Source organism: Papaver somniferum, chromosome 11, assembly GCF_003573695.1.
Source record: "Papaver somniferum cultivar HN1 chromosome 11, ASM357369v1, whole genome shotgun sequence".
NCBI lineage: Eukaryota > Viridiplantae > Streptophyta > Magnoliopsida > Ranunculales > Papaveraceae > Papaver > Papaver somniferum.
The window spans coordinates 79,034,836-79,092,393 of record NC_039368.1 but is presented as its reverse complement, the minus strand read 5'-3'; the positions used below and the strand labels follow the sequence as shown (position 1 = coordinate 79,092,393).

Below are 57,558 nucleotides of genomic sequence, written 5' to 3'. Positions count from 1 at the left end.
CAAATAATAAGTTTTGGGGTATTTGATAGACACAATTTTGTGTCTAAGTTGTCCTCAATTTTATATATAGTTAACGCTCATTTTTGTACTTAATATGGTGTTTTATGTGTGTGTAAGTATTTTTGGCCAATAAACATTTTTGGAAAAATCGGCTCGAAAAGTTGATAAAGGCACCCAGAGGATACCTGTTATTCGGACTTCACTTTGGATACCCAAATTACTAAGGGGAACCCAAATCACTATCGGCACCCCAACAATAGGATAAAGGGCACCTTCTTCCCAAATTCAATTTTCAAAATTTGATGGAAAATAGTGCAGACACATGCAGAATTGGTGTTGGAGTTTCGATCGTGTTTTAGGGAGATTCAAGGGCTTAAACTCATTGGGTTTGTTTATTTTGACTCAATAGAGCTAGTAATAGTCGTCGTTTACACCAGAATTGTCTAGAATGGTGGATTTAAGGATTGAAAAGATTCCCGGGTTTTCTTCCTACGAAAACTTTGTTAAGATTTTTGTCAAGTTGGAGCGAGACTCGAGCACTGTATATGGTTTCTTTGGGCCTGTTTGGACCAAGCATGGATGGTATGTCGATGGTTTTGGGTTAGAATTGGCTGAATCGTCGGGATGAAGAAAACAAAGGTGTGAGATTTCATGGGATCGTTTTACTCCTTCTTGTGTTTCTCTGTGGTTGGCGTGTGATGAGAGAAGAATTGACTCAATCTGTGTTTGGAGTGAGTAAACATGAATTGACAAGATGAAGACGCGTGTAGGAGAATAAAAAGAAAACAAAATATTTCCAAGGCTGGCAGAGTTAAGGAGAATAATTCCGGAGTTATTGCAGAGATTTTGAGTCTCTGTCGAGTATATAAAAAGTGGTCGGAGGTCATAGAATGAACACAGAGAGATTGGGACAGAAACAGAGTTGCAGAGAATTACCATTGTTGTTGCTAAAGAAGAGAAAAAAAACATAAGACCCTAGGAGATAGTCGCAGAACCACAGTGATGACGACACAGCCTAGGACAGTCGTACTGAACAGTGGCAGTGGCACTTGATTTTTTTATCCTTCTCTATAAAAATTACGGTTGTAACAAATATAAATGTTACAGTCCCGATTTTATCATTTTTTTTCTCCCATTTCATTATTTGTAAACACCTTTTGAGAAATGAAATTAACATTTGAGCATGTTTCCAACATGATGAGGGGCCAAGTACCCGGTGACTGAGAGAATGGGGGAAACTATTTAATCATGCTTGATTGGTAATTTCTTTTTACATTATTTATTTAATTATTTATTTTATTTAATTCACATGGATCAACATAAAGATAAAAATGGTTTTCTTAATTAGTTGTGAATCAATTTGATGTATTATGCTTAAAATTAATTTTTTGACAATTCATGCTTAGGGATTACAATTCAATATTTGGATACCTTATAGATTGATAAGTGAATTAATGAGAAAAGCTAAATAATTTTTTTTGAAATATTATTGTAAACCAATCAACTTGAAGTAATAGTGGAATTCGGAACCTTAGTCTATTTTTAAATCTTGAAATCAATTTTCACTAAGTAGTTTCTTTCTTTTTTTATAAAAATTAGGTCTAAAGTCTTCTTTCACAAGTCTTGAACGAATCATCTTACTAAAAAAACTTTGAAATCACATCAGTTCCCGGACTTCCATAGTTGTAACAATATGCGAACATATACGTATATTTAGTTTCCGGACCTGAATCTTATCATACATTTTGTACATTAAGTACGCATATTGTGATGTTTTCAAGGGTTTTTCATAGTAAACTCGTATTTCAATCCTTGAACATTCTCAGAAGACGACAATGACTGTCTCACACAAACCATTAGCTAATAAGCAATTCCCAAGTGATCGAATGATTAATACGAAACTTTCCAAGTCAACATCAAATTATTGTCTCAACAAATCATGTAAGATGTTTCAAGGAAATTTTCACATGATCATCTTTTGACATAAAGTCAAGAAGGATGATGAATGTAGCTAAGACAGAAAGTTACCAACACATATTTCGAGAAATAAATAAGCGAGTTATACTCAGATCAAAATATCAAATGTGTATGATATGAAAACTATATCATATACAATTTGTCTCAATAGGAGATATGTAAGAATATAATAGACTTCTGAGTGATATAAGAGTTTTAGTCTCCACATACATTTTGTTGATGAAGTTCCTCCGAGTTCTTCAGTAGATCTTCTTTCTCCAGTTGTAAGCACCGTGAAGTTTAAAGCTCAACTACATTATTTATCCTAGTCTGAAACACCTATTGGTAGACTAGCAATCAAGATTATAGTTTTGATCAACTAAACTTGACACAACGCTTGCGAGTTCGACCGAGCAATGCTCTAACGTTAACATTGAGATAGTCAATCGATTTTGTACTGTAACTATTGTCAAGTGAATATCTTGAAGTTGTATTGTCTCGATTTTTTCCATATACGATCATTCAAGGTATCAGATTTATTACTTACAGGGTGAAACGAAGAGATTGTGGTGTACTTAGGCATCCTCATCATTTCATACTGACACGAAGAAGAGTAGTTTTTCACAGCATAACACCGATGTTCCAGAAGATGAACAAGACATAAGTCCAAATGACACGATATTTACGTTTGCTTTGGCGTGGAAATACGTTGTTTATCAGGATATCTCAAAGTGGACATATGTTTTATTGTGTTTCCCTTTCTTACATCAAAAACTTTAACTATTATTCTAGCTTTCTGTGTTTTGTTATAAACGTGTGATTATGTTAAAAGTATATAAGATATAAATCTCGTTTATTATCGGGATGTCTTCGCGTCCAACCATATAAATAGAGGCTTTGGTATTTTCAATTACATACATATGAATGAATTCTCTTTTTTCTTCTCCCTGCTTTTTAGTCTTCTTCAATTTTAAAACACGTCATCAGCACACAGTTCAATACACCAAGTTGTAGATAATAGTAAATATTTTCTCCCTTATGAATTGATTTTTCTTGTATTTGTGATATTTTAATTAAAACTCTGAAACAAAAAAAAGGGTTTATATTTTATATGTTAGTTTTACATGAGATCATACAGTAACATATACTTATGTAAATTATTAATTTGATTTGACTCATCAGCTAGCAATTTTCATCACGAAAGCACAACAATTCGATATCAAGAAATTCACCCATTTCGAATTTGGGAAATTTCAGACTCAAAGATTACAAGCTAGGTACCGAGCCATCACGTTATACTCTTATTTCTCCTTAAGGTTTTGTCCCAATAAGTTTTCGTTGTCAAGTTTTAATGAGGAAACATATGCATGTCCATCTCTAGTAGGAAACCATAGTAAATGGTATGTGTTTTTATAACACATTCAATGGCCATCAAGGAAAATGTTATACATACTAAATGTAGGTTAAATCTCATTTATCATCGGGATGCCCTTATATGTGGCCCTAAAAGTAAAGGATTTAATATTTGTCAATAACAAATATATGAATGGGATTTTTTCTTCTCTTTCGCTATACTTTTTATCTTCTTCTATTTCACAACATGTTTCACTTTTGTTTATTTCTTGAGACCGCGCTTGAGACGAAACCACTTAGGTTGTCTAGCCAACGGATTTCAGAAGTTCTAGAATTTTTAAGAAATTAGATTAATAAAAACAAACCAGGAAGTAGAAATGAAGCATAACAACAGTTTTCATTTTGAGTAGATAACCCAATGAACTCGACATAAGGAAAGGAGATGGGCCAAGTCCTAAGAAAAACATCCCATGTAAGGACAACCTGAAGCAATCAAACAAACTTCATGGATCAAGTTTTAGAAACTTATTCTCTATATAAAAACAAAATTTTATTCGAGCGCTCTCATTAACCGGAGCTTCTAGTTGATTCTGGCCCCACCATATATCTTTTTTTTTTGTAGTTTTATAAAATTTTGGAAAAAAAATCCAAGAAAATATATTTTACCCCACAATATATTTTCTACACAATCGTATGTAAGAAAAAATATTTTCTAAAATAACTAAATCTTATAATTTACACAATAAATTAAAATAAAAGTCGTTTAGAACTCATTATAAAATCCTAACTTTAAAACATACGTATAACTAATTAAAATAAAATCAAGTTTTATAATTCAACGCGATTAAATCTATCATAAAATGAAATGTCCAACATCCGATTACACTTCTCAAGATTAAAGTAATCCTAATTACAAACCAAGTTGCTAAAGATTAAAATTCTAATTACAATTGAGACAAAAATAAAAGTTTAAGATCAAATTAAAAACACATTGATGATCAAATTGTACTTCTTCCTCTCCAGAAAAATTGAAAAATCCTGTCAAATAATTAGAATACAAAATTACTAAAGAAATAATAATACGAAACACTTTAAACATGCTATAAAAAAATAAAAAATATTAAAAAAAAATTTGAATTGAGGAAAAATAAAGAAAGACGAAAAAAATAAAAAAATCATGGAGGAAATAACAAAATGAGCTTCAACATTTTTTTTTTAATCTTATTCATTCCAAAAGAAATTTGCTTAATATCATTCATTGCAAATAAAAAAACGAACGAAAATTATTACTATTCCTAAAAGTCCAAGATTATGCTCTTTTTTTGTTTTTGTAATTTTTTTTGTTTTGTTTTTGTATTTTGATGATAATATACTAAGTAACTAACCAAAAATCTAAAATTTTATACAATAGGTATTTTTCGTTATTTTATCCCATGTTCATATTGTAGCAAGTTTCCAAATATAAAAACTTTTGATATTTTTAAACATGGATTAATATTATTCCAAAACAAAATCCTTATTTTATGGTTCAAATGATTGTTTTGTCTTATCGACACCCTGATTGTTTTCTTATCGAACACCATGATTATTTTGTTTCTTGCAGGTCTTATTACTGCATCGAATGAGTTGTGCAACTTTTATTATTGTTTATTGTTACTTCACCTGCTAAATCAGGAAATAAAGGTTTTTTCAGTTTCATTACATTGTGTTCGTATCTATGATTATTTCTCTTTTTATGTTTTTTTATTGTTGGTCTATTAAAATCAAGGTTGCAAAAGAAATATTTGTCCAGGGTGTTTTTTCACATGGTGCATCAAAAACAAGGTAACAAAAGAAATCTTTAGCCTTGATGTTTCTTTACACGATGGACAAACTTGATGAGGAAGACGATTAATGCATTTTTTTTAAGTCTACATATTTGTATATGTTGAGTTGGTGGTGTAATTTCTTAGCTGGAACTGGGTTGAACAAGATCATTGTTGAAAAATCGGATCTTGAGTTGACAATATCTGTGTTTTGCTTCTATCGGTAAAGGTATCTAGAGATGCATTTTTGGTTTTGACCTGTGGTATTTTTATTGGAAACTTTTTAGGGTTAAAAAATTTAGTTGAGTTTCGGCTACTGCTGCTAACCCTATTCTCCAGTCCTTCTTCAATATCGGAGTCGACAAATGTTTCTATGGGTATAGTGTAGTAGCAATTGCTGGTATTTAGGTTTTTCTAAACTATGAATTTGTGGTCCAGTTCAATCAAATAAACCTCCTTATTTAATAATTTTGTAGGATCCTTATATTCTTCTTTCTAATGTTTTCTTATGTCATTACACTAGATAGATACAATCTATGAAATATAATGCATATCTAATGCAATGAAATGCCAATATAATCATTACGGAAGCATACATCACTGTATATTTTGAAACCAATACATGCTTTGTACAAAGTAAGTCAAATTAGATGCTTTTATATAACTTCGTATGGTAAGTTAAATTAAACTTAAATGTAAATGAAATGTTTCAAATACCTGACTAGATAGAAGATAGAAGACTTGTTTCGTAGAGAGTAAAATGAACGCCTTAACATGTGAAGTATTATATGGTACATATTATAAGCATTTCATGGTAGTCTTTATATTTCTATCATTAATAGCGTCGAGTTGATAACAAGGAGTTATTTGATACGATAAGGCTAAAAGCAAAAGATAAAGTTGATTTTGGTAAAACACAAAGTAAAATTGGAAATAGCTTGGATGATGATGGGTTTCCAGATACTAGTGCAAACTTGACAAATGGATATATTATTCTTCACAGTCCCAGTTTATAGCTTCTCCAATAGAGTATATGTGAAGGAAAATGTCTAAATCCATGTAGGATATACATTCATATTTTCTAAAAACCTTCTCCAGCCCTAATTTCTTAAACTAATCTGTAGATGAGGTGGCCTAGTTTTGGGGAGAGAATGTCAAAGCCAATGTCTAAAAATAGACAGTCACTTAGACAATGTCTTCCTATCCGAAAAGTTTCTTGTCTGATGAAAATCCTTTTGAATAATTTTATTTGCTAATGATTAAGATACCTAATAAATAAATATATAAATAATCTTAATCAATTATTAAATGGCATATATGTAATGAAGAAGATTTATAATTTTGGGTTTTGAATTGTTTGATTTGATGTTGAATTCTATAATCTAAGTTTTTTAGTAAGTTTATAGCTTGTTTAGAGAAGATGCGTTCTTAGGATTGTGAAATTTTGTTTTTCTTTCCATTTTTTTGGTAGCTTCGTAGTACAACAACGCAACTAAAAACCTATTACAAATTCAAGCCGTCTATGGCTTGGGGAGAAACGGTCGACCGCCCTAGGCCTAATAATCTGAGGTCCCCAAAAAAAAATATTATGCAACATACATATCTTCCTTAGATTTCTTTCCAAAACGTGCCAAGTGGCCGTGAAAAGTAAAGAGGAAAAAAAACTCAGCATGAAGATTTCGTGAATACCTTCGTTAGGGAACAAAACTGACTCTTCATTATTGAGGTTTCAGATATGTTTCTTTAAATTTTATATTTATCTAATTAATTGAATAGTTTATGTTGTTTTTTACTTTAAATTTTGACTTAGTTGTAATATTTCTCAATCAATTAAGTTTGGGGTAGGGTGGTTATAAGAAATTGGACATGATCATATGTTTTTGATAAATCTTAAACTTAAAACATGGTCATACCTTGTTAGATGTAACTTTATTTTTAAAGTTTTTTTTGCAGTTGTGGGTTGTCTATTAAATCACTAATTGCAAGTTTGTGTTATTTAAACTGTGTGCAGGTGAAGAAGTTTTTCAAAATGTTTCCCAAGGGTAAGTCAGGTATTCATAAAATGAATGAGAGAAAGAGAAAAAAAATACTTGTTGACTCTTTAAGTGGAGGTCTTGATAAGTTTATTGTTAAGAGACCACGTGGTTTAGCCGAAAATTTAGATGGAAATGAAATTGATAATGTTATTGTTGAAAGAAGTGAAGAACATGGAACTGAAACTGAAATTGAAGGGTTTCCTGTTGAAGGTAACATTTTTCACTGAATTTTCTATGATTATGTTTTTTGACATCTCTTTCAAAAGTTTTTGTGTTATGCAAATATTATAGAATGGGAACAAAAATTGCAGCCAATTCCTTTCTCAGATATATTATTACGTCATCTTAATTTGTTGTAGTTTTTATCTACATTGACAGCAACTATGTTTCTAGATAATTTTCTTGTGATTGTATTTATTAGGTAATGAAAAAGAGCAACCAGATACTAATGTTACTAAATTAGGTAACAAACAAGAAAAAAATATGGCAGGAAATTTGAACAATCCGGCGGCTTGGGATAATCTCGATACAAGGTCAAGAGAAATTTCAATAGAAAATGGTCCGATATGAGATCCTATGCTGAAAAATGGTCCCAAGAACAGGTTTGGTAGACATTTTTCTTCGACATACTATATAATACATCTACCTAACGGTGAGAAAGAATTTGTGCAGTGGTTAGCTTATTCAAAGGAGTTGGACATGGTATTTTTCTTTTGCTGTAAGTGGTTTAAAAAACGGCAAATGAGCGATAAGTTGGTAAATGAAGGTATTACAGAATATATACTAAGGGTGGGATTCGGGTTGGGTTAACCCACCCAACCCATGCCCAACCTGAACATTGGGCGGACATGGGCAACGAATTCCAAATTTTTGGGCAAGCTTGGGCATAAATTTTATAAAGCCGAGTTAAATTTGGGCAAGCATGCGCACAAATATTCCTAATCCGAGTAACTCGCCCAACCCGAAGAACTATAATATAGGTATTATTGATATTATTATCCATTTAAAGTAATTTTAGATATTATCTTCAAATCTAATGATGAAATTATAAATAATTTTTATCTCATTAACCATTCAATATGAAAAAATTTATATTATTGTAAATAATCTTCAATTATTTGAAAATTTAATATAAATAGAGCAATTAATTAGAACTAAAATTTGTTATTACCTTGTTAACAATTTAGTATGTCTAGCGAAACTTGGGACAACCCGAGGAACCCGGGGAACCCGTGAAACATAACTTTGGCGGGCTTGGAAAGTACCTCCATGAGTTCCACGATCTCGATGGGCAATCTGGGCAAAGGAATCCTAGCTTGGGTATGCCTCGGCCAAGCCTTGTAACCCGCCCAACCAACCCAAATCCCACCCCTAATGTAGACATACGGGTGAAAAACTTTGTAAACATGAAATACAAAAAGCATACATTCTTCACATGTTATATTGGGGTGAAATACACATAAGAATGGAAAAGAACGAACAATTGATAAGAATGCTCAAGATCGAATTAATAGTGAAAAATAACACGAGAAAGAAGTGTTACAAAGAATGATTTCCGTCGTGAAGTATCTTGCTAAACATACTCTATCATTTCATGGAAAGAATGCAAAAATATATCAAGGTAATAATTGTAATTTCTTAGGGATGTTTGAAATGATTGCGGAGTGGGACAAAGTTATGAAAGAACATCTTCGACGTATCGAGAATAATGAATTTCAGAATTATAATTTTGGTCATAATATTCAAAATGAATTGATAATTTTATTGTCTTCAGAAGTTAAGATCAAGATCATTTCAAAAGTGAAAGCAGCAAAATGCTTTTCAGTACTGCTCGATTTTACACTTGATACAAGTCACCAACCTTGATCTTACGAATTTTGGGTGTTTTCGTTAACAAGGAAAAAATAAAAGAGTATTCTATAGAATTTTTGCAAGTGACAACAATTGGACTAGGGCTTTTTGAAGAGTTGCAAAAAGTCTTGAAAGGATTGGATCCTGATATCAATGATATGTGAGGTCAGGGATATGATAATGGGATAATATGAAAGGATTTCATCAAGGTGTAAAAAAAAGATTGCTAGACATACATCCAAGGGTTTTTTACACTCGTTGTGTCTTCCATAGTCTTAATTTGGCTCTTTCTTGTACGATCAAATGTTGTACTAAGGCGAAAGCCTTTTTCATTATGCTAAATAACATATAAAAAATTGTTTTTAGGTTCAGATTTCAAATTGCTAAAATAAGAAAGGCACTATTCAAATTATCTGACAATTCCTACAAAGGTTTGGAAAAGAAATTTACTATAGGCAAGATTGATGGAATTTCAAGTATATAATTTATATTAAGCTTGGTTATTTGGTATGATATTTTAAATGTTGTTAAGACATGCTTATTGACATTGTTATGGATCAAATTTAAGGGCTTGTTGAATATTTTGAAGATTATAGAAACACTGGGTTTGTATAGTGCAATGATCAAAGTTAAATAAATTGCAACCAAAATGGGAGTAGACCATGAATTTTATGTACCAAGAAAGATTATTAAAAAGAGGTTTTTTTTTTGATGAAAGTAGAGATGAAGAGGAGACAACACAGTCTCCCAGTCTCCTGAAGAATCATTTAGAGTTAGTTATTTTTTATTTATTGTCGATCAAGTTATTGTTTCATTAAAGACATGGTTTGAGCATTATAAACCTGGCAAAATTGGAGCCTATGTCACTTAATTGGGGCATGTGGATTTTTTTCATCCACCCCATAAAGAATGATAAGGGGTGTCTAAGTTTGATGAAACTACCATTTTACTCTCTATCAAATATTAATACTACTAATTTGTCCCTATCAAATCCTAATCATAAAATTAAAAACTAAAACTAAAATCATAAAATTTAAAACTAAAATCAAAATCAAAATCATAAAACTAAAATCAAAATCAAATTCATTTCCATCTCCACTTCAACTGATTCTTCTTCTTTTCTTCTCAACCCAATCCTATAAACTAGGTTTTAGTAACATAAAATTGCTCAAAAATTGAAAATTTTGAAATCAAATTTTTCCTGGTTTATCAGAATCGGTTAACGTTAATGTATATGTGATCCGATTGCAAATAGAAACGGTTTATGTTCATGCCCACAAAGACCGGTTGTCCTTGATATGTTTTCTGGTTCGAGAAATTTGAACCAAAATCAGATTACATTAATACTTATAAAAACCGATTGTTGATGTATAATGGTAGAATCGGATTTTATATGCATGTCGAGTAAACCGATTGTTGTTCTCAATTTTTCTGTATCTTTTTTTTTGTTAGAATCAGATTACATGAGCATTCTTATAAACCGATTCCTGTTGTGCAATGTCAGGAATCGGTTTTTACATATGTATCGTGTAAACCGATTCTGGTTAACCCATTTTTTCCAGTTAATACTCGATCATAAAATGAGTATGAAATCATACTCGATTTCATTTCATTAACTCGGGTATAGAATGAATTTTAGTTTTATTTGATGTTTAACAACACATATTTCACAGATAAAAAAGAGAAAATTCAACCACAATCGGTTCATGTTCATGCCAATATAAAACGATTATGGATAATCGGTTGATTTTCATGTCCATATAAACCGATTTTGATAAGAAGCTAGTTTCAAAAAATCTCTGTATGTTTTTGAGGCTACAATCGGTATATACCGATTCTGAGTTCTTCAAAAAAATTCAAATTTTTCAAATTTTTTCTTGTTCAGATGATTAATTAACACAAGTTAATTTCACATCTAACACTATACTTTACCACTAATCACCCGAATTAACACTAATTAATCAGGGATAAATTAGCCATTAAGAAAATAGTTGGTTAAGGGGTTTCTATGAATTACTTCTTAATAATCCTATTTTGTCATGTATTTATAGGCCCCAATTAAATGGCATAGGCCCCAATTTAACCAGGATTACAAAGCATATGAGGATATTTTTGGTTTCTTGTGTGGTTCAAGGAATTTAATTTCATTAGATGATGCTCGTTTGACATCGTGTTACGATCGTCTTGAAACTGCATTGAAACATGGATCATCTTCTGATGTAGATGCAAATGATTTATATTGTGAACTCCAAGTCATTCGAATGATTTTGCCTGCTGAACACAAGATGGCTATTAAAACCTTACGGTTTCTAAAGATACGAGAGTGATTGTGACTTAGTCCGTACTTAAATTTAGGGAGTAGTGGTTGTGACTTAGTGCGTACTTAAATTTGTCATCATAGGAGGATAAAACGCTCATTAAAATTCGCATGAATCAAAAATTTAGAATGAGATGGGAGGTAGATTTTTGTCTCTCCCGTTATTTTCTTGATATATTTGTATTTGCTCCGTCCTTATACAAAAGAAGAATTTTTCAAGTCTTTTAGAGTTAAAAAAAATTGTATTTCATAAATATCCATCATTTTTCATGTTTTCGCTTTATCTCATACCCAAAAAAATAAACATCAACCTATTTACATAATATCAATGCATAATAAAAGAGTGTATATTAAAAAGTCATCTTGAAATTAGAGTCACGCCCGTAATAGGTCAATCAAAGTCCAAAATTCCGCTTAGGAGGGAGTATTGAGTGAAGAGAAAGCCATTACAATAATAACTTATGTAAAAATGATACGGAGTTTAGATATACGATAAGTAATTAACTAGGAAAAGAAGAGGCACATATTGTTTAGGCTAAGAAAGTTGTACTAATATGCAATTCCGTGACCAAAGAGTTATGTGAACTTATGATATTTATATATCTTATTAGATAGGGATGACACAGATATTATTTAAAAATGATATCATTACCTTGGCTCAAATAGAAATCATTATTGCAGTACAGAAGCTCAAATTAATAAAGTGTCCTGCTTCAAACCATATAATTAATAAACCGGCCAAGCTTTTAAATTCTTTTAGAAACTGGCCTTTCTGTTAGAGTTGACACCTGGGCCCACCAGATCGGTCAGCTGCGTTGAATAAGTCAAACTCGGTAGGAGAATTTACGACTGTGCCCTTGTCCATTTAAAGACCCGTGTGGTGTAATCTCTCACCACACTTTCTCTTTCTCCCTCGTTCTCTTTCTCCCTCGTTCTCTTCTCCCTCGTTCTCTTCTCCCTCGTTCTGAAACTAGGGTCAGGTATTGAAGCTGTTTGAAAAGAAAAAGAAAACTGATGTTATTGAAGTTGTTTTTGCTGAAGACATAGATGTTAGCAGAAAGACCAGAGTGTATTTGGAAGAAAAGTTCTACATATTTAGGGATTCAGAGATAGTGGTGATACAGTGAAGATGAGGTACAAACCGGGATTGAAACAGTCTGAATCAAGGTAAGATTAACGAAACCCGTGACTTAATATATGATGAAAATCATTGTATTGATAGTTAATTAATTTAATTGATCGATTGATTTTTAGGGTTTCTGTTTTTTTTCCTTTGTAATTAGGGTTTATTTGAAACCAAATTTTTATTGTTTAATTGGGGTTTAATTTTCGTGATTGGGTGTTTGATTTTAAGTAATATTGCTTAATTAGGTTTTCATTGGGTTTTCATAGGTTTATATCTGATTTTGTTTCATTTGTGTTGCAGTCAGTTCAAATTTAGGAATATCAGTGTATATGCGGAGCCAAAGAATGAGACTTTGGTATTTCCTGATTGCCATAGAGATGAAACAGACTTGATGACACTTAAGTATATGGTGTATAAGGTTTTGTCTATGGATGTTAAAGAGAAGTTTAATTTATATTGGTTTAAGGAAGAATGTCTGCCACTGCCATTGTTAAACAATGATGATTTTGATAATTTTTGGGAGGATTCTTTTGTAAATGAGGATGGATGTATATGTTTTTGGATGGGGATGAAAGACACAGTGTTTGGGACTCCAAAGACTACACCAAAGAAGAAGACAGTTAGTAAGGGAACCACCCCTAGAAGATCCCCAAGGCTAAATAGTGTGGATAAATCAGTTGAAGGTGCATCAAGAAAGCTGAGTTTCATGGATGTGCCCATGTCCAAACATTCTCAGGCTAGTAGCAGTGGTTGCAGTCAGTCAAAAGCTACAAATGAAGTTAAGTTTGTTGAAGATGTGGACAATATTCAGCTGGAAAACACCAAAGAAGATGAATGTCACCCAATTGAGAATCCAGAAGCTCCTCCAGTATATGACAGTGATGAAGACATTGAGTATGGGTCAGATGAAGAAGAACAAGAAGAGAAAGAAGAAGAAGAAGAAGAAGAAGAAGAAGAAGGAGAAAAAGAAGGCAAAGAAAAAGGTATATTTCATTTATTATAATTTGTAACTTATTATATGGTACTGATGTTGATCTTGAATGTGAAGGTAAGGATGTGGATGAAAGACCTGCTTACATGGATGACTTTGATGATGATTTTGGTCAGTACATGAAGGGTGAGCATGATGTAGATCTTTTCCCTGAAGAAGAAGTTTTTACTCCAGTAGATCCTAGCAAAATGGAGGTAAAAACTAGATTTGCAAATAAGGAAGCATTTAAGAAACATCTCAGGGGTTATTGTGTTCTTAATAAGTGTCAATATATTTTGGATAGAAGTGCTCCCTCTAGAATTAAGGCTGAGTGTAGGTTTAAAACAGAACATGATTGTCCTTGGTTTGTGTATGCTAGCAAGAAAGAGGGTGAGAAGACTTTTGTTCTTAGGAAAGTGAATTTGGAACATAAGTGTGAAGGGGATCCCCAAAATAGGAATAGATCTGCTGATCCTCATTTTGTAAAGGATTTTGTTCTTGATCAGATGAAGAATAAGCCTAAAAAAGTTGTTCCAGACCCTTATAAAATCAAGGAAGACTTCTTAGCTGAAAAGAGAGTAAATATACCATATCAGTGTGCATGGAAGGCTAGGAATCTAGTTTTAGAGTCATTATATGGGAACTATAAAGAAAGTTACAATGAAGTACCAGCATTCTGCAAGATGTTTACAAAATGCAATGATGGGTCTGTTGCTAAGTTCACTTTTGACACAGTGAATAACACCTTTGAAAGCATGACACTCTCATTTGAACCTGCAATGAGGGGTTGGCGAAAAGCATGCAGGGGAGTTATAGGGCTTGATGCCTGCCATCTAACAGGGGAATATGGGGGAGTATTGATGGCTGCAACTGCACTTGATGGACAGAATGGGTTAGTAATGTTAGGAATTATGGTATGCAGAGCTGAAACAAAGGAAAATTGGATCATTTTTTTGAAGCATTTGAAGGATGCAATATTAGCACATCCAGTGAAAGTGGCTTTCATTTCAGATAGGCAAAAAGGTTTATTGGAAGCTGTTGGTATAGTGTTCCCTGGCCATCACCACAGATACTGTTGGAGGTAACTTTCTTGTCTAACTTTGTTTCTTGTTTCTTTTGTTTGTCAGATCAGATAAAGTCCTTATGTTAATTGCAATGTGTTAAAATGCAGACATTTATACAAAAATTTCAAGAAGGATTACAAGGGTCTTGAATTATACAGTTCTTTATGGAATGCAGCAAAAGCATACAAAGAAAAGCATTTTCAGGTTTGACAGTTCACAACAGTTCTTTGTTATTGGTTTTATGCACTATTTGACAGTCAAGTTAGCTAGTTTTTGATTGGCTGTGCAGGAACATTTTGACAATATTGTGAAACAGAGTGCTGCAGCTGGTGCTTATCTCAGTAGAGAAGATCCTGCTACATGGTCCAGGGCCTTTTTTAACCCTATTCACTGTTGTGAACATATGAACAACAATTTTTCAGAGTCTTTTAACAATATGATCAACAAGATGAGAAATAAACCAATTATAATGATAGGAATAATGTATGCTAACTTAGTGATGGGTACATGGTACAATAGGAGGACTGAATCTGCATCATGGGTAGATGGTAATTTGGTTCCTACTGCTGTTACATTGATTAAGAAAATGTTGGAATTTGTGACTGACTATGGTGTTGACCCTTGTGTGGCTGGAGAGTTATATATGGTGACTAGTCCAAAGAATTCTGTGTTCACAGTGAACATACTTGCCAAGACTTGCTCTTGTTTGCAGTGGCAGTTGAGGGGGTTCCCCTGTATGCATGCAGTGAGTGCATTGCATAGCATAAGGCCACAATGGAGAAAGTAAGATTTCTCTTTTTTTAAATCTGTACCTTGTCTCAGAACTTATTTATGCAATTTCTAGGCCTTAAATGTATCTAGCACTAACCTTTACATACTCTGCTTGAGCAGGTACTGCAGTGATTACTATTCAGTGGAGAACTATAAGGCCACATATGCACCAACTTTTGCACCACTAGATGATAAAAGTGAATGGGTCCAGGTACTTTTTCTTCTTAAATTTGTAACTATATGCCCTATTTATATTCTCAACTACATTAATATAAGTGCATTTGTTCTTGCAGCCAAACATGAACAAGAAGATCTTGAACCCTCCTCACAGTAGGAAACCAGGAAGACCCAAGAGCAAGAGGGTAAGAAGTTATGATGAACCTCGTGTTGAGAAGACAAAAAGGAGGTGTGGGAAATGTGGAAATGTTACTAACCACAACAAAAGAACATGTGCTGGTGGTGAAGTGGGATCTAATCCAACTGCAAAGAGGCAAAGGACTGAATGTGATGCACAAAGCTTCACCTTCATCAACATAGAGCCAAGTCAGACCACCGGAGTTAGGGGTGCAGCTAAGTCAAACAAGAAGAAGAGAACGGCATCATTTGTTGGTGAATGTTTTACAGGGCCTGGCAGTCAGACTTTGGCAACACCATCTTCTACTCCAGCTTCCACAACACCTATGAGTCTGCCATCTATAGCACCATCTTCTACTCCACCCTCTACAATAAATAACCTTTATCATAACTTCTTTGGCATTGGATCTGTATCTCAGAATATAAAACAAGGAAAGGGAAGGGGAAATGGAAAGGCTAAGAAGAAATGATTTGAGATCCGTTTTCTGATTTTTTGTGTTTAAGAAGACAATATTTTTTTCTTTTGTAGACTTGAATTAATGCTGAATCAAAAGTGGATGGTTGTTTATTAGTACATTTGCAGGTTACATTTTCAGATTGTTGAGTTCCTTACATATAGCATTAAGTTGTAAACTTGAATGCATAATTCTGTTTTTTGCAGCAATGAAGACTTCATCTGAGACCCATTTAAAACCGTCACAATCTGTACAAGTGAGGTATGCTATGTTCTTGTTGTGTTCATTCTTGCAAAATTTCATCTCCATTTTTGATTTGCAGTGATCTTTGTTGCAGGTTTGATTTTGCAGTGGGCAGTTTTTGAAGCAATGACCAGATTCTCCGCAAGCGTAACAACCATTCTCTACTGGTAATTTCACCATCTTGCATTTGACAGGATCGATGGCATCGTCAAACCATTCAAAGTACTGACAGGTTGGAATTGAACACTTCAAAAACATTTTTTCGTTTGTTTCTTTTGCTTTTGAACAAAATAGTTGCCTTATACCATTACATGGTATATATTTGCACCTGGAATAAATCCAAGGACATACCTTTGGATCATGAATTCCCTGTGCACAGATAGAACATGAAATTAGGGGTTGTTTTAATCTTAATCTTACCTTGCTGCTGCTACTGCTGCCTGGAGAGTTTACTTCATTTTGGCTCATGTCTTATTTATTTTTATTTTTTTGATCTGTTGAGTATGACAAATACTATGGTTCTTCTCTGCAGGGCCTAATTTATATGAATGAAGCTGAATCTGACCGTTACAAATCCAACCGTTACAAATCCGACCGTTGCAATGAGTCACCGAGTTGACTCGATACTGGTTTGGTTACGAACTCAGACGAGGGTTAAGTCGTCTTTTACCTAGCAGGTTAACTGCCACGTAGCCAGTTAACTACCTAAATCCGTTTTTTGAAAAAAAACGGGATGGAAAATGTCAATATCGGCCAGTTTATATAAAGATTCATAAAAACGGCCAGTTTCTTAAATATGGTTCAAAAAGGTGGTTACTTTATTAAAAAGCCCTTTATTCTACAAAGGTTTTAAGTCAATGGAAGCTTATCAATCAATATTATAAGAAAATGTGGTGTCTATGTGTCTAGGAAAAATGAATGGTCGAGAAGGGTCGAATTAAATTTTCAAGAAGATGGTCCCAATAAACGGTGGCCCGGAGAGAACAACGCCTTATTATAATTGTAGCTTAAGCGTAACGCGTTACAAAGTTGTGGAGAGTCGGGCAGAGTCAAGCATATGACCTAGGAGTTAGTCAGACTCGGTATTGTTAGAATAAAGAGTTGTTGATCTAGCCCCACGCACACAACACTATTATTCATTCCCTCCCATTTAATAGGGCTTGCCCGATAGGACCAGAAGGCGATGGTGTCTTTTCGAGCCAACCTATCCAGTGGACTTACTTTCATTCCCATGGAAGCCCCTTTTAATCCTTGTAACTAAATTGTGTTTCTCGATAAGCCTTTTGCTATAAGACAATCAAAATCAATAGCCTCTACGAGATTGAATCAGCTTCAGGGTCTCAAGAAAAGTAAGTGTCTGCCAACGGTAAGACTTTCATTTAAAAAGTAATGATCTTTATTTGAAAATGAGATCATTACCTTGAATCAAATAGAAATCATTATTTCAGTACTGGAGCTCAAAATAACCATAGTTCAACCAGATTTCTTCTACAAAGGTGTTAAGTCAATAGAAGCTTATTCATATGGAAATATAGATGCTCGGTAGTCTTTGAGAAAATAAACCCAGACCCAATCAATTTAATAGGAAAAATCAATAGGTTTTTACAATCCTCCTCGTCAAATACCCTTCAAAGTGATATGAAAACTCAAAAGAAAATCTCAACCAATTACTCTTTGTCCAACCTAAATTCAGATTGGATAATTTTCATTGATGCTTCCTTTAAGAAAGAGGATTTGTCAATGGGATATGCTTTCATTTTATATTCAGAAGATGAAGAGACTTTCATGCACCTATCGGCGGGTTCTGAGTGGGCTACGTCAGCTTTCCACGTAGAAGCAAAATCTTTATTAAAGGTAGTTACATGGTTAAAAGAAAATATTTTATCAAGCGTTTTCATACTAACTGACTGCAAAGCGTTGGCAGACAATATAAACAAGGTAAGCTCAGATTCTTCATGGACAGCGGAAAACGCCTTGCAAGAAATAAGTTAATCTTGGGCGATCTACCTCAAGCTAAAGTGAAATATGTTAAGAGGAAGAATAACTCAGCAGCGGACTACATTGCCAAGGAGGCAAGGATTAAAAAGCTACAACACATGTCGGATAGCCTGCACCAAAAAGTTCATAAATCTAGCATAGATTCTAATGTTTTTGATAAAAATGATTTTGTAAATCTTTTGTACTATATTTGTCTGTTAATATATGATCTTTTCCCATCAAAAAAATAAAAAGAAGCTTATCAATCAATATTATAAGAAAATGTGGTGTTTCTGTTTGTCCAGGGAGAACATGTCACATCAACGGGAATTCGCCAAAGCAAAACTCGCATGTTGGGGTATGTGAACACAGAGATCAATGTCATCTGAGTATTCACAAATAATGCGCGCAGACTCATGACAATACAGTAAATAAGCTGCGCCTGAGGGGAATGGATTGATTATGTCGAATCCTTGACTCAGAGTTCTAATACTCTTCCTCGTCTCATCAACTATAATCATTGTTCTTAGCTCATATAATAAGATAAATAGTGGATGAAGTGTAAAATGTACGAACATGATATACCATAAGTATCGAATTGAACATAAACAGTATAAATGCGTGAACATAGATGAAACGATTAACTTATATGATTCTCTGTCTGCGGGTTTGGGTTTTTCATTATATGTATGAAGGTTACAGAAATAGTCGAATGACTTTGAGATCAACATAAGCCTGCGTAGCGGGAGGAACTTCACTTACACTTTCTATATATCTCTGTCTCTCTCCTATTCTCTCCTTAATGTTTTTCTGCCCCCTCTTCACCTGGGAGAGAGGGGTATTTATAGGGTGGTTACGTGGGGTCCACTTCTGAAGCCCGTTATAACATTATCCTCTTGTGTCTTGTGCCGCTTACGCAGAGGTCTTCGTGTTCTCGGTTCTCTCTGCGTGTTCCGTTTGAATATTCAGTGCTATCTGCGCTTCCTCCACAGGCTGACTGACACGTATGCTGTTTGAGGGTATTTAATGCGGGTAGTTGAGATGTCTGTCCGCGGTAGACAGCTGTCCTCTGTCCCTGTCTTGTCTGCGTCAATCTGGCTATCCTTAGCCGTAGATCTTAGATCTTTCTAGGGATAAGATAAAGTGACTCTTGGGTTATCCCCCAGTGCTTCGCAGTATTCTAGTGTTTCTGTCTCCTCGATCCTCTACCGTTGGATCTGGTGGGTGGCGACGCTATCTTGACAGGACGCGTCTCTTGGCTGTCCACGTGTGATATCATATCTTGATGCTCTCAGCCGCATGTCCTCCATGTGTGTCTTTGTGGACACGTGGCGGAAGATGAAATGTGTACCTACAAGGTATACGCGCCAAAAAAAAATGATCCTTACAAATAAACAAATTCTCTACTAAAACTAAAACTAAAAACTCGTCATTCACACAAACGCAGATAGCATACCTTGACCCACACCACATGATACACATCCAGAACTCGTAACGCAAAAAACACCTGGGGAAAAAAGGGAGAGGGATAACTTACAACACTATAAAACAGTTGACATAATAAAAAAACAAATGCAAAAACATTCCGCACAAATAAAAAAATATCAAAGTATCCACAAATATCCTCAAACACCACAACCAAACATGAAAAAATTGTTCAAAAAAAAAAGAAGAGAGAAAATAGGGGAAGGAACGTAAACATAAGCGTGTAACATAAACAGGCCAGGCGTGACATGCAGACTGGAACGCGGACCATTCTTACCTTATCAAGATCCATGCGAACCTAATTCTCAGTCATCTCTGTTTGCTGAGCTGCGCTAGTCGTCGTTGCCACACTATCAACTAGACGGTTAAGCGTCGTCTTCTTCCTGGAAGTCACCTTGGAAAGCTTGGCCAATTTCTTCTCCAACTCGGCGATTTGTCCTATAAGTTGTGCGCGTGGATCATTTCGATTCTTTACTTTAACTAGAAACTCGTCCAACCATTCCACGGAAAAGACGAGACCTAGTGTTGAACGAATAGGAGCCTCCCAGCTTTTTAACACATCTGCGATAATGGGACTATCCTTCACTCGCGAAATTTGGTCGGCCACCTCGAGGAGATTATTGTTTATATAGCACAGAGTCCATATGTCAAGGATGTCGTCCTTCACCGTATGGTCGCCGCATCGCTCGACAGTATCTCTGTAAGTGGTAGCCAAAGGCAGAAGGCACCCAGAAGCCATGCACCCTCTTATAAGTTGTTGGATCAACACCAGCCACGAAAGCATCCACCACTACCTAGAAGCGAAATATTACGTCCTCGGGAATCAATAGAGGATTGGAAGCATTTGAGCACTTTTCCAGATGACTAGCCGCCACAGATCCATCACCACTAAGATTAACACGTTTCCCTGCCACACTATTAGAATCATCTTGCTTGACATAATATTGCTTAACAGAATCTTTACGCTTACTACCCATGTTCTAAAAAATAAGATAAAGAGAGAGAGTACGGAGAAGGGCGCCATACACAACAAACAACAATTCAATAAAGAAAAAACCAGACAATAAATAAAACAAGCTTAGTATAAGGGCGTCATGGTTTATTAGAGGGACGGCATTGTGATAGTAATGTCCCTTTAATTGGTTAGGGGATGTCCTAAAGGGGATGTAAATTGACTAGATTACCCTTTTCATCTTAAATCAACCAAAACCAAATCAATTTTTTTTAAACCTAATGAATCAGAAAAATTCAAATCAATTTTTTTTTTCATCTTCTCTTCTCCTCCATCAACCGTAACCTCCATTAAAACTGAAAATTTCATTGTCTTCGATTAATCGGCGATTTGAAAAATGTTTGGAAAAACCCAGTTAGGGTTTAGTTTATCGTGTTGGATTTAAGTTAATTTTGTATCAAAAATTAGGGTTTTGTATGAAAATTGAAATTGAAATTTCTGGTTGCATATGAGTTACGGTCGGTAATAACTCAAATACGAACCGTAACTGTAGATTTGGTTGATGTTACGGTTGGTTTTAACTCAAATACCAACCGTAAGTTTTTAGTTTTGAGAAATATGTTCAGTTACGGTTTGTACTTGCATCATATTTATCAACCGTAATTGAGTTATCATTTGTTATTCAAACAACTATACCAACCGTAACTAATCCCGTGTCTTAAGAATTTATTAAATAATGATTTACGGTTCAAAAGTTAAGTTGACACACCAACCGTAGGGTAGTTACGGTTGGTCTCGATTCATTAGTTACCAACTGTAATTTAGTTACGGTTGTTTTCCAAATTTAATTACCAACCGTAACTGGTTTTACGATTGGATCTTCCCAAAATTTAACCAGTTACGGTTGGTATTTCGATAACTTACGAACCGTAACTAAGAGTTACGGTTGGTCACGACAAAAATTGCAACCGTAAGTTCTTCTGAAAATTTAAAAGTTTTGATTTTGTTACGTACTTTAGATAATTTTGAGCGAGAAAAAGCTAGTGGGAACTAATTTAGAAGTATACCGGGTCACTGGAATCACTCATTTTGGTTGAGTGAATCAAAATCTAGAGTTTCACAAAAGTTTTTTTTTTCTTCTCTGAACTTTTTTTTAACTCTAAAAATCTGATTTTGTTTTGATTTTGAGTTAATATAAGTGAAATTAATAATTAACACTAAATTTGATTATCATCACTAAACTAGGTTATCAATAATGAGGGTTAATTTGTCATTTCCAGTTTTTTGATAAGGGACACCTTGAATGATCATGTAATGATCCTTTTTGTCCTATTAGAATGCCCCCTCTAATCCTTTTTGTGCTATTAGAATGCCACCCCTATAATAAAAAGGGGCAACCTCGGAAATTAGAGTATCAGGATAAAGATCATGAGGATTTAAACGAGAAGCTGAGGAGACGGAAGAAGACGCGAAGTCAAGAAACTGCGAAGTGAAGAAAATGTGACATTGCGAAGAAAATTAATTAGATGTATAAATAGAGAAAAATAAAGGACCCAAGAATTGAATAATGAAACACGTGTGCGACAGGGAATGCGAAGATACCTTCAGGGAAATATGGTTGAGTTCCACCTGAGCAGAGACCCACAAAAAACCGAGAGTCGACCCGGTAAGGCTCAGTAAATCCAACACATCAATGGGGGACTCCAAAGCTTGACCCCTAACCCAAATAGTTTTTGCTCGTAAAGGATTAACCGAAGATACATGCAAACCGGAGATACCCATCCAGAACCTTTCGAAAATTTGACACCAATACCTTCCACACGATCCATGAACGAAGGAGTCGGACTACCACCAGCATCTCGTAGAGTCTTTGAAGGATTACCACCACCACCTCGCTGGTCCTGTACAGAAAACATAGGCGAGGCGTCAACAGAAGAACATGCCCCGGTGCCGAAAAATATAGTCGCGTCCTATTTATCCTTTTTGGAAAGACTTTTGGGACCAATCGTACTCAGGCATGTTAAGGTACTCCTCAATCAAATATGAAGGCAGTTTCCACCCAACGGAATTGGACAAAGAGCCCCCCTGATGACGCAACATCCGCCTCACCTTTCAAAAAAATGTGGGGAAAAACAAATATCAAATAAAGAGAGGGAGGGGGAAAATAGATAACACACCTGTATTGGAGAATTGGTGGCGGGATTCAGAATATGAAGCGCAACATGTTTTTTGCTATGAGGAGGTTTCACCCCTCTCTTTTTCCTTATGGGCTCGTGTCCCGCAGGGAGGATCCTAGGAAGTCATTAAAGGGACGACCTTTAGTACCTGACTTGAGACCATGCTCCTCAGCCACTTCATCCTTCAGTTTAACGCGGCCAGACGCGTGCAACAATTTGAGATTCTCATATGCCAAAGTATCATGTGCCAACTATGGTGAGAAGCAGGTGTCCCCTATCATATTCTTGTTAGTAGTTAGTAAACTGTAATAATTAAAGTCAGTAGTTTAACTAGTGTGAATTAGTATTTAAAATAATTCTAATTGACGGTTTAGATGTAACCATCCAGGAGAGTTGTGAGTGTCGGATGCTGAGCGATAAACCCATCTATATAAGGCTAGTGTCTCTGTAGTGAGAAGACTAATCCAATTTTAATCAAAATATCGTTTTAATGATTATGATGTGTTCTTCAGAACCAGAGATTTAGGATGTTCGTAAGAGCATAGAAACTTGATTCGTGAGAATTAAGTGTTTATCCTTTTATTGTACATCCAGGTACATGACAATTGGTATTAGACTCCATCTTGGAATATGTATCCATGGCTACTGAACAACAAATTACAGATCTCTCAAACGCGGTTCATCAACAAGGTGAATCGATCACTGAATTGAAAGATGCGATGAGTTCCTTGAAGTCAGTTGTGAATAATTTGGATTCCAAAATGAATCGTATTCTATATCTGCTTGGAATATATCTACATCAGCCATCAAACATGGAAGAATATACTATTTCGATTGAGGACTTCACTGTCTCTTCATCCGAGGAAATCAAATCAACTCCTCCAGATGTTGATGCAGAAATGGATCCTCTCGAGTTAAAGTTGATTCCTTCATTTTTCTTTGTTGAAAGAGAAGATGGTACTTTAACGGTGAGTTCTTAATTTAACGAAATCGTTAAAACTGTTGTGCATAATTTTGATAGCAATAATCGCATCAACATGAGTAAAGTTTGTTTTTCTATTCTTCCTCATTATTCTAGGTTTGATTCCATTACTTCATGTCTTTTACACTATATGTTTGTTCAATTTCAACGGCCAAATACAATGGGAATTTTGTTCATGATATGGTTCACAAACATGGGTATCATTTAGATGGGTTTTTTAGTGCAACAGTTGGTTCTAATTTAACTATGGGTAGTGTTGTTAGTATTGCTGAAGTGTTGTTTGATAAAATTTCTTGGAGTAATGTTGTGAATTTGAGTGATACTAGAGTTGATTACCTTTTTCATATCAACATAGGAACGATGCATTCCAACATAATTGTTGATGTCTGCATCTACCTTAATTTTAGTTCTAGACGCAGTGTGTTTGATCGTGGAAAGGAGATCAGCCTTATTCTCTGGAATTGTTGTTTTACTATACTTTATTCTATGTTTGAGCATCGACTGAAATTGTGGCATGAGAATTTCATGTTAATGGTGTTGGATTCATCTGGTGATATTGGTAATAGCAGTATCTTACTTGTCCAAAGATCGTGAAGGGAAATTTTTACCAATTGTTTCTTAATGTCCCTATGGATGCGTGTTGGTGGAATTCAGCATGCTTATATATGTTTATGTGGTTATGCATGAGTGAACTTCAGAAGGTTTAATCTACGTCCTGCTATGTGGAGCACAATTTTTTTTCTTCTACAGCTGAAGTGTGGGTTGCTTGTTGGGATTACAATTTAGTCTTGTGCATTATTATCTGTTTTTTCCACTTTTTTACTGGGCTTGCACTTTATTCTTGAGGCTCTACTTCTTCATGTATTGAGATCTAGTATGGATCATGGTCAATGGTTTAGACCCTATTTTGCATTAGTTGGAAGGGTCTCTTCCCATTTGCTTGAAGTTGTAAGTTCAACAACTGAACTTGTTGGAATTCATGTTCACACTTCTATGGTGCTACTTATACCTTCCAGAAGTTGCTTTATCTTCTTCGGACGATATCAACTGATCAATCACATGGATACATCGAGTTGCCAAGTAGTAGTTCTCATCAAGACTACTCGATGGATATATGATCGAGGCAAGCCGTCTACTAGTCAAGGGTATTTTTATTTTACCACTACTTATGAATGTTGTGTGATTAAAATTGATTCTAGGGTCACTGTGTTTCTTGTGTCAAAATGGATGGCTGAATACGGTTATGACTATGTATATGAGCAGATTTTGGAGTTTGGCTATTACTCCCTCCGTTTCAAAATAATAGGCTGCTTTCATGTGTAATTTGTACATGAAACCTGCCTATTTTTTTGAAACGGAGGTAGTATTTGATTACATTACTTGATTTTTCAAATGTTCATTGGTTGGCTGCAAATGGAGACACTCGTCGTCTTTGCGAGTTGTCTGAGGAAATGCCCACGAGGAATGTCAGCATCACTATGCTCTTGGTAGAAAAAGGGAAACCATGTGTCCATGTTATCTTTATCATGACATTTTTAATCTCAGGACTAAATCGATAGAGCTGCTTCCATTCAATACTCCAACTGTGTACTCTCATAGGTTCTGTCAAATGCATTTTCATGCTGCAGTTCCTCCATTATTGCAGCTTTGGCCTGGTGATGGCGATCCTGTGGAGTTTGCTACGGAAGTTGCAATGATTCTTACTATAATGCTGCAAGTAGGGTACTTGCGCTGGAAATTCAGATTAGTTTCCACTATTTTTTGCAGCATAGGAAATAGTACTAGTACAATTTTTAGTAGGTTAATGTTTGATAGAGGAAAAGTGCAGCTCGTTAATAAGGCACCTGATCTATTTGTTCCCCTGCACGTGGTACTGACAACGGACTGTCATTGGGTAATTTTCATCTTGATTGCAGTACATTGTCATGCTCCTTTTTGTGTACTGATGAGTATTCATGGGGATAGTCGGAATTTAAATAGATCTACACCAAGTTTTATTTTCACTGAAACTTTTATTTTCAAATTCCTCATAGTAGTCACAACGGCGGTGACGAGTGTTGGGTGCAGTAATGAAAAACAATGAAAAATAAAATAAGAAAAAGTTATTGATACTTAGCTCCTTTATAATGTAAGTGATCGATTTGATGAAACGAATGAGCTCTCCATATCTCCGCAACAGCAACAAGGCAAAACTTTGGAAAAACAGAGTGAGTCACGTGTTCAACACGTTGCCCTTGATGCATTAGCGTCCGGCTACACTCAAGAGTGATGCTACAGCCCTCACAGGACGGATATCTTCAGGATAAAACACCCTAATACACCTACTACTAGCATATGTAGTAGATGCTCAACTTGATCTTGGCAACTCCGAAAAAACCATAAAGGAAAATCTCGAACGCTTGAGAAAACAATATAAAATATTTTTTTTCCCTTGGGGGTCCCTCTAAATATAGAGCAACCCCTTTCCCATAGATTTTACAAAAGAAGTGAATTTGTTTATATAATTGACAAATACAACTTAAGAAGAAAAAACTCCCCGATGTGGGACTAAAAGGTTTATATAGTTTCTTAAAACTATTAAAAATTGGAAACTCCACAATGTTGGACTAAAAAGTTTCATTCACAAAAGAAAACAATAAATTATAATTTTTATTAAAACTTTAAAAAATTATTTTTTTATTAATCGTTTTCCAACAATCCCCCACATGAATGAAAACTCAATAAAACATGAAAACACAGATAGATCTTGGTAAATCAACATCCCAACCTCACAATCCAAACAGACTGATCGTGCAAGTGTTGAAATCATACTAGTCATTTTTACGTCCTCTCCCTCACACAAAAGTGTGTTGACCCCAGGGTCACACTATGGATTGCATAAATCATAATAGTATTGAGAGCTTTCATCTTTAGTTCTCACATGGTGAGGCTATAGGTATCTTTCACCAAAGTGAAAAAGCATGAACTAGTGAACCCTTAGTGACCTTTAGGTCCTAAGTTCCAGTAATACCAAAACCATCAAAAGAAAAATCACATAAAAAGCGCAGGAAATACCATTTTAGGCAGAGGTGTCCATGAGGTCTTGAACCTTTACTTAGTGAGATATTACCGGAATTACTTGCTAGAGACAGTGAACTATGTCTTGAACTGCTAGCATTTGATGTAATTCGCGATACCAACCACGAGTGATATCTCCAAGATTGCTGCCAAGCTCGTGCCGTTTTGTCCAATTTGGCCCTGGACATATCCTGTTTCTCATAATGCTCTAGAGAATCAAAGCTCATATTCTCATAGGAAACGGCCCACTTCCTCATTCAGATAGGTGAGTTTCCATAAAGAGTGTTACTGCTACAACCCACTTCAATCTTAAATTGAAACTATATAACTCATTAAGACTTCTTAAAAGTTATCCTTCACATGCAGTCACACTATCACGTCTACACCATAGGGAAGGGACAGAGAATAAAATTCTCTGATAGTGTTTACCTTTACCCACCACAAATTAGTTGTCTCATTAGAAACCTTGATTTTGGGATCTCCAGTCAGCAAGGTTGAGTATCCTTCATGGAAAGTTTAATTTATGAGCTTAAGCCCCTTCCCCCTCGATGCATTTCTAACTATCTCTTGGGATAAACCTTTCGTCAAAGATTGCGCGATATTCTCCTTGGACTTTATCCAATCAATGGAAATAACGCCGATTGAGATTAGTTATTTTCAACTTTATGTATTATAGTTTGGCTAACACAATGTATAGATATAGCTGGCACAGACCTATGCCAGAGAGGAATGTCTTCTAAAAAGCATCTTAGGCACTCAGCCCTCTCTCGTGCTTTATCTAACTCAATACTCTCAGATTCCATAATGAATTGAGCAATATATGTTTGTAAATCTTCCAAAAACAAACCCTCATGCTGGAGTGAAACATATCCACTTGTAGACTTAGACTCCTCTGAGTCAACTATCCAGTTTACATCACAAAGTCCCTCAAGGACAGCAAGATACCTTTGATAAATCAAATAAAAGGTAATAGAGTATTTTAGGTACCATAATCCTCTACTCAGTGCATCTGAATGCTATTGCTCTGGACTACAATTATATCTACTTAACTTACTCACAATATATGCAATGTCTGGACTCTTACAGTTCATTAAATTCATCAGACATCCTATAACTCTTGAGTATTCAAGTTAAGATACTCCATTACCCTTTTTTCTTGAGTCTACAAGAATAATCGTACGGAGTACAAGCAGGCTTACAATCACACTGATTGTATCTCTTATGCACAAATTCAACATAATGAGAATGACTAAGACTACATATGTTAGATTATTTTCTAATCCTCATCCCTAAGATTACATCAACATGGCCTAAGTCTTTCAAGTCAACGTTCTCATTCAGCGCATGTTTTTAGTGGAATTAATCACATCTATGTTTGTATCAAGTATAAGCATATCATCAACATACAAGCATACAATCACACAGGCATCCTTAACAAGTTACTTGTAAATATACTTGTCAGATTCATTAACTTAAATCCAATACACATTATCACATGATCAAATTTTCCATGTCACTGTTACGTGCTTATTTTATAAACCATACAAAATTTTGTTCAATTTACAAATTTTGTGATCATAACCGTTCACTACAAAGTCCTCAGGTTGGTCTATGTAAATTTCTTTATCTAATTCACGATTTTAGAAAAGATTTCTTAACATCCATCTGATATATCTCTAATTTGTTTATGATAGCAATAACAATTAGCATCTCAACGGAAGTAAATATCGTCACATGTGAATAAGAATCAAGGAAATATACACCTTCTTTTAGTTTATAGCCTTTAGCTACCAACTTAGCCTAATATTTTTCCACGGTTCCATATACCTAATGTTTCCTCTTAAAGACTCATTTACATCTCATGGTCTTACTCTCTAGAGGTAAAATATAAACCTTCCAAGTCAGGTTCCGACGGACTGAGTCCATTTCACTAAATGAAGCTTCTTACCAGAATGGGGTTTCAGTAGATATCAAGGCTTCTTTACAAGTCCAGGGCTTAGACTAAGCTAGGAATGTTATGAAGTCGGCTTCATAAGAAGTCTCAAGTCTAATTGTTTTACTTCTCTTAGGCTCAACCTTAACTTCATCTTCCTTTAAGATAATTTCTGACTATTTGAAAATAAATCTAGGGGATCAACAACACATCTCTAATGAGGTACAGGTTTAAGAATAAACATGTTCAAAGAACTCAGCATCCCTAGATTATGTAATAGTATTCACAACAAAGTCAGAAAAATCACACCAAAGTATGAAAAATCAGAACACGCAACCAAAAATCTATATGTAGAAGTATACTCATCATACCTTATATGAAGACACAATCAACATTTTTGGTTTCTGTCTAGTTCTTTTAGGAAGAGGAATGACAATCTTAGTCAAACACCCCCACACTTTGATGTATTCATAAGAATGTCATCTACCTTTCCATAAATCATATGGAGTTTCATCTGATCCTTAAGGGTACTATGTTCAGGATATACTAGTTAAGAGGACTGCCTCCCCCACAACACCCAGGAGGTAATCCTTAACTAATCAACATGGAAATTATCATCTTCTTAAGGATACAGTTGTTATGTTCAAGGTTTCTAATTGGTTTTGAACTTCAAGTTTATACATCTTGAGGCTTCTAAGGCATCATCCTTATCCCTAAGAAAGTATAAGAGATAGTACCTCGTACAATCATCCACGAAAGTTATAAACCATCTTTTACCATAGTGGTTTTGGGTTGAACTCATGTCAACTAGGCCTAACTGAATTAATTCTAAGGGATTAGAATTACTATGAACATTTGTGCTAAAAGATTTTATAGCATATTAATTTCACTTTTGAGTTCAAGATCCAAACTAAATTTGGGTACGTAGCCTATGCTAGGCAGTTTATGCATTGACTTATAATTTTACGGTTCCAAGTCTACCATGCAAAACATTCAAAGACACACAAAAGAAAGTACAAGAATCAACTATGTTCACTTCATCAGATTTTCATTTAAACTTGTATAGACCCTAAGTCCTATAACTGTTGCCTAAAAAATCAATGCCCTTAGTTATAACAAGTTTTCCACATTTAATTAAGATCTTCAATTTATTACCATCTTCAAGAGAACAAGATACAAGATTCTTTCATATGCTCGGAACATGAAAACTTCATTCAGTGTGAGAATATTACAGATATGAGCTTATGCTCGACCTTTCCCTTTTATGCAACCTCTGTCGCAGATGAGTTACCCATATAGAGTTTGTCGATATCCCTTATCCTCTGATAAGAGGTGAACAGGTCTCTGTTTCAACAAACATACTTAGTGGCTCCAGAGTCCACCCACCAGTCTCTCACATTGGTTATTACAATAACTTCCGACATCATGTCAATGAACTCGTTCTAATTTGTTTCAACTAAATTAGCATTAACTTTCTACTTATTAAGGTTTTATGTTGTCTACACTTTACTGCCGTATGACCAGGAATTTTACAAACATAACAATCACCCTTAATTAAAGTAATGCCGGATTCAGTTTTACGAAACATACCTTTCTTATGAAGACTATGCTTAGAGTTTTGTTTGATGTTCTCGCCTTTGTCAGCTTTGGAAGACTTGTGTTCATCCACATGCGCCTGGTAGCCATGTTCCTTTTCAATTTCATGTCACAAACTTCGTTTATACTCTGACCACGGACACGGTAATTTCCCAATCACCTAATACACCACATCTCACAAACCTTAGTTCAGATAAAATATGAGTTTTGAAGATAATATCTAGATTTATAAACTTCGTTTGAACCACCATATCAAAAAACACATGGTTACCCCATAAAAACTACTTTAGTTAACAAAAAAATTTTGACCGTCAGAATTTTTCACGAACGTTTCTCTGTTTTGTAAAGTATCAAAAAAATACTTTTACAACTCCAAAAATTCTGAAACTTTACGTGAGTAACTATCAGGATGTCTACTACGTTGTGTCAAAAGGGTTCATCGAAATTCCTTCTAGGTCAAGAGATAAACTTGAAACTCTACATCTAACCAAAAATTCGTTTTTGTTTTTCACTCCACAATTAACATCCATGATTCACAAACCAACCAACCATTTTTGATTATTAAAAATCCTAATGTCTTAAGATTGTTGGGTGCAGTAATCAAAAACAATGAAAAATCAAATAAGCAAAAGTTATTGATACTTAGCTCCTTTATAATGGAAGTGATCGATCTGATGAAACGAATGAGCTCCCCATATCTCCGCAACAGCAACAAGGCAAAACTTTGGAAAAACAGAGTGAGTCACGTGTTCAACACGTTGCCCTTAATACATTAGCGTCCGGCTACACTCAAGAGTGATGCTATAGCCCTCACAGGAGAGCAACCCCTTTCCCATATATTTTACGAAAGAAGTGAATTTGTTTATATAATTGACAAATACAACTTAAGAAGAAAAAACTCCCCGATGTGGGACTAAAAGGTTTATATAGTTTCTTAAAACTACTAAAAATTGGAAACTCCACAATGTGGGACTAAAAAGTTTCATTGACAAAAGAAAACAATAAATTATAATTTTTTATTAAAACTTTAAAATATTATTTTTTTATTAATCGTTTTCCAACACGGGATATCACAAAAAATTACTATAGGTCTTTCCAAGGGTTATTTTCATCGTCAACTTCTGGGAGTTAGAGTAATTGTTGGAACTTATTTAATTATATCTGAGCCAAGATTGTGTTTCCAACTGTTCCAGAGTTCCGACAACTTACACCAGGGGTAGTCAGCACTGTACGAGTTCAAAGTGGAGCTAATGTGAATTGCACAGGTGGGAAGCTAATGCAAACTAAAATATCCTTGGTGTCATGTGAGATGTTAAAAAATTCCTTTCAGCAGTGGAAACTTTGGTTGTTAGGGCAACACCTGTGACTATGGTACGTCATTTTTCTACCAGACATGGAGTTTCTTGTTCATCTCTCAGCAGCCATGAGCTTTATTGATAGTGCCACTTCTGTTACTACATCCCAAGCTACAAATTGTGATAATTATGAACATGCTTACTGTTGGGCACCGAGCACACGCGAGTTCAGTTACCTAGTTGAATTTTCGGGTGGACCTCCTACCTTGTGTGCTCATATTATTTCGAGGTTCGGTAGACGTTGGATCGTCAGTATGGATGTAGTATTTCGGGACCTTACAAGGACATTAGTTCGCATTACATATATTGGTCCTACTGCTGCGACTTCAACAATATAAACGAGAGTTTTCGACTGACAAGAAGTTATACTCTTCATTGGATTCTTTTGGAGATGCACCCACGTATGGATATCATGATGTACCCGATATGATGAGAAGAGGACTTGGAATCTTACTTCCCATCCTTGAGGACAAGGATGTTTCCAAGTAGTGGGAAACGTCATGTACCAGCTATGGTGAGAAGAAGGTGTCCCTATCATATTCTTATTAGTAGTTAGTAAATTGTATTAATTAGAGTTAGTATTTTAATTAGTGTTAATTAGTATTTAAATTAATTGTAATGGACGGTTTAGATGTAATCATATGGGAGAGTTGTGAGTGTCGGATGCTGAGTGATAAACCTAGCTATATAAGGCTAGTGTCTCTGTAATGAAAAAACTAATCCAATTTTAATCAAAATATCGTTTTAACGATTAGGTTGTGCTTTTCGGAACCAGAGATTTAGGTTGTTCGTAAGAGCAGTGAAACTTAGTTCGTGAGATCAAGTGTTTATCCTGTCACAAAGCAAGAGGAGGAGCCTCTTCACGTAGGACAAAATTCAGTGCCCAACAAGGAATGTGATTTTGATACTCATGGGACTCCTCGGTCACGGTTAAAAGGCGCTCGAGAATAGGATGTTGGAAAGAAAATCTAATCCCCAAATCACTGAGACGAGTTGGGACTTTGAAGATAAAGCGATCAAAGCTAGCACGAATCTCCGGAATGCCAGAATGGGTTAAAGGCAGAAAGGGACGACGAACCCCTTGATCGAGCCCCACTTGCCGAGCGGCACCGATCAGGATCGTAAGACGTCACCATAAATATGCTAGCATGATAACTAGGGAGATAATCGGGCAACATTGCCATCCCCGAATTAAAATCTGATGCTGACAAAATTTGTGATGAATCTAAATTCGAAACTTCCAGTGGAGACGTAAAATCATAATGCGTCGGGCCAGAACAATCGGCATGGTAAGGAAATATTCAAAAAATTTAGTTATATCCATTAACTTCACTATATCACCTTCAGTCATATTGCATCTACCGCGCCAAAGAACCATTCTCGAGTATCTATAAGTGACTATACCCGTACCTAGAGGATCATCATCCTGTTGAACCTCCTCTTCACGATGAACCGCGAAGATATTAGGCTCATTAGCATACTCAGGAAGATGCTTCCAGGACCATGCTTGAATAAAAGAAGAAGGAACAAAAGTATCGTCCTCATGAACGGCGTCAACTCTATGGATATCATGGCAAAGAAAATCCAACTGGAGATATAGGCCTCCGAGAAACATTGGAGCTGGAGGAAAAGAAACACCGCGCGATATCAAAACAACCATGGGAATAAGCTCGCTCTTAATGGTATCCCGGGGACTGTATTCATAAACATCATGGCAAATCCAAAACACGATAAAGGCAGCCAACTCGGCGCATTGGTTCTTCTCTTTCCAAAGGGAGGCTCGACCTTCTTACCAACCAACCTTGGAGCCCAGTATTTGATTAATCCAAAGAGGGGAAAAGGTGTGTGTGTGGTCACTAACGACAAAATCAGGAGTGGTAGTCCGTGCAGGCGGAGCAATCGAGCCATGAAACGCCTCATGGGCGCGGATAGAGGTGGAAAGTAAGCTCTCACCTGTTGGACGCGGGGAAGGAGGTTTCTTACCCTCGGGTAACTTGGACTTACCCTTGGCCTTTATAGTCAATTCCTTTTCTGATCAATAGCTTTAGACTTGCCTCCCTTTCTCGGTTTCATCGGAAACTGGTCCTTCCTCACCTGCTCGTTCCGCGAGTCATCTTTACAATCTAGTAAATAATTCCATAACTCCCTATCATCATCATTTAAATCCTTAAAGATATCCGCCTCGTCATAAAAATGAGTCCCATGAACGGGAAAACCGGTAAGCGCGACCAGGTCCTCCAAGACGATAATAGCCTCCCCCATGCAAAAAACAAAGTATGAACAGAGTATGGCCAACAAAAACAGAGTTGTACCACGTCACGCTTACACCTGAGCACTTACCGATGACGATATAAGTTTATAGCTTCCTCGATGCCCGCCAAACGAAGAATATATACGTAATCGGGGTTATAAAGGATGTAATATACTGTTAGAGCATAGATCGGTTGAACCCACCAAGCGTTGGTATGTCAAGTTTGGTTGTCATATTTTAGTGAATCAATACCCATTTAAGAGTCGCTTGATTAAATATACTAGAGTCAACTTCGTATAGGTTAGCTTGAAAGTATTAAGATGAGACATTACAATTATTTCGAAGACTTGAAGAAGTGAAGAAGTATGGAGCTACAACCACAACATCATCCTTCCACTTGAGGTTAGTGATATTTGACTTGAACTGTTTCATTCCCTAACGTATCTTTCAAGTCGTGCATATTGAAAACATAAAACTGCGAAGCATGAACACTCTAGATAGACATAGTATTAAGGAATACAATATGAGGTTTATTGCTTAACCATTAAACTTTGTATATAAGACATCAACATAATCGTATGAATGCTATTGTGATTATGTATGGGTATGAGGTGAGGATTTCATCCTAGGAAACAATATTTTTACATATGTTTTAAGGAAGTAAGTTCATAATCTTGTGTTGTGAATCGAAAAGGAAATTGCCAGGCGTTATTGGGGATGTTCTTCATTGCATATCTTATGAACGACCAATATGTGTGATTAGTATAACCACTCATGACTTGTTTGTGTTCTTGGTAAAACTATTCACATGAGGCCTGATTTATGTATTGGTATGACTTTTATTAGTGAAACCGATCTTAAGTAATCACCTGGGGTGTGATCGAGTTTGTGTGTGTAAGACCTAACACTGGGTAAAGGGGAACCGATCCTAGTAAGAGGTGCAACACATATAAAGGGGAATCGATCCTTGTATGAGGTGCAGCAAGGTTTATAGTAGAAAAGGGAACCGATCATATGAACATGTGCAACACGTTTTTAGGCAAAGGGGTACCGATCCTATGGACATGTGCAACATATATAAGTTAGATAACAGATATATGTGGGGAACCGATCCTAGTACCTAGTCAACCAAATTTTGGTAAGCTAGTGTGACTATGCACAATACTCACATGGTGGTAGAACCGAAACTTGTTTTGGTAGAACCGTTACACCCATGATTGGTGATTGAGCGCTACTTGATCAATCACATAGTTCTTGAAAGTCAGATGAACCAATTCTAAACTTGTTTGGAAGCGTGGTAAATCGGTTTCAAGTGAGTAAGTATGAAAAAGGACTTACAAGAGGAAAGATGTCGACACACTTTTAACACGTGCATTAATGCGTATCTTTTATTGTTCAAAGATATTCCTTAACAGCTAAGAAGGAAGTAAATCCCAAGATCGAATTTAAATAAGTTAAGAATCTTTTAATTAAAAGCTAAGAATCTTTTAGTTAAGGTTTTTAATTATATATGGAAAATAAGAATTAGTAATGTGCATTTATTGGTTAAAGATTTTCCAAGGAGATTTCGATCATTAATTTGGACAGTGCATTCTCAGGAATTATGAAAACCGAATTTGGAATAATATTGAATATCTTGAGAATATTTTCGGTTTTGGAAATTCCTTGGTGTTCAAACTTCCTTGTCTATAAATATTTTGAGTTTGCATTTCTAGCAAACTAATCCTTCGTGACAGTAAACTTCCTCTGTTGTACTATTACTGGTGAAGACGCCTATTCGGAGAGGAGATTAACCTAATTAGGCGAAATCTCTTACGGCCGCTCGGTTTAAAGTCTTCTTTGGGATTCAGAAGTTCTAGTGCTTACCATTGGTGGGAAACTAGATAATTGCGGTTTATCTTTAGTTTTCATATTGATTTGATTGACTAACAGTGGTTGAACTTTGATTGCACCTAGTTTGTTTATGCTTGAGGATCTTCTCTTCTGATATAAGATTCACTCAAACTAGTTCAAAGTTTCGATAGGGATCTTTAGACTGTTGTTAGATCTAAAGACGATCTTGTGATAATCCATTGTTAACAGACTCCGATCTGTGTGTGATTGATCACAAGAGATTCAAGTAGTTGTGTGCAGGTGTTTATTTAAGATCTAAGAAGATTAGAAGACAAAGAAGAGATATAAGATTTCTGACTTGGTTATATAAATATTTGGTGTGCACAATACTTGTTTCGGTAATAGAGGATCCAACTATAATCGATTTATATTTGTGGTATTTTGATACAATAGTTGTTTAGATCGGCATCAATACATTTCTTTGGGATTAAAGGTATTGATTGCAAAATCTTAATGATTACCTTTTGGTGATTGAACATAAGATAGATCTTGGAACCAGGAAAAGGAGTTTATGTTAAGATAAACAGAAGAGCCTTTGTCCAACTCATATCACTTGGTTGAAGAGAGTTGATACCAAATAGATTTGTTGTTCCTTTACTGTTTGGAATACGAACCAAAGGAATTGGTCCAAGTATCTGACTTTTTTACAGGTTGGAGGCGTGGGAATACAGACGGAACTAGGTGAACTATAGGTTTAGTTGCTTGGTCTCAACTATACGAAGTTGGTTTATTTTGTATAGCGGCTTAATCCTGAGAGTATCCAATTCTGGACTAAGTCCCGGGGTTTTTCTGCATTTGCGGTTTCCTCGTTAACAAAATCTTGCTGTGTCATTTACTTTATATTTCCGCATTATAATTGTTTTATTATAATTAAAGTAAATTGCACAAAATTTAATTCATATTTACTTGATACGCAATCCTATTGAGTTTGGTTAAGTCTGAATCTTTGTATCAAGTAAACATACTTCGTTGTTGTATTGTCTCAATCTCGTATCCATGGACGATCACACGAAGTGTGAACCAATTTGTTGTATTGTCTCGACTCAGTCCATAGACAATCACTTTCGTATAAAGGACTTATAGGAAGGAAAAGTTATAGCTTGAGGTATATTTGGGTACCCTCGCCTTTTCAGATACCCAGTGCGGCCATATGGTGGGAGTTATGGAAGTAAAATGGATCACGACGATAGGTAGGCTATAATATCCATGATGAATGTCCATACGCGGAACTTTCTTGAATGAAAAAGTGGTCTCTTCCGTTTCGGGATACATGAGTTATACGGGTACGGAGGGATAAGGTAATACAGAATGGTTGAGAAGACGAGGAATGATAATATCATCCGTGGGGGGGGGGGGGGGGGACGCGCTGACCATCATGAAGAACTCTCAAAAAAAATTAACGTGCGGTTCAGGTCGAGTGTCCGTATCTCCTCGAATGTATAAGACATGCCATTAGCAGGCGGAGGTAAATGCAACTCCTCTTGACCTCCGGGCTCGACTTCTTCCACTTCCATGCCCACCTCTTCCATAGATTCTTCTTCGGACGAGCTATTTTTAGAAGAGTTACTTGACATGGAGCATGTATGATAGATTCTAAATGATAAGAAAGAAAAACGACAGAGTAAATGGAAAGCGAAGAAAAACATAACAAGCGTATATATAGGCGATCGTGAGAAGAAGAACGTGGAAGTTAGGGAGGGGGGTGTAAGGTAACGGAAAGTGTTGATACATGAAAAATAACTTCCCTTAATTGGAGAGGTGTGCCCCAAAGAAAGGGGTACCCCAAAGGAAATATGGGGACTAAGGCCCAAGTCCTTCAAAGGAAATACCCATAAAATGGAAAGGACAATAAGGGAATTAACAAGAAAAGATAAGTTCATATTAAGGAAAGGATAGCATTAGCAGTAATTAAGGAGATTTGGGACATGTGTCAAAGTGTCATAAAATAAGGGGTATTAAGAAGATCTATAGAAGAAAGGACAAGGTAAAATGAAAGGACAACTCTCTCTCATACCATTCTAAGAAAGAAAGGGGCATCTTGGTGAATTGGGACGGGTAGGACCTAGACGAAAATCGGGTATTAACATTTGGCGACCACATCCGGAGGCTCGTGCTTAGTTCATCATGATGCAGCCAAGTAGTAGTAATCCAAGCGTGACAGGGAATCAACCAGCTAGTCGCCCGTTCAACCTCGACGAGGTTATAATAGAGGAAGGAGATAGCGAGGATGTACCACGGCAAGGCGTAGATGAACAACCCGGGAATATGTCCCAAGAGAGAGAAGAAGACGCCGTAATGAAAGAAGGTGTACCAATAGCCCGACAATTGAAACCCTCAGCCCCGGATATGCAAAATATACAAAAGGAGCTAGAAGAGCGATTGCAAAAGATACGAGAACTGGAAAGATGGATAACGCAGGCTGTGATGGCGGATCAAGATAGCCTCGGAAAGGTAACGATGCCAGAAGAGCATTAGAATGCCAAGGCAGCGGCAATCACACAGGAGGAAATGGCGAAGTACTTAGAGCACATGTATCATATCGCGAAGCAAGACAACCGTCATCAGACGAGCATCCCGTATCCAATAGAGGTTCGAGAATATCAGTACCCAGAGGATTATGTTTCTCCCAAGTTCAAGACTTACGATGGAAAGGGAAACGCACGATAACACATCAGTCAATTCCTTTCGGTCATGAATGACAGGGTCTTCGATGAGAAGCTATGTATAAGAGAGTTCCCCAAGTCATTGATGGGAACAACATTCACCTGGTACGATAACTTGAAGGCGGAAAGCATAAGTTCTTGGTCAACCATGTACTCGTTGTTCATGGCTAAATTTTATTCAGCTAAAAGGAAAATTACACCAATAGACCTAAGTAAAAACGGGCAGAGAATAGGCGAAAAAATAATGAAGTACATCGCAAGGTTCCGGCGAACAGCGATAGACTGTCATGAAGATATCAGTGAGGAAGCCCTCGTGGAAATATGTTTACAAGGAATGATTCAGTCTTTCAAGAGGAACTTTATCAACTTCATATTCCAAACCTTCGTTGAGTTAGAGGAAGAAGCTGAGTGAATTTCCGATTGTGTGGAGGAACTACCCGCGGACCTAAACTGGGGACATACTTTAAGTTCTACGTCCTAAGTACCCTACAACTCGAAGCTTAACAACAAAGAGGAAGGCGGAAGACGACATCAAGGGGGGATCCCACCCAAAAGAGAAACAGATGGACTAGAAGGGACTCGATACCGTCTACCCCCCCCCCCCCCCACACCCCCACCCCACTACCATGCGGAAGAGAACAAATCATTCAACTACTCAACCAATGGGTCGCTAGGGGTGAAGTTCAATTGCCGCCAACGGTAGTGGATATCAACAAAATGAACAGAGGTGCCGCAAGGTACTTCCATTACCATAGAAGGATGGGACACCCAACAATCAAAAGTCTCGCGATAAGAAACATATTCGAAAGAAAACGAGAGTCAGGAGAACTTGAAGCGACGAGACAAACGATTGAGTGTGATCCTTTCCAACGAAATTAAGAGGACGGGCGAACTAAGTGTAACAACGCGTCAACGAACGACTGGTAAAAATAAAATATATATATATACACCTATTCAGTGCTATCTTTTCCTTTATAAGAATATTTTTTTGATAGAATCTCTTCTGTTACACTGAAAAAATAGGAGACGCGGGTGTCAATGATACTCGATTGGCTGAAAAAAGGTCAAGGAAACTCTAATGGCATTCGTTTGACTAACAAAAGGTTGCGGGATTGGTGCTCGATCAACTGGAAAAAGGTCGCGGGAATGCTAATGGTGTCGATCGACTGACAAAAGGCGTCCGATCGACTGACAAAAGGTCGCAGGAATGCCAATGGCACCTGATTGACTGAAAAAAAGTCGCGGGATGCCAATGGCGCTCGATCAACTGGCAAAAGGTCACAAGAATGCTAATAGCGCCCGATCGACTGACAAAAAGTCACGGAATGCCAATGGCATCCAATAGACTGGCAAAAGATTGCAGGAATGCCAATGGCACCTGATCGACTGACAAAATTGCGGGAACGCCAATGGCGCCCGATCGACTCACGAAATAGCGGGAATGTCAATGACGCCCGACTAACCGACAAAATATAACCTCGTTCGAGCACTTAACACGCCCGCTTAATAAAGTCATCAAACAGTCAAAAGAGAGTAGGCGCGTTCATCACATACCCCCCCTCCCCATACCCCTCTTTCTAAACCAAAGAGGGGAGCATACGCGTTCTTCATTTGTCCCTCCGTCCTACACCTTGTCTTATAATCAAAATCAGGGGGATAGGCGTGTGTTCATATGTCCCGCCCTCCTACACCTTATCTTTTCATCAAAAACAAAAGAGGAGGAATAAGCGAGTCCTTTATATGGCCCGCCCTCCCTAAACTCACCCCTTGTTTTCTAAATCAAAAATGAAAGGGGAGTAGGCGCGTTCATCACATACCCCTCCCTTCCACATCCTGTTTTCTAATCAAAAACAGGGGGGAGGGGACTAGGCGCGTTCATCATATACCTTTCCTCCCCAACCTCACCTCCTAATCGAAATAAAAGGGGGTGAAGGGGGTGGACACCTCCACCTCATACCATACACAATCCTCAGCGCCCACGTGCAAGCATGAAGTGTTTCAAAACAATAAATGAAAAAGCAGGAATAGAAACATATACAATCAAAAATTCAAACACCATCAACTTAAACAAACGTCAGTCTAAAAAAAAACACACACACACACATCAACCCAGCTTAAGAGTAGATAACGGGGAAAAGAGATACAAAATTGTTCATGAAAAATAAGGTAAAGAAAGCGTAAAGTAAAAACGCATCAAACAGATTGAAAGGAAGACAGCTCCTGTTGTGCTTGCTCAAGATCATCTCGAGCATTCTTCTCTGCAGTTTCTGCACGAAGTATCTCATCGCTCGCCACTCCCACCTGGGTAAGAAGCTAGTTCGGCACCTCTTTTCTCTGCATGGTTGCCCCAGAACACCTCTTCAGTTCTTCCTCGAGCTTGGTCACCCAAGAAGTAAGTTGAACACGGTGGTCTTTACGGTTCTTCACCTTCAACAGAAATGCCTCAAGCCAGCTTATCGGGAACTTCAAGTTAGTTGATGCCCGCACAGACGCCTCCCAGCCACTAATCTTGGTTGCGGATGTAGGGCTATCCTCCACCCTAGTAAGCTCACCGGCGACCTCCAGCAGATTCTTAGTCATGTAGAACAGTGTCCGCATATCCAATAGGCCGACACTAACCATATGGCCACCAGTGCGCTCAACAATGTCTTTGTACGCGTCAGCGAAAATGGATGGAACCCAAAATCCATAAACCATAGTATGAGTGGCAGGGTCGACCCCAGCCACAGCGGCCTCCACCACCATGGGGAACTGGAGCTGCGCGCCTATATCTGCGTGAGGGATTTCTACTTGGACATTGGGAAGCTACACGTCCACTTGAGACCCACCACCATCTTTCCGAGGGCGCTTGGAGCGCTATCACCGCTGGCGATTACGCGCCGGCCGGCATCAATTCCAGGGACCTCGGGTTTGCTCCCTCCCTTGCGATTACTACCCATAAATCTGATAATAAAACAAGTTATAGATAAGGACGCGGGTTTATGGGAGACAAAGTAAAAATACTAGGCTTGTTTGCTAACCTTAGACGCGGCTTGGTGTGGTGAAGCATCGATATCTTTGTCGCGAGACACTGAAGAACCAGATGACGATCTTGGACCGCTAGAAGCTCCTGAGAGTTCAAAAGTGAGTAACATGGTGAACAAAACCCGACAATTTATAACAAAAATAAGGGAAATAGAGAGAAAGACATTAATAACTACAAGACAGAGTATTTGATTACCTTGAAACCACCAGTAGGAAACGCCACGTGGGTTGAGGACCCACCAAACACAGATCGGTTGGATCCAGGAGGACTCATCGATTCCAAAACAGCATTAAGAGATATGTCAATCTCACCTCGAGCGCGAACGGTTTATGCCCGAGGTGGGCAGACAGATATTACTTTAAAACGCGGTGAAACCCATCCGCCACCCTCAGACAAACTGATCCCGAGATTGTGCAATTGATCGGCGAAAGAGGGAATTGGTCTCCTAACGACACCCTGAAGGGGCTGCGACTTGCTCCTTTGACGAGACTGCCCAAATTGTAAAGGGGGAATGTTAACAGAAAAACAAGGACGCAGAGGAGGATCCAAAAATTTGGCTGCTTCACGCTTGGCCTTCTTAGCGAGACTCTTCTCGATTCACTCGTGCTCAGGCATGTTCAAGTAATCTTCCATCGTATATGAAGAGGCCTTTCACCCCACGTGAGTGGAAAGCGGAGAACCCTGGGAACATGGTCGAGCCGATGGTTCATCAGCGCTCGCGTCGGTTTCAAAAAAAAAAAGGGTGGGAAATAAAGAAGACTGAACGCTAAAAAGGAAATGAACGATCGATCAATACCTGAGTTACAAGAGGGCTCGGAGACGGCCTGGATATATTCAAATGGGGAGGTTTCTGATTCGAAAATTTCGCCTATTTCTTTGGCCGAATGGGATCACACCCCTCCGGAGGATCCCAAGAAGTTATGATAAGTTCCACGGAGCGGCCTTTGGTACCTGGAGGAAGACGATGCGTCATTTCCACGACATCGTCAAGCTTAATCCTTCCTGAAGTGTGGAGTGCTTTAAGATCCGCGTAAGACAAACCTTTAGAAGGTACTGGTTCTCGCAATAAAAAGTTCAAAGCACGGCATCACATCGAAAGATGTTAATTATGAGCGCCCTCGGTAACTCCGGGGGGTCGATCCTGAAAGGGATGTTTGAACGATAAATTGATTCCCCAATCAGTTAGGTGCACCGACCCTGTAAATACATAGCGGTTGAAAAACCAACCTGACGAGCCGTACGATCGGGATTGTAAGACATGGCTATGAATGTACCAGCATGGAAACCAGGAAGATAGCTAGGAAACACCGCCATCACCGAATCAAAATCCTATTCAGACAAAAACTGCATTGAATCCAAATCTGCTTCGAAAGGTGAAGTAAAATCGTAATGGGTGGACCAGATCGACCATCATGATAAGGAAGCGGCTCAAAATCTTTAGCCACGTCCAAGAACTGCGCTATGTCGCCCTTTGGTACTTTCCCTTTCTTGCGCCAGAAATCCATACGAGAATAGCTATATTCGACTGGAACCTTCTTCACTGAACCATCGTCTTGCTTGACATCTTTTTCGCGGTGGATATCCAACTCATGAGGATCGGGGCATATGGAAGAATGTGTTCCCAAGACCATGCGAGCATGAAGTTGGCAGGGATAAAAGTCTCGATCTTATGCATCGAGCCAACAATTTGTAGATCCTGGCAAAACAAGTCCAAGTGTCGGTACAGACCACCTAGGAACATGGGAGCGATAGGGAAGGAAACCCCGCGAGACACTGCCATCGGAACTAGTTCGTTCTTTATAGTATCCTTGGGACTATACTCGAACACATCGCGACAAAGCCAATAGAGAATGAAGGCAGCCATCTCTGCTCGGAGATATGTCTCTTTATGCTCTGGGGGCGGCACCTTTCCATCTACTATCCGGGGGGCCCAAAATCGGAGCCAGAGAGGAAAAGATGCGCGCTTGAGATCCTTGGCGATCCACTCGGAATCAGAAGCAACATCTAGAGAGTTGGGGCCATGAATTGATTCATAAGAACATAATGAGTTGTTAAGCAGGTGCTCCTCCGAGGGAGGAGTCAAAATATTCTTTCTTTTCTTACTCTCGACAAGAACAACTTTCCCTTTGGCAGCATCTGATGAGCCCGTTTTACTGGTACCGATAGTCATACCTCCTGTGGAAGCAACTTTCTTCGTCTGTCCCTTTTGGTTGATGCCTTATCCTTCCATACCAGTTCAACCCGATAAGCATCCTTACAATCTAACAAGTAACCCCATAACACTCGGTCATCCGGGGTTAGTGCTTTACAAACGGCCACTTCATCGTAAGAATGGGATCCATGGAGGGGTAAACCAGTGAGTGCGACGACATCCTCCAAGACTACAGTGACCTCTCCCCAAGCCTCAAGTAGAGTGTGAACGGGAGGAACCCAGCGGAAGAAAAGTCGCGTTGTGTCAGGTCTGCACCTCTCTACTTCCCACTGAAGAGAAGAATCTATAGCCTCGTTGATCATAGCCTGACGAAGTTTGGTCGTATGATCAGGATTACTACGGATATAAGCTGCCCAATGCGGCCAAATCGAAGGATTTTTCGATATAGAACGAGTGTCGATGTCGGGAAGCCCATAATTTCCGCGATGAATAGCCATACGGGGAACTCTTTTTAATGGAAAGGTAGGCGTGCCTTCCGGCTCTAGATACATGAGCCACCCTTGGGCATTCTGATAAGGTAGTACTGGCGGATTCAAGAGGCGAGAAATGAAATTATCATCTGAGGGCATCCCGCGTCTTTTCCCACAATATTCCTTTAGCTTCATCGCGTGCTTTAGTGGTGGGGTCCCAGCAAACTATGCAAGCGTGTAAGATTTGCCATCAGCGGGAGGAGATAAGTGAATTTCATGTTCTCCCGAGTACTCACTTTCTTCCGGGCGCTCACTCATTATCTCTTCTGATTCGTCGGACTCACTTGGGGAGCTATCGTCGGAGGAACTGCTAGACATGGTGCGTGTATGAATGCGGTGTCTGAAGAAAAAGGTAAATGGTAAAGAAGTGAAAGGAATAGGTAAATTTGAGGATTCATATTTATAGGGAGTCTGGAAGCATAAAGACGGCAGTTACACAAGTGGGCACCATAATTTGCAAGAGTTAAGGGAGATCGTACAAAGGGAAGTTATAACGTCGCCCACTAACGCAAAGATGGTAAAGAGTTGGATAATGATTATAAGGTTATCTAACGATTAACCTCATAGTCAGGGGACTAATGTTGATACATGAAAAATAACTTTTCCTAATTGGGGTGGTGTGCCCCAAAGAAAGGGGTATCCCAAAAGAAATACGGGGACTTTGGGACTAAGTCCCAAGTCCATCAAAGGAAATACCATAAAATGAAAAGGACGAAAAGGAAATTAACAAGAAAAGATGAGGTCATATTAGAGAAATGGTGGAATTAGCAGTAATTAAGGAGATTTGGGACATGTGTCAAGGTGTCATAAAAGAAGGGGTATTAAGAAGATCTATATAAGAAAGGACAATATACAATGAAAGGACAACTCTGTCTCATACCATTCTAAGAAAGAAAGGAGCATCTTGGTGAACTGAGACGGGTAGGACCTAGACGAAAATCGGGTATTAACATAAAGAAATTGAAAAGGTTTCGGATATGTCGTGGGGGAACCAACTGTCATAATGGGCGGGAGGCAGATAAAAAAGAACTTCCTTTTCTTATTTTTAAGAGGGTTCGTAGGAAAGCGAGTTGACCATCGGGTTACTTGATAATTAACCGAATAGTCAGGGGACTAATGTTGATACATGAAAATGATTACCCCTTAGCAGGGTTAGGGAGCCCATATAGAAAAGTAAGACCACTAGTTGACATGGAGACTTGGGACTAGAGCCCAAGCCCATAAAAGTGTATCCATAGGACAAGGAAGGGATCAGTGAAAAATCTAGAGGTTATATTAGGAAAAATGGCATTAGTAGTAATTATAGAGATTTAAGGACATTTGACATGATGTCTTTGGAAAAGTCTATAAAATTTATATTATAAGGGACAATGGTGTTTTTCTATATCGAAGGTCATCCATAATTCAGATATATAAAGGACGGTCCAGATGGATTCATGAAAAAACTAATATGAGATTTCCTTTTTGTGGAGATCTACATTTTGTGCTTATAAAGAACGATCTGGATTGCCCAACTAATATAAAGGACTGTAGAATTCAGCATTCCAGCCATGTGATCTACTCTATTTTCCGTTTCAAGTTTCATTTTCAAGCAGAGGGGTGTTACGCTTAGGTAATTAGTGAAAAATTAAGTCTCATTTATGAATTTAAAATCCAAGGATTCTTCTTGATGTTTTTAAGTCCCTCGGTTGAAATCATTACATCTGCTCGATTTTCTCTGCATCTCAATGTTCTCTACTATATTTTGATACATATCTTAGCACCCAATCCCAAATCATGCAAATATTGTTTTTCTCCGTATTCGATCTCAACTTAAATTTGAGTTATGAAACGCTCAACAACGAATAAAACTGGGTTAGGGGTGATCCAATCTCAAATTGGGTTTGATTTTTGAAAACAGAAGGTACTTCTCACATGAAACGTTTTGTTAGAAGAATACGTTGGAGCCAAGGATTTCGAGTGCTTCATCGTTGAATTTAGAAGATCAGGTGTTAGATTTTTGTACGAATGGTTGTGAAGTTTTATATTTAATTTTTTTTTATGAGTTTATATTAATTGTTGAATTAATACTATCTTATTGTTCGATTATGTTTTTCGGATGATCTTAATCTATAGGTTTTGTGTTATTGAGTTTTTTTTTTTTTAATTTTTTCTTCCTCAGCTTTATTGAAAAATGATATCAATCACATCATTTGAGAATTATGGTTCTGTTGTTGAAATCATTGTGGGTTTTAAATTTGATCATTGTTGCGGGTGCACTTTCAATCTGCATATATATTTCAGCTGCATCAAATATGCGAAGTAATGGGTACCAATTTTCAATACTTTTTTCAATGTAATTACCAGTGACTGTGGAGGCTCATCAGAATCCACTAGCTGGTGAGATTCAATTACTTACCTTCCCTGTTGTTTATTCTTAATCTTTCTTACTTTTGTTTTTGCGTTGTAGGATAACTATTTTACGGTGGTATCGCGACATGACTACACACAAAAGAGATATACTAGCATCAATAATAAAGGGATTCCTTTTTAGGATTTTGAAATTTTTTTAGAGGGGTCTTCCGAGATTGCATATGTTATTGCATTTGAAGCCAGTGAGTAACAATTCATTTTGGTTTCTTTAAGGTAATCTTATTATGAGGAATATAGAAAAAGCTCTTCAATTAAAATTTACCCAAATTTATCCAGTAGATTGGTTTTCTTTAGCCCATTATTACAGTCGAAGAATTCTTTTATCAAAAGGCAACCATTATCGCCACCTATTGATGAAGAACAACCACATTAACAATCAGTCAGCATCTTGTTTTTATTCTTTGGCTGTTCAAGCAATCAACGCTTCTGCTGCACATTATGATTCTTCTGCTTTTGTTCAGTTCATAAAGAACCTACAAGGGATAAGTTCCTCCAGCTAGACAGGTTGGTTAGGGGAGTTTTAGGTGGATTCATTGGAACCGGGATTGAATTGATTATAATGGTATATTTCAAAATGTTGCTTCAATATTAGGAATAAATATTTAATAGTTTATTGTACATTGTTCTTAAGCCACCATTTCTTGGCTTTCTACAGATTGCAATACGAACTCATAGATGAGAAAACAACACCAATTTTGGTACTAAGGTCAATAAACACCATGCATATATCAATATCAGGTAATCTAGTTTCTTTTATATTTGTTTGAATAATCTTTTGTTAGCATTTCATTTTGGTCGAAACTTTGATAGAAACAGTCAAGAAAATGAGTCTCATTCGGTAATCAGTAATGCTTAGAAAAATTCTTTTAATTTTGTGTAGATCAGTGTTACTTTTATTTTCATCAAGTACATTTTGTTTAGTCAAGGATTCGGTTCCAAAGCAGGCTGGCAAGGGCACATGCTCAGTATATTGTTCCGAGTAAGTTCATACTCCACATTCAATCTAAGTTTTTGGTGTTAGTTTATTCATAAATGCTCACCTATGAATGAGGTTTTGGGTAGCAATTGTCAATTCCAATTAGTCAAACTACATAATTGTGTTAGCCAGCCCAAACTCATTTGGAGATTTGTAATCTTTTTGTACTCCATTCAAATATTGGATTACCCCATAATGTGGTTTCTTTGAAGTGCCTTTAATTGGTTCCTTTTACATATCTGCGTTTCTTAAGAACAAGGACGCAAGGTACGACTCTTATTCAGGTATTTACACTGGAGTTATACATTCGATGAAAATTACCGATCAAATTGGTATCACTACAAAATGTACACGGAAAGATTGATAAAATATGCAGTATTGGAGACAGGGGACGTAAAGGACTTTCCAAATCTCGCCAATACCATCATTACTCCCACTGCCACTACCTACCATGGCCGATCTTTTATTGGCAAAAATGAGATTTAGAAAGTCAGATATTTTCTACTACAGGATTGCAGGGTCATGGACCATAAATGCATTAACTGAAATTACTTGAAGGAGAACAACTTATTCACGGTTGCAGCCTAGTAGGGATCCCCTTGCTCAGTTGGGATCTGAATTGATGTCCATAATTACGAAGCAATCTACTTGCTTCTTGCCCGGCATGCCTTATCGCGTGATCGTTCTCCATTTTGGTGGCCCGGTTGATCGCGTGATTGCAGGGTCATGGACCATCAGCCTCATCATCCATCAGTCTTCGTTACCAAACATATATTTTGCTTCAAGACTTAACATGTCAAACGTTTCTATCTTTGAATTGGTGCTAAATGTAGGTCAAATTGGAATTGTAATTTCAGTGACTTTTCTGAGTACCTTACCGTTGTTTTATGATTGGGAAGTTGCACAGGTATTAGCTTTATCAGTTTTAGATTTGATGCATCCAACATCGGCCTGTGTTTAGGTTTATCTACACAACAAAACTCCAAAATTTCAATGTAATAACTCAAAAAGTGAAGTTTTTAGAACGTCAACCGCCAACTGTTCGTCCTGTTAGAGGGAAAGCAAACTTAATAACATTTTGTTGATTTCTTTTTGTTGTCATATTCTGGCAATTTGTACTCTGGTTATGGTTTATACTGTTGTTGATTGAGGTTTTAAAGAATTTATAATGACAATGGTGGAATCAGACACCCAAAATCCCAGAATGGAGTAGTGTTAACTGTTAATATATAATTTCTTTGAAAAACAGAATCAAGTCGAATATATCACGATGAATGTAGATTACAAATACATAAGTCACTGACGCACAACAACAACACGGCATTGGTCCAATTAATAGATCTTCTTTTGGTTTGTTCTTTTTGAGTTTTGTATTTCACTACTAAGAATTCTAAACTAAATTGGATTAAACCCAAATTAGTACTTAGATTTAGATGACACCGGTGAGTAAACTGAGTAAAGTGCGTTAATGTTGTTGATGAGGTTTTTCGATTTTCTGGGCATACTAAAAATAATCTAAAGTGGGTGACATGTTCATATCCAGATTTCAAGATTCCTAAACAATGCATCGGCACAATAATTAGATCTCGTGCCGTTACGGCACGGATCATACCTTAGTGAAGTATATAATACAATGGAAAACAACCTCTCTCTCGTAAAATGGTGGACTAGGACGTGCAGGACCAATCTCGTAACCCCCATCAACAATGAGAACCCACAATGTGTTTGACGTTAAAACTTTAAAAAAAAAAAAGGTCTCATATTCACCATTTGGAGAAGTTTCTTGAAGTACTTTTCTACTCTCTCTGGTGTCTTAGGTTGGTACTAATAATTCGTCAAAGAGAAGCCTCAAATATTCTGAAAATTATCTGAAAATTTTGTATGTAACAAGGCAATAACAAAAAAAATCTCTGAAAATGATTGCAACAGACTGGGGTTATCTTCGTTCTCTTTTCTTTTTCTATTGCCAAGTCCTTTTGAACTACTGTCCATGTTCTTGGCAATGCGCGCAAGAGTTGGGATATACAGATTAATGATATGAATGCACAATTATCATTTTTCTTTCATTATCCTAATTTAACAATAAAATGTTATTTCTAACCTTAAAAAGCCGCTGATACTAACTAATATTAGTCCCAAAATTTCCAGAGGTTTTTAGGGTCACTACCTTATTTAGTTTTTAAATAATATCATTCTTAATGAAATAAATTTTAAAACATGCGTCCAATATTTCATATGCAAGAAACAGTATAGTTTAACAAAGGTCAACTTTTAATACATATGAGTTTCTTAATCCAGTAATATGAAATAAATCTTAATCCAGACAGGGGATATCAATGTCAAGACATTAAAGGACAATGTCACTACCATGAACCTTGGGCACCCTTGGTTGGATCTTTGAAGGCCGACAAACCCCAGAAAGTTTTCAGAGAGTAAGGCTGTGAAATTGTGACCCCTTCTGCAGTAATATTCGAGATCTGCAATTTCAAAATCAAACATATCACTAAGTTATTCCTTCATATAAAAAGTAGTAAGCAATTTGTAAATTTAAACTCGAACAGCTGACCACTTTAAGTCGGACAAAAAGATCAACAACCCAAATTTTAGATGAACAACATGATGACACGCATGTTTATATGTATTATAACAACTTAGATGCATTATACGCCATATAAAACCAGTTTTAAAAGGTTGTGCTGACAAAACTTTCAGCTAGTTCGAGAAAGTCAGAGACATCCTGATATGTTTCAAGATTAAGAATGTACCTGAAGCTTGTTGATTGCAGATCTATCACGATAAAGAAGTACGAGCATGCACTTCTCCAGCAACTTAACAGCATCTTCAAAGCTCATGTCATTACTATGTTCAGCACGAAGGATTGGCCGGGCCAGATGATTCCCAAAGCCGGTTGCTATGTGATCGTCTTCAAAATGCACTCCTAGCATACTGACCTAAAAAAGATTAACAAGAATCCATGCTTATCAAGAGCCCTGAAAGTAATGATCAGCAAACCAAAAATAGAAGTACAAGAACTTTAAAGCAATAAACAGATGTATGGTGTGTTGCATTACCGTGCCAAGATATTTCTTGCCATTTTTTACTCCGCAAATGACAAGTGAGTTCCAAAGTGGATCAAACTTGTTACGCCTATTATACATCACCCGAGTTAAATAGTTGTGAATCTCTTTTGGGCCCAAAGAATTGTCATCGTCCCACATGTTGTCGTACAAGCTGAAAAATATCAAAACGCACAGATTATGAGTCAAAATACTAAATCCCACTGCCCTTTAAAAGATGAGTCAAGGAACACAGTGCAAAACCACTACATAATATGCCTTTAAATGTATGAACTTCAAAATGGAGACAGTTATGTAAGTCGTTAAGATAATGCATGATCAACTGGAAGTCACTGATCTCTTCAGTAGCAAAAAACATGGTCTTGCTGGTGCAAGTGGTGAGACAAGTGATTCCAGGAGATCCCTATAAACCTGTCAATTTCCATCCAAAGATTCTAAAACCAATAATTTCCCTGTTGTAGTAGATCAACATAATTTCAAATGATTCGAACACAGTAATAATACAACATAACATGACTACAAATGTATGTACTTGTATAAATGGTCTTACATAAGTTCATCCAGATAACGCATGATCTCCTGGAAATCACTTATTTCTCCACTGGCACCGACAAGAGTATGTTTTCCAACTGGTTTAACTCGTTCCACATTCTTGTACCGCAGAGTTGAACCATATGAACCTGCCATATTCCATCAAAAATTCAATAGATTAACATTTTTTAGCTACTGCAGACTAACATAACTTCCGATGCACAGAAAGCAGTCCTAACAGCCAGTGAAGTAGTCACGAACACTGCAACTTCACTGGCTAGGACTTGAAATAAATATGCTACAATAGTACTTGGCAGAATTAAGAGAGTAGACTATAAAATACCACAAAATAGTAAAATCAATTGGATCCCATATATATTCAACCACGTAAACAAAATTCTGCCATAACCAAACTCATGGATACGAAATAAGTTACCAGTCCAAAAGTAGGAACAAAATTGATATATTTTTGGATAACCCCATACCGATACCCTAACTGGTATTCAACTGTTTACCTTGTCACTCAAAGACAAAACTTATTATGACCAGGACAGTTAAAAGCAAGTAACCAAAACAGTAACTAGGCATTCACAGACACAAACTAACTTTGACTAGTCACGTTGTTGTTGTGGCCGATTCCTATCAATATACCAGAAGAACCTCATATAATTCAATCCAACACATTGACCTTTCAAACTGCCTAGTTGTAGAGAGTATCAGAACATAAGCATGCAGAACTTCATCCGTATGATAGACAACCAATCCAAAACTTCAACTTACAAATCCTAGTTGCACAGTTCAACATTAAACATGATCAAAACAGTACTCCAAAACACAAAAGACTTTACTAATCGGAACTAAGATTCTGATGTTCCCAACTCAGACTTGCAAATACAAGATCTTTTCAAATTTAAAGTGAAAATTCCTTTCCCCTGATTGATAATTGTAACTCATCTTACTTCTTAGGCAAGCTAATTAACACTTCAACTGGCATCACTTTCATAGAGCTAGTAAACCATCAGCAAATACTATTATAAACAACAATCTACTGAAAAAAAATCAGAAGAACAAGTTTCACAACTGACCTCCCATATCAGCAGCCATGAGAACTCCGTCTCTGTACTTAATACCTAGCACAGATGTTCCAGTCACATAAGGGCTCCTGCACAAACAAACATCTTCCATCATAACCCCACGCATCAAATTATTCAACCATAACAAAACCCTAAAACCAAAACCCAGATTCAAAAAAAGAATTTTCCCTAATACCCCATCAATTCGAATAACAGTCGGAATACTTACCCTAACCCTAGCTTTCAAAAAAACTTCCACAAATCAAACCTAATGACTCAAAATACTACAGAATGGTCTGAATTAGGTTTTAACGAAAACTTACAATGTTCTTGATTTGTTGTCTTCAGGGCCTAACATGCCTTCGATTCTCTGCATAAACAACAACAGTATTGTCAAATACAGATCTAGACATGTTGAATTAAACAGAAGTGAAGATCTATGACTGTTACCTCCATCTTTTTTCTGGTCGCGGTTAATGGTATTTGGGGGAAGTACAGCTGCACAGATGGATGAGTGTTTTATAAACTAAGATTTCCCTTCGTTCAAGCTATGCTTATTGATACTCTGGGCTATTCATGGGCTTTTGGCGGTGTTTAACTAGTAAGATGGCCAAACCCAATATTCATGTAAGGACGGCCGAGGACCGGATTCCGGACGTTCCATGGATTCAATTTTGAGTTGAGTCTGATAAGTGGCACTGCCCGAGCCAAGAAGAGAGTTGCGTTCTATTTTGAGTCCTAAGTGCTAGCATGTAGCTGTAATGTGAGGAACAAAGAAAATTAGTGTTGGCATGGTACATGTCCCTTGGTGAACATGATACCCTATTCTTGATCATAATTAGTCGACTCGTATAATTGTTGTGGGTATGGCATCTCGATTTGCTGATGTTGTCATATTTTCTGCAAGTAGAGTGAGTCTTGGAAATTTTGATTCAGCTGGTGTAAGGTTCTCTGCTAGTACATCTAAGGAACCATATATCGTGTTCATATATTCTTGCTTCCATTCCCTGACAATCAAAGCAAAACTAATTTACACTTAAGCAGGGATACTATGAATTTTCTTGGGATGTGAAATGGAATGTTGAGTGAAAACTTTAAGAAACCTCGTTGTTGTTGTTGTTGTTGTTGTTTTTAATATAAGATTGTGATTCATATGTTTTATGATAAAATTATAAACTTTTGGTTGGCAACCTAACAACAAGCTGAGCTCCGACACCTTTTTGAATAGGAATATCTAAACGATGAAAAGTAAACCTACCAGCACCTAGTATTTATATTTATATTTATTTATTTTTCTTATAAAAAAAATTGCTAAAGAAAAACGGGAGAAAAATAAAGGAAAAGAGCTAGTCAGAAGATGAAAGCAATACACGAAGGAGAAGAAAGTAACCACCAACTCGAAATCGGGTTTTGTTAACATTAACTGGCAAGAGTGTGGGCAACAGAGTTACCACTCTTCCCAACAAACTTGAATTCGACTTTTGGAACTTTCTTCACAAGCTCTCTAATTTACAAGATTTGAGGCCTAATTTTCCAAGAGATTTTAATAGAAGTCTTGTTGAGGATGTTAACAATGTCCAACTTTCACAATGATATGTTCAAAGCCTTCTTTCTATCCCCAAATGAAGAGCTAAAACGTAAGCTCTCGCTTCAGTCTCGATGGGAATGTGACAGTTTAAGGATTCACATCCCCACCTTTCAAACCCGGATAGATGGTCACTTGCAACGACTGCATAAGCTGAAAACCCTTCACCAAAGGCTCCAACCACATTTATTTTGTAAACTTTCTCATCAGGGGAGCCATTCATTATTATCACCGGTTATTTGCTTGGTTTCATCAGTAGAAACATGGTCTTCAACTATGTTCTCCTCTTTAGAATTGATATTATAGAAACAAGTATCTAACCTGGTGCATACGCACCGGATGCATATAATAGTAGAAGTTTATGTGAAGTGTAAGTTTAACTAATATTAGAGATGAAAGCATGATTCTCACTTTATTCATTTTCTTCATAAAATTTGAAAAAAGAAAAGATATATTCTCCTAAAGTTTCCGATAATATTAGCTTCTTCAACCGTGAAACAACAAAGCCGATGGGAACTACCAACGATGTGCTCCTTTAAAATTCCGTGGGTTAGAAAATTTTATGTACTTCATCAACGCATATTATTTTGCAATGATCTACTCTTTCTCTTCATTGATTTTTTTAAGCTGAAAACCTGACAAATAAGGAAACTTGAGCATCATTTTTAACGTCCACTTAACCTTTCATGCCTATTTGTGTCCAAGTAGTTGTAGCATATAAGTTATTATTTCCACAAAAATCCATTAAAAGATTAAATCATATACGTGTTTAGATACTGCCAACTTGTTTTAATTTTCTTTTACATTATAATGCTAGCTCCAGATAAATCATGCCAACTTTTTTTCTTTTACACTGTAATGCTCCAGACTAAACATATCCGTTCATTTCACTAAATTTGTAATACTATGCGAAAGTCAGAGACATAAAATTTGGTTTTCATCATTTTTACATTGCACTGCTCCAAAATAATTACATTTAATTCATTTCACGAAATTTATAATATATACTATGCCAAAGCCAGCGATACAAAATTGGTTTTCATAATTTTTATATTCTCCTATAACAAAACCAGGTGGTAAAGTTAAGGAAAAATTCTCCCCCATCCCAATTAAGCAGGTGTACAATTCGAGTTTTCTCCAATTTAGATTCGAATCAATTGCATATGACGCATCTTTTTAGTGACCATTAGTTTTTATTTCATTTCAAAAATTTATGCCTTTGAATCCTCTTTGACTCGAGACAATACTGGGGCGATTTTCTATTCCTTGAGATGCAATCGAATTGGTTTACTTCCAGGATTCTATACACTTCGTATTACATGTGACACTGTGAACGGTATGAACAAATCTAGAGTGTAACCATAATTAAATATGCACATAAAGCGTATCAAAATAAAATAAAATAAATATGCACATATGATTGCATATTCATAATGATGTAAAATAAAATCTTGGTCCCCAGGTGAATAACGACGGCAACACAATCCCATTCAGCGTGTATACTATTTCATGATATGATCACATCATGCAACCCATTGGAAAGTTTAGCTTTGATTTTCTTTTAGCATTCATAGCACTCTAGACTCTTCAAAACATGTATACGTTTCGATCAAATATTGTTGAATGGACGACGACCCTTGGTATGGTGATATCTCTGAAGCATTCTTCTAGGATAAAAATAAGAATTTTACTCATATTCAGACAATATTCATAATCGCGTTAAACACAAATGTATCCCATCCAATATCATGTTCTTTCGGTTACCTTGGATTTCTTCAAACTCATGAATGTGAATTTGTACTTTCTTTTGGTTTTCTAGTATATCAAATCTCATCTCCAAAACATCTTCTGTTCATTTGTGACATGTTCTTAAAATCCGAAAGGTTTTCCGACTCCAAATTCGAAGTTTCAAGGAAAAATAAATTCGGTTTCTTCAAGTTTTGGCCCATGGATCCGCAATAGTGTTCTGAAATTTGATGTCTCTGTCAAAAGTTCAAAAATTAGGTTATAAACACTATTGATGTTATATGTAATTAATCAAAATTGGAAGAAGACGAAGTTACCACTAACATTTTATCAACTAACATCAGATCTGGGCCATGCGCATTTGTTATTTGAGAAATTATTTTCTTCCTCTGTTACATTGATACATTCTATTTGAATGACAACTCCACTGACATGCTTGATTTTCTCTATGTCCTTTTAATACCTCTTTTACTTTCGTACCTATATGCATTTGGTTAGATATTTTCTATAATGTGTCTCTCTTACTTCTTAAAAGTTTATTTACGCATTAATTCACTGTATACCTTATGCATCCATAAAAGTTTTATTCTGAAAGCATCAACTATTATTGTTGGTTTGTCACGGAAAAGTTTCCTGAAATGCACCTCTGTATCGATTGTCTATATCTTTGTTTGAAATTTCTTCAATTACCGCAGGTGTTTCGGACTCGAATTTTGTTTCAGGTTTCGAATTAAGCAAGGCAGATGTCTCATTTTCACTGAAAAGATTCCATACATGATTGTAGATTTTTCTCATGAAAAAAAAAGTTAGGGTTATGCAACTTTGTAGTGCGCTTTTGTATGTGTATGGTTCCCTAAAGATGTGTCTCGTAACTGGTTTCTATTGAAGTTTGGGATGTATGGAACATTTACACAAAAATCATTATCGAATACGTGCTTTTGAAAGGACATGTAACATTTTTAAGAAGCTGCCTTTAAAAGGACATGTGAAGCTGTATTTTGGTTAACAGTCGTGTCTTTTAAAACGTTGATGACATGGTGATGACTTGTCAAAAGGTGATTTCATGGATGATTACATAGCTTCATTACAAATCAGAATGTTTATTGGAACGCCATGTGGCTTCTTTGGGGTCTTTTATTATAAAGAAAAATTACACCAGTAACAAGCCTCTTGAATGATACCTCTTACACTTGCTTCGTGTCATTTAAAGTAGCTTCATTTCTGGTTTTTCAAATAGCCCAGAGAGTACGAGCACCCCATTCAAATACCTACTTGTTTCACTAAGCCAATTAGCAAAGCAATCCGTAACTGTAAGATTGAGGTTTAAATCATATCTGAAATTCAAATGAGAAGTGAAGCATTCCACTTTTGGCTACATGGAAAAATATGAACATATATTTCATTGTTTCCTCAGTCGCATTAACCTTTGATTTTTATCGATTCCCTTGATGAACTTACCAATCTTTATAGAGATTGGGGGATCATATTGTAGTGACCTCCCCACAAAGAGGATAATTTTAATTTAGAGGGATATCTTTCATCTTCCATAACCTTTCTTAATTTTTAATCATTAAAATGAGAGGAGGAGACACGTTCATCATGTAACATCTTCTGAAAAGACTTTGTAGAGAACTCTCCATTGGGATGTCTTGTTTTGTCTATATCATTTTATCCTTGACATCTTCTTGTTTTGTTTATTAAGTTACTGACTCATTTAATTCCAACTCAAATACTAGTATGCATCTTGGCTAAAATAGTGGTGTACTTGATATCCTTGTCATTTCAATTACACATAGAAATGATCACAAATATTAAAGACATCATGCTCG

General features: G+C 36.7%; 3 protein-coding genes and 1 long non-coding RNA gene across 4 annotated transcripts; 3 read left to right on the top strand and 1 right to left on the bottom strand.

Moving 5' to 3' along the window:
* Positions 1–13,372: 13,372 nt before the first annotated feature.
* LOC113324628 lies at positions 13,373–16,073 on the top strand. Its single transcript, XM_026572927.1, has 6 exons — positions 13,373–13,427; positions 13,493–14,495; positions 14,586–14,682; positions 14,768–15,261; positions 15,370–15,460; positions 15,543–16,073. The coding sequence occupies exons 2-6, from the start codon at positions 13,522–13,524 to the stop codon at positions 16,071–16,073; spliced, it is 2,187 nt and encodes a 728-aa protein (XP_026428712.1). The 5' UTR covers positions 13,373–13,427; positions 13,493–13,521.
* Positions 16,074–23,373: 7,300 nt separating this feature from the next.
* On the top strand, positions 23,374–25,921 carry LOC113321684. The gene is made up of 2 exons (XM_026569592.1): positions 23,374–23,860; positions 24,891–25,921. Exons 1-2 carry the CDS (start codon positions 23,531–23,533, stop codon positions 24,990–24,992), a joined length of 432 nt encoding a protein of 143 aa, XP_026425377.1. The 5' UTR covers positions 23,374–23,530; the 3' UTR covers positions 24,993–25,921.
* A 20,576-nt stretch (positions 25,922–46,497) lies between these two features.
* Positions 46,498–48,778, top strand: LOC113320349. Its single transcript, XR_003346057.1, has 6 exons — positions 46,498–46,708; positions 46,779–46,923; positions 47,203–47,303; positions 47,397–47,479; positions 47,622–47,720; positions 47,971–48,778. It is a non-coding gene; the product is annotated as an uncharacterized LOC113320349 (long non-coding RNA).
* A 1,113-nt stretch (positions 48,779–49,891) lies between these two features.
* LOC113320160 (proteasome subunit beta type-4-like) lies at positions 49,892–52,968 on the bottom strand. The gene is made up of 7 exons (XM_026568096.1): positions 52,849–52,968; positions 52,722–52,768; positions 52,411–52,487; positions 51,345–51,474; positions 50,789–50,948; positions 50,483–50,668; positions 49,892–50,194 (listed from the first exon to the last, which is right to left on the bottom strand). The coding sequence occupies exons 1-7, from the start codon at positions 52,852–52,854 to the stop codon at positions 50,081–50,083; spliced, it is 720 nt and encodes a 239-aa protein (XP_026423881.1). The 5' UTR covers positions 52,855–52,968; the 3' UTR covers positions 49,892–50,080.
* Positions 52,969–57,558: the final 4,590 nt, after the last annotated feature.

Coding starts and splice junctions, on each gene's coding strand:
- LOC113324628 (XM_026572927.1), top strand. CDS start 13,522: ATGGATGACTTTGATGATGATTTTGGTCAGTACATGAAGGGTGAGCAT. Junction 14,683..14,767: donor ACAAAGAAAAGCATTTTCAG/GTTTGACAGTTC, acceptor TTGGCTGTGCAG/GAACATTTTGACAATATTGT. Junction 15,262..15,369: donor ATAAGGCCACAATGGAGAAA/GTAAGATTTCTC, acceptor CTGCTTGAGCAG/GTACTGCAGTGATTACTATT.
- LOC113321684 (XM_026569592.1), top strand. CDS start 23,531: ATGGCTACTGAACAACAAATTACAGATCTCTCAAACGCGGTTCATCAA. Junction 23,861..24,890: donor GAGAAGATGGTACTTTAACG/GTGAGTTCTTAA, acceptor TATACCTTCCAG/AAGTTGCTTTATCTTCTTCG.
- LOC113320160 (XM_026568096.1), bottom strand. Junction 51,475..52,410: donor CATGGCTGCTGATATGGGAG/GTCAGTTGTGAA, acceptor GGAATATGGCAG/GTTCATATGGTTCAACTCTG. Junction 50,669..50,788: donor GCAAGAAATATCTTGGCACG/GTAATGCAACAC, acceptor AATCTTTTTTAG/GTCAGTATGCTAGGAGTGCA.